Consider the following 60,948-nt stretch of genomic DNA (forward strand, 5'->3'; position numbering starts at 1 on the left):
CTCTGGGTATTCACACCAGCTCCCTTTTCTAAGAAGCAATTTAAAGGGTGGCTTCCCATCCTCTAGAAAATCAATTCAACAGTAAATCATGTTCTATGGAAAATGTACTCCAAGACATTATTTGATTTTTGCACATCATTTTTAGAGCAGGAGTGTAATTAAGACTCAGAGAAGATAAATGATTTGTGGAAATACTTTGAATAAGAAATATGTACAGAGCATGAGCTTTCTTCTGAGTTCTTTTTAGCATAAACTTTTATTGACTGTGGACTGGAAGGTTTAATAGCAGAATTTTTTTGGTAAGGGGTGCCATTTTTTTTATATCCAAACATATCCAGCAGGTAGAATCATTTGCACCTGAATTCATGAATCACTCCAAATCCTGATAAGATGGTACCTTCAAGTTTCAAATCTTAGCTTGAAATATAATTTGTATATTTACCCAGCAGATATCTGAACCCTTACTGTCTAACAGGCAGCACACTGGATCTGGGAGACAGACGTGCAAATCTCAGAACAATTCTACCCTTTGGACCTCAGAACCTACTGATTTCATTACGACGTGATATTTTCCATGCTCCTAAAAACCCAGAGCTGATTCCTAAGCTCCATGTTTTTTCTAATTTATTGAAAATGACTGGTCATTTCATCGACCTCAAACATGGAGGCAGGAATCCCCCATCCCCCAGCAATCCATTTCTGTATCACAAGACACAGCAAATGTGGGGCCCTGGTTCAAATACCAAAAAATAATTGAGCTGCTGGACATGTTTACTTTATATTTAGAGATAATTTTAAATTTATGGAAAACTTTATATGAAAGAATACCCCTCTATCCATTACTCAGTTTTTCAGTGACTCCCACGAGGTCACATTTGCTCCACCATTTTGCTACCACCAAGCACAGTAGTCTTTGTAAGATGCTTGAGAGCAAGCTGCATACACTGGTCCTCCCTGCTTAAATGTGTTTCCTACGAACAGAGAGAGCCTGTAAGACAGTCTGGCTTTTGCTATATTTAATGTCAATACATTTTTACCCAATCTACCTACTACCTACTTTCTTCTATTTTTCTCTCTCTGTGTCTCTCTCTCCCTCACTTCTTTGTCCCCCTTCTCTCTCAGAGTCTCAGGGACCAGCCTACCTGTCTTTGAATTTTGGATTAAAGATGTACACCATGTACACCACCATGCCTGGCCTCCCTGACTAGAGGAGGGACTAGGTTTCCTCTCTAGAGGTAGGGCATTTCAAAGATCTGGGGAGAGACATCTGCAGCAAGTTAGACATCTATGAGGAAATCATAAAAGATCATGCCCAGATTTGGACCATCATGAAAATCTTCCCCTTGGCCTTAACATCCTTCAGTGGTTCTCATCTGAATCTGCTATTGCAGTGTCTGCAAATGATGTCCCCTGCTATTCTTCCACACTCATCAGTCATGTGGGCAGAGAGTCCTACTTTCCCTCACAGTAATGTTGCCATCCTTATGGATTTAATTTTTATATTTCTCTGGTGGTTCACAATTCATCACCGGACGTCATTGTCTAAATCACATGCTACATGTGATCCTGAAGCATTACAGCATCTGCCAACTATGTCTTTTTTCAGTGTGTTCATGTTTTTTTTAACAACTTAGTTGGCAGCATGATAATATACTACATATCTATGCTGTACCCGTACTGCCTAACATGAAAGCAGCTACTTCTTTGAGGACTCCTGGCTCCCTCCATGAGCAAGACCAAGAATTGTGCTCATGCTGTGGCGATTTGGCCTTCAGACCCTTCCAACAGCCAGGGCCCATCCATTCTTGGTAGGAGTGAACTAGTCAGAGCGTTTCCATCAGAGGTGAAACTTCAGAAGTCAGTTTTATAAATCAATGTTATAAAACATGGCTCTGTCCTCACACAGAACAGAGAGTACAAGAGTTCAAGTCAAGAGAGGGAAGTCGATACAGACAAGGTGAAAAATAGGATGACTCATTGTGCAAAGGGTAGCTGCCAGGACCTGCAGGCTCCCCTCAGGACAAAGGTTTCAAAGCTGGATCCCAGCCCAGCTGACTTGGTTCTTAGCTTGGACTTTAAGATACTAGATTGTTATAACTGGAAAAATCTGCCATGCCCTGTCAGAGACACCTCTGCAGTCTTAGGAAACTACTTGAACTCTTTCCTGTCTTTGTGTGACACCCTACAATGCTCCACAGCCTGGGCACCTCCTCAAGGGTGACTCTATTGTAATGCTGGTACCAAAGAGTTCAAGCCCATTTGCTGATTTGAATGCAAAACAAATAAGCAAAAATGTTTTGGTGGACCTGGAGTGTGGCTAGGTCAGAAACGTGCCTTCTTAAAAGCATGATGGCCTGAGAGTTTGATCACAGGGCTCTTGGTAAAGAGAGGGTTGAGGAATGGATGTGCACAATTGTGATTTCAATACTGAGATGGATCTCTGGGAGTTCACTGGTCATCCAGCCTAGCCTACTTGATAAGTTCCAGACATTGTCAGACCCTGTCTCAAAAGCAAGATGTAAGATGTGAGTTTCAGGTCTGTCTGGTCACATAGTGAGTTCCAGACCTGACAGGGATATACAGAGAGGCCCTGTCTCAAAAAATAAAGAGAAAAAACAAGGTGAACGGTACCTGAGGAACAATTCCCAAGATTGACCTCTGGCCTCCACATGCAACCTACACACACACACACACACACACACACACACACACACACACACACACCTGAGCACACGCACACAGATGCCACCACATACATACCCATGCATGTACATACACACATGCACACACAAACATTCATTGTTAAACTTTTCAAACATGCAAAAACATGGAAGAACCTCCCGTAATCATAACTGATATTTCATCAATACCCTTGTTCACCAACACTCTGAGCAAAAAACATTTTAAAGCAAATCATAAACATACTTTATAATTCAATCATATCAAACAAGTTACCAATCATATCCAACAAATTTTACCTAATGATATAATCATCCAATAGAATCCAGTCTGTGCTTAATTTTCTCCAGATGTCTTACAAATATGTTTTTATATTTTGCCTAAGTGAAGGTGTAAAGAAACACAACTTATGTAATGTGCTTCGGGCTTTTGTTGTTGGTGTTACTGTTGTTGTTGTTGTTTTGGTTTTGGTTTTTTTCTGAGTCAGGGTTTCTCTGTGTTTTTCTGGAACTTGCTCTGTAGACCAGGCTGGCTTCAGATTCAGAGCTTCCGCTCTCTGCTCCACCCAAGTGCAACATTTGTTTCTTTTCTTTTAATATCCTTTGCTTGTTGAAGAACCTAGGTTCTAGGTTATAGGACTTGCTACATTGTGTTACTCTGCTTGTACCAAGTGACGACCAGTTAACAAAAGGTAAAGTATCCAACCATTGGCTCAGTGAGTGGCAAAGGCCAAAGTGATTCAGCAGTCAGTATAAGATTGTAAGAGGAAGGGCACAGAAGTGCAAAGGAAAGTGAGAAGGAAAGAGAGAACGGCAGACAGACTGTACTTCTAATCCAGCAAAGCCCTGCTGGACTTTGACATGAACTCACTTCCCTGGGGAGGAAGTAGGCTGGGCAACGACCAACCAATGAGTTACTATTTGTTTTTGGAAAACCAAAGACTTGTTTTTCAAACTTGTAGAAGCTGGTTACAGAGTGTTTCCACGGGATTTCAGTGTCTGCCCCTGTGGCATTACCTTTAATGAACTGTGCTTTGGGGACCAGAGAGTACCCACATTTTCATTAGCCTCGTCATGGAAAAATCCTCAGCTCCTTTTATAGTCTTTGAAAGCCAAACAAAGCAGCATTCCTGAAAATCGCTTGCTTTCCAGTGATAATTTTGGTTTAATTTACACCTTAATCTTAATGTTCCCCCCACCTCTGAATGTGGGATGGAACTAAAATGCACAGGAACTAAGAGGCCAACGAGGCAGTAAGGATCACACCGTAAGATGAAAACGACTTAGTCCTTCACGATCTGACCGTTCCTGAGAAGACACACATCGTCTTTCCTGAACTTACTTCTTTAAGTTGATTAACACAAGGCAAACAGATTGTTTTGTTTCAGTTCTACAGGCTGGAAGTCTGTCCCTGGTCCCTCTGAAACTTGAGGGAAAGGTCTCTCTCTTCTCCCAGCTGCTAACATTGGTGTGAACACTTGGTGTTAGCGCCTTTGTGGCCACATCTCTCCAGTGGCTGTTTTATCTGTGCATCAGTCTTCAGTGGTTATTTTTTGTATAAAGGCACTGATCTTATTGGATTGGGGCCTACCCTGTTCTAGAGTGGCCTTCTCTTAACTAATCGTACATGCGGTGACCCTCCTCCCAATGAAATGCTAGGGGTTAAGACTTCACTATCTTAGGAACATGGTATAATTCGCCACTAACACTGTCTTTCATAAATGGGTCCAATGTAACCTACGCACCCACACACAGGTCCAAATGAAGATAGACTGTCAAGCTCTCTTTCTATCTGTGCTTGAGGGGGCAATCTCCTTGAAAGTGGCACAGCAAGGTTCAGCCCCTGATCTGAGCAGGATGAATGTATGAGCTCACTTCCTGTTATCCAGGTTAGGAGGGCTTGAGTCAAGGTTGTTAATAAACAGCATAAAGCTCTTTGGCACTGGAAAACAAGTGCAGGATGCACACCAGGCACTGTGAAGCTCACAACCTACGATGCAGAGTAGTAAGAGCCAAGATGTAAGACCTGGAGCCGCTGGAGTCCGACAGCAACACCGGCTGCATATCTGACATCAGCAGGGCACTTGGCTTTTCTGAAATGAGGTAGCTGGTCTTGGCCAACAACTGAACCCTTGTGAACCTGATTATACATTCATAGGGGATTAATCCTTCTATCAAAGGTCTATAGGGCAGTTCAGGAAGCAAAATTAAATAAGTAACTACCGCCATGATAAGAAACAGCAGGAAACCAATTAATACCAAATGCCTTCAACTGACCTTTGACCTTAACATCTCGACTCTGTGTGGTTGCTTTTTGCGCATTGGCTCAACAAGGCTCCTCGACACTCAGTGTCTTAAGCTGAGAGGTTCAACAAAGAGGCTGGCAGAAGAGTATCCTAAAAATATTGTAGAGGTCAACACTCAACGGCTTTGATCTCTGGAATATTTCATAACCACGTACTTCAATGGAGGCTCCAATTAGAGGTTCTCCTTTGTATAGGTCTCTATGACCCATATCCTCCCTCCTCTATCTGCTTTATAATTAGGAATATAAAATGGGACTTGTGAATGACAAAACATACTTCTTAAAAGAATCACCATAATGACCTCAAATCTAATACGAAGGAAAAATAAAACAATGCATAACGAAGTAATAGTATTGATATTAATATGTAAACACTTTGAGACCAAGTACACCCAAAGGGTATAGAAAGTTAACTGAAGGGAAGACTTTTTCCATTCAGGTGCACAGACGTTGCCATGCTGGGGTGAGATTCTCCAATGATGGGCTGTTATGAGGTCTTCTGTCCTCCAGAGTAACTCTTCATGTTCCTGTAAGTAAGCTCAGGAAACACCAGTTTCCTAGTATATAGGTTACATAGTTTCCTAATAGACTTGGGTGGGATCATTACTGTGACTGATATCAGTATCTGTGGTGAGTAGATATGTATTCACCACATATGTGCCTGGGAGGAACTCGTCCAGCAGTGTAACACAAAACAGCAATGTGGTCGGGGCCATTTTTGAGATTGGTAGGAATCCCATCCCAGTCATGGCCAAAATTAATTTCATGAGCTTCTGATGTTCAACTCAGCAGCTTTAAAAATCAAACATTCTAATATATTACAATCCAAAGGTAGAATTTGATATTTACATGCTGATGGTAGAAATAACCGGAAACATCTTTTTGTAATTAAAGGGCCTCACGTATTTCTAAATGCCCCCAGAAGGAGCTTCAGGGTGGCAGCCTAGGGCTGAGCCCCAGACCATCTGACCGTGGCCTTCCCGAGAGTCTATACATTCTAACACAGTATAATAACATCCAAGAATGTGGAAGCTCCTCCTGCACCTGTGCTGACCCCAGAGTCCGCAAATGTGTGGCACAACCCCTTATGGATTTCACACTATGTATAGGAGGTTGTAAAAAAAATGTTTCTGAATGTGTAAGGGCCTAAATGTAACTCAAAATTAAGTGCATTCCGAGTCTGAGGTGTTGCTGGCCACACCTGCCTGTGTAGTATTAAGTGACTCACTGCAGCCTGGGTTCTGAGTGTACAGCATGCCCACTTGGTACTGTGTTCGCCATTAGAACACACCAAACACCCCTACTCATATACTGGGCTACTATATCTTATGATTTCTTTATTGTCTAAAATTACTGGAAAAATATTATTATTATGTACAAAGTTTCTGCCTCTTATGGGAATAAAATGGTTTAATTAAAAAATTTACTTTTATACCACCATTCATCAGCATATAAGTATCAAATTATTCCTTTGGATTAAATTGTATTAGAATGTTTTGTTTTGTAAATCAGCTGAGTTGCTAAATTGAGCTTCAAAAGAAAATCGTTCAGCAAATTTTGTCAGGGAATTGGGGCGAATCCCTAACGGTTTCTGAAATGGCTCTAAACACGTTGCTGTTTGTGTTACGCTGTTGGATGAATTCCTCCTGGGAAGGCATTAACACACGTGTATCTACTCACACAGATACAGTACCAGTGACAGAACAAAGGAAAGGTTCCGCCCAAGTCTCTCTTGAGGAACCGGTGGGTTTCCTGGGGTTATTCACAGGCAGATGATGGGTTGGTTAATTCTGGAGGAAGGAAGACCCTGAAACAGTCCCATCATTGAAGAGTCTCACCCCAGCATGGATGGCTTCTGTGTACCTTATGGATGGGGTGCCCTCCCTCAGTTAACCTTCCATACTCTACACACTTGAACATTTCCGGTGATTGAACAAGGCTGGGTGAGAATTGTGCTCAAATGAGAGTATGTCTAGGCAGCAGGAATCCCCTGCTGAGGGATTATCAATAGGTCTGATATTGGGTCTCTTGTGGGCAGTGATTATTTTTATCTTTATTAACTTGAGTACTTCTTATTTACATTTCAATTGTTATTCCCCTTCCCGGTTTCCTGGCCAACATCCCCCTAATCCCTCCCCCTCCCCTTCTATATGGGCTTCCCCTCCCCATCCTCCCCCCCATTACCACCCTCCTCCCAACAATCACGTTCACTGGGGGTTCAGTCTTGGCAGGACCAAGGGCTTCCTCTTCCACTGGTGCTTTTACTAGGCTATTCATTGCTACCTATGAGGTTGGAGCCCAGGGTCAGTCCATGTATAGTCTTTGGGTAGTGGCTTAGTCCCTGGAAGCTCTGGTTGGTTGGCATTGTTGTTCATATGGGGTCTCAAGCCCCTTCAAGCTCTTCCAGTCCTTTCTCTGATTCCTTCAACAGGGGTCCCATTCTCAGTTCACTGGTTTGCTGCTGGCATTCGCCCATGTATTTGCTGTATTCTGGCTGTGTCTCTCAGGAGAGATCTACATCCGGCTCCTGTTGGCCTGCACTTCTTTGCTTCATCCATCTTGTCTAATTGGGTGGCTGTATATATGTGGGCCACATGTGGGGCAGGCTCTGAATGGGTGTTCCTTCTGTCTCTGTTTTAATCTTTGCCTCTCTCTTCCCTGCCAAGGGTATTCTTGTTCCCCTTTTAAAGAAGGAGTGAAGTATCTCGCATTTTTGGACATCCTTCTTGAGTTTAATGTGTTCTGTGCATCTAGGGTAATTCAAGCATTTGGGCTAATAGCCACTTATCAATGAGTGCATACCATGTGTGTTTTCTGTGATTGGGTTACCTCAGTCAGGATGATATTTTCCAGTTCCATCCATTTGCCTATAAATTTCCATAAAGTCATTGTTTTTTGATAGCTGAGTAATATTCCATTGTGTAGATGTACCACATTTTCTGTATTCATTCCTCTGTTGAAGGGCATCTGGGTTCTTTCCAGCTTCTGGCTATTATAAATAAGGCTGCGATGAACATAGTGGAGCACGTGTCTTTTTTATATGTTGGGGCATCTTTTGGGTATATGCCCAGGAGAGGTATAGCTGGATCCTCAGGCAGTTCAATGTCCAATTTTCTGAGGAACCTCCAGACTGATTTCCAGAATGGTTGTAGCAGTCTGCAACCCCACCAACAATGGAGGAGTGTTCCTCTTTCTCCACATCCTCACCAGCATTTGCTGTCACCTGTCCGCTCCTCTTCTTCCTTCTTATTCCCTCCTTTTCTCCTCCTCCTCATCCCCCTCTTCCTCCTCCTCTTCTTCCTCTTCCTCCTCTCTCTCCATCTCCCCTCTCCCCTCTCTCCCTCCCTCCATTCTTCTTGACAGATGACCAGGTCTTCCAGGATGGCCTCTGCCCACCATGGGGCTAAGGATGACTGGACTTCTGATCATCCTGTTTCCACCTTTGCAGGTTGGGATTAGAGGATTGTGTTAGCACCAAACGGAATCCATGTGGTACTAGGGGTCAAACCATGGCTTTTGCGCATGCTAGTTAAGCACTCTGCCAACTACAGCCTTAGCCCTGCCTTTCTGCTTTAAAAGTTTATAGATTAGAAACAAAAGAAACAAACAAAACAGGTTCTGCAAAGACGTTCCTGTGAATGCCTGGCCTGATATCAAGTTTAGTCATTTTGGTAGGCTGAACTTGGAACCTCCATACAATCCATATGTAGAGCTGTTACCTGCTCTCTTCCCGGGCCCCATAATTCAAGAGTTTAATTTGATTAGGAAAGAGGGTCAACCATGGCAGATGTAATGAGCTAAGATGAAGTCATGCTGGTGTGAGCAGACCCTAACTCAGTATGACCAGTGTGTTTATTAAAAAGAAAAGTTTGGGGAATGGAGATAGGGCTTAGTGGTGAAGACTGTCGGTTGTTCATCTAGAAGACCCAGGGTTAATCCCTCGTACCTACATGGCGGCTCACAAGTATCTAATTACAGTTCCAGGGGAACTGATGCTGTCTTCTGGCCTTCTGGTAACCCTCCAGTCCACAAACATATGTGCAGGCAAAACACTCATACACACAAAATAAGGAAAGTAGTTTTGAAAAGAAAAATTTGGATGCAGATGCACTTCCAGTGAGAACACCATGTGAAGTTGAAAAGAGAAACTGAATGAGGGACCAGCTACCCCTGAAGCTGGAGAGGGAGAAGCCCAGAGAAGATTCTCCTTCCAAGCTCTCAGAAGGAAGGTACCCCTCAGACACCCCGGGGTTGGATTTTTAACCTCCGGAATTGTGAGGAGCACAATTCAGCAGCTCCTGTCACCCTGTTCGTGATATTTTATGATGTCAGTTTGAGCAAACTAATGTACTTATTTTGAATACTGTCTATCTAATAAATCATAACAAGTCATCAATATTTAATACATAATCCATAATAAGAGTAATGTCTTATTACAGTACTAACAACTTGTGTTTAAAAGAACAGAAGACTCCTGTCCATCAGAAACTCCACCTGTAAATTCCACCTTTTGTTTGTTTTTTTTTTTTTTTTTTGCTTAAGTTAAATGCAGCATAGATCCATGGCTATAGACACAGACATCCAGAGGACACTCTAACATCATGAACATTTATTGAAACAAAAACAGTAACTTCCTACCTAAGGGTTATGACTCCACAGTCATGGGATTTTAGTCAAGTTTCCAGTACCAGGCAGACATGGAATTCTTCCTGTGGAGCAGGCTGTCAATCCAATAAGGAAGTAGTTGGTTACCACCATAACTATAATGCTACCATCACACCAACGGGCACAAGTTGCCTAACTAGTCAATATTATATAGCATGCAGGATCCAGCACTGGGCAGGACGACTGGTGTCTTCCTTCCCCAAGTTGCCTTCATAGCGCCTCCCAACACTACATAAGCTAGCCAGCAAAGAGAGTTTCCTGGTCATGAACCTCAAAAGACCACCAAGGAGTTGAACCCAATGCAATCGCATTAGTGTCTCTTTATTCAAGCCTGAGCTTGGGCTGCCCGCCAACCCTGACCCAGCAGGAAGGTGGAGCACTGAGTCTAGTTTCAGGTAAGCATTTATAGAGATAAAAAGTGGCTCTCCAGCCTAGGGCACATCTGATTAGGGAGCCATTACGACCTTTAACATAATTGGCTGGTGCTGGTTGCCAAACCACAAACTTAGCTTCTGCTTTCTTCCTGATTGGTGGTTGTTGGGAAGTGAAGTGTCAGGGATGGGCTTGTAACCTGGGGGGTGCAGATTTGTTGGGGAATAACCTGGAAACTGGTGCTGCTGGATGTGGCTCTTGTTGGGGGGTTGGGGTGGGGTGGGGAGTAGCCTGGAAACTGGTGCTAGGTGCCAGCCTGTTAGTTAACTTGAGTTCAACCTTGAGTCAGGTTCTTTAAAATGATATCTGAACCCAAAAGGCTTTTTCTCTGAACTGCATGTACTGCAAATAAAGTGAGTGATATCTTTAGTGCTAGGGTGTTACCCACCCGTGAGTTTCCACGGACATCCGAGAGAAATCACAATGGCCTGCGTTGTTTTGAGTGCCTCAAGGACTTTACCTGTAGGCCTTCTTATCGCAGTCTGATTCTTCTTTGGGCATGTCTAGATAAGGAAATGAACCAATGGGAAGTAATAAATGCCAACTCCGGCCCAATAATATTAGTCGGCCATAATGAATACCGCATACCCAAATCAATAAATAGACATCAGCTCCTCCCTTGACCTTGAAAGTACTTCCTTGACCTCAGGAGTTCATGACTCAGACATCAGTCCCTCACGTACCTAACTGAATTCATTTGGCATGTAAAGCAGGCTTGGTTATCTATCAACTATTTTATTAGCATGAGCTTTATCCCACTAGTGACCCGGGGCTGTTAAGGAGGTAGGTCCTGGTTGCTATTCTACCTTTCATGATTGTGAGAAATGATTTGCAATGGGGCCCATCAACCCACTTGACCCTCTAAATTAGTGGTCCTCAACCTTCCTAATACTGTGACCCTTAAATACACTCACTCATGTTGCGGTGACTCCCAACCATAAAATTATTTCCGATGCTACTTTATAGCCTAGTTTTGCTATCGTAAATATTTAATATGTACAATATCTGATATGAAACACCCATTGAAAGAGCCTTTGGGCATCCAGAGGGGTCTTGACCCACAGGTTGAGAACCACTGCCCTAAATAAACACACAACAAATAAATAAGAGATGAATCATTCATTCTCTTTTGCTTGTACGAAGTGAAAGGTTTCATATCACAGGGAGTCATATTTCAGGGGCAAAATCATGACACAGATGGTGCGAATGAGAAATCCTTTGGTTTGGCTCTGACTCACATGGTGTGTCACAAAACTTCTCATGCCCACACAAGAATCAGGATCCGGTTAGGCAGTGCTGGTTGGTGCAAGGCGCTGGGCAGCTCCTATCGTCTTTTAAGGGGAACAGAGAGAGCTGCCACGAGAACAACCTCTGCCTCTAAATAACAAATGCTGACACGGTTGTCGGGACGAGACTTTCCTTCCCAGAGGTAAATATTGAGAAGTGATCATTGCGTGACTCTTCAGTCCCCCATGGCCTTTACCAGCTGTGATCACTACGTGAACTTTAACCATTGCAATGAAAGTGGTTACCCAACATGGGGCTCACTAAAGGATTAAAATGTCCTTTGTCTGTCTTGGCTTAGTGAGGAACACGGGAACTTTTCCTGAGGTCAGAGACTAGAAAGGAGAAATCAATGAGTCCTGCTGAACGCTGTCTCCGCTTAGAGACTAACAAGCAAGAGAGGCCTTTGATTTGGCCAGGCTGGACTCTGAGCGTTGGCGAGGTTCCCGCCACGGCAGCCCACTGAGAGTACTCTTAGACTGTTGGGAAGCCAGGAGGCTGGAGCAGTCCCCCTGAGAAGAGCCAAACAGAAACATGAGTGTGTCACCTGCCATGATGCTCCCCTGAGAAGACAAGCTCCTCCGGAAGGACAAGCTAAAGAGACAAAGATGTAAATAAAGCCCCTTTGAGCATTACCCCAGCAGCCCAGAATTGCCCTGAAATGTACCTGGCCAGCTCTCAGTTGAGCACATTGAATACAAAACAAACCACATGGTCGTTTCAATGCAAATTCTGTCATGTTTTCTCTCCCTACTGATGACAAGAGCCTGATGAAACAAGTATGTTGAGCTCTTAGCTGCGACTTCCAGTTTAGCCTGGAGTGCACATAGTGAGAAACCAGCTGCATGGCACAAGCAGGAAAAAGCCAGTTTATCTCATTTGTGTTGTGAATTTATAAAAGGCATCTTTCAGCCCATAATGCTGACAGTTGTCCTGCCTAGCTTGGCTAAATCTCCCTAGTCATCCCCATAAACAACTCATTTTAAACAGCTCAAGTTCAAGCTATAAAGGCTTGCCATGCAGGAATGTTGCACAGAATTTGATCCCAGTACCCGTATGAAAGAGTGAGTTACAGCGGCAAGCCCTTGAAAACCCACTCGTGGGTAGGCAGAGGCAGGTGGATCCCTAGGCCCAGCTGACCAGTCAGACTAGCATGAGTGAACCCTAGGTTCCAGTAAGAGACGATCTCAAAAAAACACAGTAGGGGCTGGAGAGGCAGATCAGTGGTTAAGAGCACTGGTTGCTTTTATAGAGGGCCTAGGCTTGGCTCCCATAATGCTTTTAGCAGTCTGTGACTCCAATTCCAGAGGATATAACACCCTCTCTTCTGGCCGCCTCGGGCACGAGGCACACACAGGGTGCACAGACGTACATGTAGACAAAACACCTATACATGTGCAATAGAAATTAATGAATTTTTAAAAAAGCAACACAAACAACAACAAAAGTCCATAGAGCCTGAAGAACAACACCCAAAGTTGACCTTTGTTTCTCTCTCTGTCTCTCTCTGTGTCTCTCTCTGTGTCTCTCTCTGTCTCTCTGTGTCTCTGTCTCTCTCTCTCTCTCACACACACACACACACACACACACACACACACACACATGGGGCAGAGAGAACATGAAGAGAAAGGTGAAGTGTCTGCAACCTGAGATCCTTTGCTGGATTCTCTATGGAAAGGCATTGGTTTCTGGGTCTGCTGGAGCCTAAAAAGAAAGAATTCTTCCTTCAACACTGCTCTGAACACCAACTCGCTCCCCTCTGCCGATGGGAGCTGGATGTTGCTCGAATCTCAATCCACTCAAGCTGCAGCAGACTCTTGAGGGTGCACCTCCAAAGCTATCACAGTGGGGTCCAGAGGAAGCCACCCAGTTGAAAACCTCTGGCCCTCTCTCTGCATCTTGCTCCTTGTGGCAGCAGCAGCATCAGAGACAGGTTCTGTGCAACTGTTATTTCCTAAGGAGTGTGATGTGCTTTCATTCCTCACAGCAGGAGTCCTAGGTCTAGGTTCCATTGGACAGAAATCTTTCAGGTGCAAGTGAGTGAGACCCACCTTGAATTGTCTTAAGCAACCATAGGTAGGTTTCAATGCTCCCCTTAAACTGAAAGAACTTACTATTCTCACAGGTCAACAGTTGTCAAAGTATCGACAACATCTCATACTGAAAACCTATTGGAAAGTCGCAGCCCAGACAGGCTTCAAGAGAGAGATCACCTGACACGGAGCCAGTATCTCCAGGAACTCAGATTTCTCTGGGCATTGGTGGCAGCTGCGTCTTCAATCTCGCTGTGCTCCGTCTCGGAGAGACCACGTGCCTTACGTTGCTGAGACATCTGCAATAGCTCCAGGCCTGCATCATTACACTTTATCACCGAGGGGAAGAAAGGAAGCCTTTCTCACAGCATCCACAGAAGAGGGAGGCAGATTGTTTCCCTCAAACCTTGACAAGCCCCTCTTCCATCTCATGGGTTTTTAATGGGTTCTTACAAAAAGAAGCCATTTAGTTCTACTCTGGTGAAGATATAGGATACTCTTTTACCTCAAGCTAATTCTAACTCACATAGAGTAGGGGTGAGGTCTACCTCATGTATGCTATGTAGTTGGGAATGAGGCAGAAGGTCTTATATAAGTTAATTTTGCTGTTATTCACTGGCAAAGACACATCCATGTATACTGCTAGCGTTGAGATGAGTAGAAAGAGTGAACCTAACTTGTTGAGCCACTGATGGAGGAAACCTGTCTTATGGTTTGCATTTGCTCGGCCCAGGGAATGACACTGTTAGAAGGTGTGGTCCTGCTGGAGTAGGTGTGTCACTGTGGGTGTGGGCTTTAAGGCCCACACCTTAGCTTCCTGGAAGCCAGTGTTCGGCTAGCAGCCTTCAGATGAAGATGTAGAACTTCTGCTCCTCCTGCACCATGCCTGCCTGAACGCTGCCATACTTCCTGGCTTGATGATAATGGACTGAACCTCTGATCCTGTAAGCCAGCCCCAATTAAATGTTGTTCTTTTAAGAGTCGCCTTGGTCATGGTGTCTGTTCACAGCAGTAAAACCCTAAGACAAATCTCTGGAGAACAGATGGCCCTGAGAAGCCTTGCTCTGGCTTCTCAGTAGGCACTGGGGAAGCTGGTACCCAGGCTTCAGCTTCGCGGCACTGTACCCTTTCACAGTTCAGTCAGTTCTATCATGGTCTCCACAAAAATTGTCACAGCCTCTCCTCTCTCATGTGGTACACCTTCTCTAGGGGTGGCTTCAAGAATAGAAGACATCAGGGTCACATAAGCATTTGTGTTGCCACCTCTCCCCGATTCCTGTATCAGGGGCTCTTCAGGTTCAAACCTCCTTTGGGGGTTCAGCCCTGATCTGAAGTAGTAACTGTATCCTATCTTCCATCTTTAAAATTAGATGCAAGGAAAAGCCACCACCTATCTATCTCTTTCCTCAGGATAATGGCCAAGTTTCTTGAAATTACAGTCCCTGCTTTTCTGGTCCCCTAGGAACCAGCTCCTAGCCCCTCCTCTTCCCCTGGTGCTCCCTAGGGTGAGACCCCATGATTGGAGGTTCCAAGTGGACATGTCACATTTGTGTCTGAGAGCACTAGGAATACCAGAGGAGTCCTCAACTGGACCCCAGCCCTGGTGTTCACTTGGATGGGGCTGCGGCAAAGTCCACTGTAACTCTCTATCTCCATTTTAAAATTGGACGCTTTTCTTCCACCAAGGGCTACAATGATTAGACGAGTTCATACATGTGATACTTCCCATGAAAGCTGGCCCTGGTCCACACCCCACAGCATGTGCTAATCATACTCCTGTCCTCCAGCTCCTCCCAGGATGCTCTCTATCACTCATCCCTTCCAAATCTATGCACTCTTTTCTTTCTTTCTCTTTTTGTAGTGAATTACCTTTAAAATTTTTATAAGTTCTTTGTGAATTTCACACACCCAATCCCACTAATCTCCTTCTCCACCCTTGCAACAACAAATCTCCTCTCTCCCAACAACAGAAGAAAATCTGGCTGTGTAAGGTATAAGCTGTGGTGTGTCACAGTGTGTCCCACAGTACACCTTTCCGTTCACCCTTAATTGTTTGCGAATGTCCGTTGCAATCAGTTGTTAGTCTGGTACAAGTCCTCTGGCTTCTGTTACTCTGTCAATTCTAGAAGCTCACTGGGTCTCTTCTTGGATATCCTGTTGCTGTTCTGCATCATGGACATCCTGGAGTTTTTGGATCCATAGGACCAGCCCCCTCATGCAGTTCATCAATGGGGTAAATATGGGGTCAATTCAAAGCCCTGGATCTGAGCCTGAGGGTGTATGAGCTGGTCAGCCTGCCAGCTTCTCCTGCTCTCGTGCCCTCAGAGTGTCTCACCTGCAACCAGGGCCAGCTCTACCCTGCTGCCCAGGTGAGGTTCTAGCCCACTCTTCCCTGTGCTGTAGCTGGTGAGGGATATGGCCACTTTTTCCCACTCTCATGGCCCCAGGACCAGGTCTCACACTTGGCATTGATGCTGAGGGATGAAGGATAGAAGGAGGGCATTCTGTGCTACCACCTAGCAGACAGGGCCAGGTCTCCTGTGCTCATGGCCTCAGGCTGGCTCACCTGCAACTCGCACATCCAGGGCCTTCTCTCCCGAGTGCTGCAGCAGGTGAGGGGCAGGGACAGCTCTCCTGCTCACTTGACACCTTCAAGGCCTATCCTCCCACCTGTCTAGGTGGCAAGAGCAAAAGGGAAGAGAGGGGATCTCTCCTTTGCTGATGCCATCACACAGCAGATATGAGGCAGGGACAGCTCTCCCGCACTCACACCCTTGGGGCCAGCTCACCAGCAAACCTCACATCTAGGAATGCACTCTTTCCTTAGTTCACTGAGTCCAGTTATGCTGCCTGTATGTACAAAGGTTTGGGCCATCTACTGGATTTTGACAAACCTGCCTCTGGAAGGTTCTTGAGGAAAACTGACTATCTCTGTCCAAGAAGCCATCAACTACCAATAGCCCCTCAACTGCTGGTTGCTCCCCTGCTGGATCTATGCTGGTAATTCGACTGGCTTGATCTTGGGCAAGTCAGAATTTTCTGATCATTGGAGAAACTTAGCCACCAAAGATACCACAGCTATTCTTCCCTTGAATGGATAAAGGTGTTTATAAATGGTGACTCCTGACTTTAGGGGTTGGCTCAAAGGATTTGAGGACAATTTACTATTTCACACACACACACACACACACACACACACACACACACACACACACACACACACACACACACACACACACACACACACACAGAGAGAGAGAGAGAGAGAGAGAGAGAGAGAGAGAGAGAGAGAGAAAGTCTGGGATGTCCAACTCTGGCCCAACTATCGTAACCACACACCTGCTGCTCTACATTGACCACACCACTCATTAAAGCTCATTCAGCACTCAGGAAGCTACTAGGGTGTGATTTCAATTTTTAAAGCCTATTTTTAATGCTTTAACCTCTTTTTTAGTCCACTACCCTCTAGAGGTGATGGAAAAGAAAAGGATATGGAGAAAATGGACCTGTTTAAACCTGTTTGTTTATTTGCTTGATTTTTGGAACAACAGAAATCATCTATGTTGTTTAAAAATCTATAGTTTAGTTTATAGGTCAGTAGCAGCAGCTCAACCTATTTATAAATACTTTATAAATATATCAATAGTCTAGTTTGACAGAGGTTAACAACAGCGGTGACACGACCTAGTAAAGACAGTGAGGCCTCAACTTTGACGTAAGTCAATAGAAGGGACCAAGGAGGAATGACAGAAAAAAGTTCTTGACTGTGTCTCAAAGAAGCAAAGATTAGTCAAGGTGTGAGACCAACAAGTGTCATATAGCCAGCTCTATAAACAAGCCTGGCTCTCTCTCACTCATTGTCCATCAAGTTCTATTTATATTCCCTCTAAACATCACATGGCCTCAACACATATATCTGTCTCAGCTGACATCACTCTGTCAGTAAGCCCGAGTCCACAAAAAAGACAAAAAACTAGAACACACCACCAAAAGTTTTTTGGTATGGTTTTTTCTATGGAGTCCCAACAAATAGAGCTGAACTACACAATATAAGACAGACCAATACATACATGTCATCAACAACAAAAACTTTTACCTGGTGTCCTTTCACATGTTTAATAGAATATCCTTTCTCCTATGTCTGCTTCAATAAAACGTTCCTTCATGAGTCTGCCTTAGCCTTTCATCTGTATCCACTTCAAGAAAACACTCCTCCACATGTTTGCCCCAACACTACTGACTTTCTAAAATCCCTTACGTTGTCGCTTCACTAGGGTCTCTTACCGATCAAGAACTATCACTGCTATTGACTGGCAGTCAGTAACATGCGAACGAATGCACACGGCATCCAAACACCGATGCAGATTCATAACTGAACTTAAGGTGTTGAAAGACAACCAGTAGTCTTCACTCAACAGCCTACCTAGAAAACCTCTGATCCATCTCAGTCCAACCCACCAGCTACATGGTCTGAAACACAAGGGTTAAATGGCCACATCATACTGGCGTAGACAAGTAGACGCTCCCACATAACCCGATACCTGCTTTAACTAGACCGTTCTTGTGTATTTGTTTCCCAACTCCTTATATTGGTTTTCTATCACAGCTGCTGTTGTGCTAGTTGATGTTATATAACGTGAAAGATAAAAAGTGCACGGGTGGTCAAGATGGCTCAGCGGGTAAAGGTGCTTGCGGCATAAGCCTGAAGACCTGAGTTTGATCCTCAGAACCACAGAAAGGTGGAAGGAAAGAGCCCACTCCACAAAGCTACTTTTTTATCTCCATGTGTGCACACCTGTGCATACACATCATGCACATAACAGTAAACAATTTTCAGACTTAAAATAAATAAAAAGGAAAGCTGTTCCCATAGTGATGAAGCAGAATGCTTTTGAAGGCTTTAAGGAGTTACCAAAGTTATTCATCTGGGATGGAGTGGCATTTAAACAGACCAAGGAAAGCTGTGGAACTCCAGGAATGCTTGCAACAGAAGTATCTGTTCAATTATTTCTTTAATTTTTAATATTATGTAATCTCATCCATACCCCCTCTGTTTATTCCCTCCAATTCCCCCCATATACTCCAATTATGTAAGTTCAACCTACTCAGCCTGTATAATATTACTCATTTGTGTATTTTTAGTGCTGACCATTGGTACTGAATGAATGATGAATGTGCTCTATGGGAAGACCATTTCTCCCACTTTCAGCATTCCTCAGCTGCCTGTAGGGCTGAGGCCTCATGGGCTTTTCCTCATCTCATTAGCATGTTTATTGGAATATAATCCTCGTTAGCACATACTTAGGCTTTGTGTGATGAGACGTCAGAGGCGTAATGTCCAACATTCCTAGGGGGCCCAGTACATGGTTTTTGCTCTGGTATGGGATTTTGTGGGAGTTCCTGCAGCTTTACTCCACCTTGAAGGAAGAGAAGGGGACTTTACAACAATGTGTCTGGTGGACACAGAGAGTCACTCAGTGGACCCCACTCATTAAGAAGCTCTTGGAAGATGAATGAACATTCAAGCTATCTTAGCAAGATACAAATTATTATGACTTTCGGATTGCCTTGACTTGGAAAACTGGCAATCCAAGTCCACAGTTACACAGGCTTTGCTGAACTGTAAAAGCAGGACGGAGTGGGAAACCAGAGTGGCCCAGGAAAGGAAGGGGGCTAGAGTGCATCAACTTTACTTTCCCTGCAGCTGAAATGCCTCAGTCTTGCTCCACCTCTTTCCTGGCAACATCATGGCAAAGGGCAGGGATATCGAACAGAGATCACCTACAACAGATATAACAGAAGACAAAGACCCTGTAACAGATATAACAGAAGAGAGAGCCTATAACAGACACTGAAGAGAGAGTGACTGTAACAGATAGAAGAGAGATCACCTACAACAGGTATAACAGAAGACAGAGAGAGAGCCTATAACAGCCACTGAAGAGAGCGACTTTAACTTTTATTGTTGCTTTGGGTGCTCTTTGGAGTTAGTAAAATGTGGGGGGGGGGCTTTTTATTTCTCCCTAATAAGGGTTCTATAAAAGATTAAGACAAAACTTCACCCCTCATCAATGAAACGTCTCTTTGCAACAGAGACCACTACAGAAAACCACAATCAACGCAGAATGGTGAAGTCCAGTCTCAATGGATGATACATCTACAAAACCTTCCAGCACCCAAGGCTCAGGGAACACCGTGGAAGGGGGTTATGAAGAGGCAGAGGATCGGGGAGTTTGCTGTGAAGTCGTGTCTCCTAATAACATCAGAAGCTACACTCAAAAAGTCTCACCCGATGTGAGCTGAACAAGGAGGACACCAGGGGACACGACAAACTTCATGGGGGAAAAGTCCACAAAGAACTTTGATGGTTGCCTCCACAAAGAACTAGAGACAAATGAGGAGAGCACACCAATTGGTTGTGCAGCGCCAATCAGCCTTGAAAATGCATACAATTAGCATGTACTCTATAGGTTTTATTTAGGAAAATGTGTGTGTGTGTGTGTGTGTGTGTGTGTGTGTGTAAATACATGTATGTGTGCACACAATAACAACTTATGGTAAAAGAGACCACACGAGTTTGAAGGCAAGCGAGGAGGGGTATATGGACATATTTGGAGGGAGGGAAGAAAGAATGTTATAATTATTATAATTAAATTACAATCTCAAAAATAAACAACAGCAATAAAAGAAATGAAGTCAAAGGTTCCTTGTTCCTTGTTGCTACCGGATTTGCCATGATGGTCAATACACAGAGAAGAGTGCCTTGTTCATCGCTACTATGTCTTAAATTAGAGTCTCAGCCTAAAACAGGAAAGTCAACTCCTCTGAGAAAATCAGGTTACTACTGGACACACAACAGGAGTTAGTCTTTCTTCTCTAAGGTGTCATTGCCACATATGTTTTCCCTGAAGGAAACATGGCTTAGGAAAACTTCAACTCAAAACATCAGCTTCTATAAGTCAATCTCCTGGGACCTGCCAGGTGCTCAGTGTTGGGCACATGAATGGCATGTGCCCCAAAATATACCAGATTGTGTCCTCTCCTACTGCCAGACCTCAGCAGGACGTTTTGGATGCTGACATAATCACCATTTTCCAGGACGAGAGTGCCACTTGCAGGTTTGGGATAAATGGAGTAGAGTCAGGACTGGGCACAGTTCCTGAAATATGAACTTCCCTGACCCTGAGACACTCAGTCCCTGAGACCTCATCCGGATGCTGTCATGAGACACTGTGACTGAGCAAAGATAACTGAAGTTCTGAAGCTCAGGTCAGAGCTTCCTTGGCTGTAAGAGCACAGGCAGCCCCACCCTCTGTGTTTGTCTCTGATAAGCTTCTACCAGCCCTCCCTCACCCTGGAGTTCTTGGATGGACTTCAAGATAAACACTGCCTCCATCTCTACAGTATTTCACAAGCCAAGATCTGGAGAGCTACGGACATTAGCATTTTCTTCTCCTCTTGCCCATCTGAGCAACCACTGCAGCAAAACACACCTAACACTCAAACAATCAAAACCTGAAACTGACCATCTGTCTGCAACTCTCAGAACACCCGGTCCTAAACAGTTGGAGAGTTCAGCATGGCCCTGAACTGGTGCCTTTACCAAGGCTTATAGAATATCCAGATAGTGTCAAGCAAGAGTAATTTGAAGACAATGACGACACGGGATCAGAAAGGCAGATTAAAGATGGAACACCAGTTAGACATCAATCATGTAGTAGCTTAGAAACTCAGTTAGCAAACACCACCTGTATCTCAAGCCTTGAACTAATCTCTCAGGGACACGGTGCATGCAGAGACAACGGCCTGAGCAGACCAGGGTGGATTAGCTAGCAGTGCTTGCAGTAATAAGTCAGAGAGAAAAACTGTGGGCCTGGAAGAAGGCTGTGGCATGGGGGCAGGCAGAGAGATGGGCGTCAAGTGGAGTAACTGCAAATACTGTAGGCAAATAGTTTACATTCAACTGCGAAAGTCACAGATTTAGCTCAGACATCATTAAAGAGGGCAAAGTCCCTTCTTGAGCTTCACATACAGTCATAAAGGAGACTGCTTCCGATGGTCATGACAGCAGGAAGCATACAGGGGAGGGAGGGCCATGTAGCAGAGGACTTCCATTCTGGAGTGAAAGGGACTGGAACCCTGGAGGTTAGAACAGCAGAGAGAATGGTTCTAGGGCCCAGATATGAGTGTGTCTTGACCAAGTTGAGCTATGTTGGGGTCAAATTCACGCAGAATACATCAGTGACTTTCAGACTACTTAGAGTCACACAACCATTACTATAACCATTACTCTCCAAGAAACTCTGTCCCCATCTGCAGCCACTGTCTTCATTCCCCAGTTGACCTTTAAAGGCCTAGAAAACCATAGTGTCTACAGATTTGCCAGCTCTGAATACTGAAATCACACAAAATGTAACCTTTAGAATGGCATCCACTACTTAGTATTCTTTTAGTTTTTGAGACATGCTATATTGCATGCACTGACCATACTATCAGACTGTATAATTATTAATGTGAATGCGTGTCTCTGTGAGGGGGTGGGGTGAGGGGAGGTTAACAGTAGAGTTCAAGTGGAAGACAGAGGCATTTGTGGGAATCACTTCTATTCCTCTACCATGACCTACTGAGCTAACCTAGGGCACCAAGTTTTGATGGAAGCAAGCACCTATACCTACTAAGCCTTCTGACGGCCTACTTGGCTGTGTGTCTTGCTTGTCCAGTCATGAGTATTCTACTTGTCTCCACTATGTGGATGTATGAATGAGACTCTACCTACAAGCCTTTGTGTGAATGCCTGTGTCTACCCCAAGGCACACACACAGCAAAGGGATTCCTGGTATGCAGTTCTACATTTAACTCTGAAAGACTTGCCATTCCCACAGAGGCCATAGCGATCACCTTTACATCCCCCAGAAAGGCACAACTTCTCAACATCTCTGTCAAAACTTGTTTCTAAATTTATTATGGTATTCCTAGTGTGTGTGTGTGGGGGGTGGCCTACATTGAAGTTCTGATTTGATGATCCCTAACAACTGACGATGTTGAGCCTGTTAAAGAGGCTTCTAGAAGCATGATTTCACAGGAGTCTATACTTATATTTTATCTATCGTGAAAGTTTCTTTTAATTTATTCATGATTTGGTAATTTCACACGTGTACAATTTGTTTAAGGATTATCTGCCCCTCGTTCCCCAGCCAACTCTTCTCAGATCCCCCCATTCTCCTTCCAATTTCTTGTTCCCTTTCTTTATAACTCACCGAAGCCAATCAGTGCTGGCCATGTATGTGCACATGAGCACGGAGTCACCCACTGGAGCTTGGCAACCTACCTGAGGTCACACCCCTGAAAAGAACTGAGTCTCCTTCCCCAGGAGCCAGCATGTTCATAGCTCCTCAGTCAGGGGTGAGGCCTGGTGAGCCCCCACTTCATGCATGCGTAAGTGTTGACTGACTGTAGGTTTCAGGCAGGCAGCCTCAACAGCATTGATGACAGACTGCCAAAGAACCTCCCCGACCTGGGGCTCTTACAGTCTTCCCACACATCCTCCCTGCAGTGTTCCCTGAGCCTCGAGGCAGGGAAACCATTCATGTGTCCTGTGTAGGGTTAAATATTCCATGGTCTCTTTTTCTCTGTATCGGTGGTCTGATTTTTTGAGTTGTTTTTTTTTCCTAATAAATTACAAATGCAAGCCCCTCTGATACGATGCAAAATCTTCAAGCATTTCCATCCCTTCTGTCTACTTCTTTACCCTTACTCAGTAGTATTCTTGGAAACCCAAGTCATTTTCACAAATTTCAGGGTATGTATTTCTTCTTTTGTGATTTGTGCTTTTGCTGTTTTTAATCTAAGAAAACAACGCTGTCTGGCCCCAAATCACTCAGATTCAGTTGTTTTCTTTCAAGAATTTTATGGATCCTCTCTTGAGCCTTTGAATTGGTGAAGGGAGACTGTGAATGTGAAGATAATGATACCATATCCATTACAACATTAAAGTTTCAGGTCCGGCTGTTCTCAAGGGGACTGTTCCTAAACTGCTATTGGGTTGCAAAGCATGACAGGTACGATGACAGGAAAGAAATCAACTCAGCAACGAGGTATTGAGGTGACAGAACAAGAGCCTTGAGAAGTAGAGTAGGCATTACACAGGATATGGCCACACAATTAGGAAGCACAAGGGCTGCTCAAGCTTCTAATGGTTCATCCAGTTCCAGAGTTCTCTGTGGCTCCAGGAACATTAAAACACATTGAACTTTTTAACCTAAAAATGGCAATATGTCACTTTAATGGTTTTTGTTCTAGTAATCTGTGTATATTCGTGTGTGCAGTATACACATATGTGTGTGGGGGTGGGAGTGCACGTCCACAGCCACCGTGACTGTTGAAAGATGTAGGATGCATAACCCACTCTTCATTGCCTTAAGACAGGATCTCTTCCTACATCACAAAAGAAGAAATACATACCCTGAAATGTGTGAAAATGACTTGGGTTTCCAAGAATACTACTGAGTAAGGGTAAAGAAGTAGACAGAAGGGATGAAACGCTTGAAGATTTTGCATCGTATCAGAGGGGCTTGCATTTGTAATTTATTAGGAAAAAAAAAACAACTCAAAAAAACAGACCACCGATACAGAGAAAAAGAGACCATGGAATATTTAACCCTACACAGGACACATGAATGTTTTCCCTGCCTCGGGCTCAGTGAACACTGCAGGGAGGATGTGTGGGAAGACTGTGAGAGCCCCAGTGATCCTGGTTCCAACACTCTCACAGTGCTGGGGTCACAAGTGCACATAACCATCCCCATAAGTTTATGTAGGGTCTATGGATTTGGGCTTGGGCCCTCACACTTTCACAGTCTTTACTGAATTGAAGATAATATTTCTTCAGCTGCGTATTTTGCATTGTTCCCTACTCCCAGGGGACCCAGTCTATTAACGAGTATAATTGTTTCTCTTTTTTCTTCTCTATGAAGAACAGAATTGATGACGTTCATGATAACTCCATCCTTGAGTAGACTTATGATTAGGCCAGTCTGGCTCAAGAGACTCCAGTATTCCTAGGTGCAGAGTTCACAGAGACATGTATGCCAACACAGACCACCTGGCAACACAAAGACTTGCTGCCCACTTCAGTCAAGTCTGGCTTCCAGAGCTATTAGAATTACCAAGCTGTGCTGTTTAAACCAGAGTTTGAGTTACTTTGTCCTAGGACTGCCCTAGAATGTTAGCACCACAGTTCCACAGAGAAGCTCAGAATTTGGAAATAGATCCAAATACCTCAAAGGGGGGGACCTTCTAAGGGACCTTGTCCACAGGTCTTGACACCCAATGGACAAGGAAACCAGTTTGCTCCACACAGTATTCTCAAGGACAAAGTGATAAAGAGCACTGGGAAGCCATGGAAACCTTAAACTCTCCTAATGGAAAGTAGTAGAAAAATGTAAACTAGCACGGGAGGAATGGGGGACTGAGGAGGCGGCTCAGTGGGTGAGTGGCTTCCTCTGCAACCAGAGAACCTGAGTGCAAATCCACGGCTGCCTGTGCCTGTGTCCCAGCTTTGGAAGATGGACAGACAGGTGAATCCATTGGCCAGACAGGCTAAGTAAAACTTCAAGCTTTTGCTTCTGAAAGAGACCCTATCTCAAGGCAATAGGCAAGACACCTTACGTCCTCTCCATGTGCACACCTGGGCACCCATAACCACTGACCTGTGTGCATGCAGCACGCACACAAACGCAAAGTTTTTGTTTTGTTTTGTTTTGTTTTGTTTTAAACTTGAGATTTTGGCTGTACAAACCCTAAATGTTCAAAATATAATATAAATCAATTCTTCCTTGGCACAGCATTGTTTTTGCATAAAGAAACACGGGCGGCTTAGTTCAACTATACGGTACATAACTCAAGAACGAGCATCAGTCATAGCTAGAGAGTCAGTCCCGTGGAAAATAGTGCCTGTTGCACAGATACGAGGGCTTGGGTTGGATCCCCAGCCCCATGTATAATCAAAGTGATGTATTCTTATTCTCAACATTGGGGGAGTCAGAGACAAGCAGATCCTGGGCTCACTGGCTGGCCCAGCTGAGCTTAATTTACAAGTGAGGGATTCTGTCTCAAAAACCAAGGTAGCTTCCCAAGGAATAATACCCAAAGATGCCCTCTGGCCTCCACAAACCACATACCTCTCCCAATTAGGCGGAGGATAAAAGAGATTTATAAATTAATCCTAACACCACCTAGGTTACGATAGATCCATGTCAATTCACTTCATAGACGATCTAAGAGAAATGTTTTATAACACGCAAAAATCTGGTGCTTTCTAGCAAAACGATACACTCTAGCGCACACACTCGTCAACTCCAGCTCATAGCTGCTTATTCTTCTGTCAAGAGCCCTCTAAGTACCACATAGGGAACGATGTCAAGAGGAGGAAACCTGAAGGGACAGGAGATCAGCAAGGAAGACAAGTGGTTGGAGATGACGGGCCAGTGGCACAGCATATAGTCAGCATGCATGAGGCCTTGCACTGACCCACAACATGGAATGGTGGGGAAGGGGGATGCATGCAGCTGACGGCAAAACCGTTCATACTCAGCTGTGTGAGAAGGATGACTCAGCATACTCAGCTGTGTGAGAAGGATGACTCAGCATACTCAGTGGTGTGAGAAGGATGACTCAGCACACTCAGTGGTGTGAGAAGGATGACTCAGCATACTCAGTGGTGTGAGGATGACTCAGCATACTCAGTGGTGTGAGAAGGATGACTCAGCACACTCAGTGGTGTGAGAAGGATGACTCAGCATACTCAGTGGTGTGAGAAGGATGACTCAGCAGTGAAGAGCACTTGGACTAGTCCCCAGCATTCATGTGACAGTTCAAGACTCATGCAAGGAGTTCCAACAGTCTGGCCCCCATGGGTATTAGGCATGTAGTGAGCACACATACATGCAGGCAAAGCACTTGCATGCATACAATGAAAATAACTGAAAAGTAGTTTTGAAAAACTATCCATGCTCTGTAGCAACAGAAGCATTCCCTTTGGATGTGTTATTTCTTAAGTTTGTCACTGAGGGTTACAAACTGCAGATCCACACAGACTCATTTCCCATCTAGCAAATTACTCCCTTGGGCAGAGGGTCATTATGACGGAACCCTCACGATCTGGATCGGCCCTTCAGGGTCCAGTGTGTGAACTGGAACTTCTCCCACTTCACTCAGCACTGAGGTTCTCCGAGAAGCGCGTGTCAAACCTCTCCAGATCTGTGCGTTCATGACTCAACCAGGAAGAGTACATAAACTGCTCTTGTCTCCGGGTGGGGCATTCACAGACCCTCCAAAGGTTCCGTAAGTACAAACCTACAGAAGCGAGAGCCTCTGGGGGATGGATGATGTTTCAACTGAGGACAGGCAGTTGCGAGAGCCTTCCCCAGTGCGCGAGCTGGTTTGGGTTCCTCTTTGCCATATACAGAAAATGTGGTGTCTCTTTTAGACCATGGAGGGCACATTCGCGTGCATTTCAAGTAGAGAATTATCAATCTTTGTTTCTGACTCTTCATCTTCTTGAAAAACATTGGCAGTTTACTGTTTGGATGTGAAACGTCCCCTGAAAGCTACTTGGGTCCCGCCTTGTGGCACGGTCTCAGGAGGTTGTGGAACCTTTGCCTCTATGGCTTAGCAAGCAGGAGTGGGTCATTCCAGACAGTAACACACTAGTGTTTCTGTCATCAGCCCTCTGCTTCCTGATCCAAAAGTACTACCACAGACCTGCATGCTAGCCCACAGGCCTGCACGCTAGCCCACAGGCCTGCACGCTAGCCCACAGGCCTGCACGCTAGCCCACAGGCCTGCACGCTAGCCCACAGGCCTGCATGCTAGCCCACAGGCCTACATGCTAGCCCACAGACATGCACGCTAGCCCACAGGCCTGCACGCTAGCCCACAGGCCTACACGCTAGCCCACAGACATACATGCTAGCCCACAGGCCTGCATGCTAGCCCACAGGCCTGCACGCTAGCCCACAGACCTACACGCTAGCCCACAGACATACACGCTAGCCCACAGACCTGCACGCTAGCCCACAGACCTTCACGCCTAGCCCACAGACCTGCACGTTAGCCCACAGACCTGCACGTTAGCCCACAGACATGCACACTAGCCCACAGGCCTGCACGCTAGCCCTTGGCTCCTCCTGGCAGTGAGGAGACTGAGGTTCTCCTCTGCTTCCCTTGCTTCATTCAGCCATCTTTCCGGAGACAGGCATGTAATACAATGCAATAGGTACAGGCAGGCTGATCGCAATTACCACTGAGCAGTCAAGACAAGGACAAGACAGACAACTGGGTCCAAACAGTTAGTACGTTAAGCAATTCTGTTAAACAATCCAAAACACTAAATACTAAATACTAAATACCACACAAACGGGCACACATGGTGTACTTTACAAGCCAGATATATTTTAAAAGATCATGTTTACAATAAGTAAATTACATAGTGAAGAAACGTCAAAATGAAGTTGAGTAAAAAGGCACATTTGAAAGTTTAAGAGTACAAAGAGTCCGGTGTTTGTTCTCCTAGCATAGGAGGAGAGGGAGACAGATATATTACAATTACTTTCTCAGGGGGAGGGTTTCTGTCAGTGGAAGTGATTAACACTGGCTTCTTTTCTCCCCTCTCTGGGGCAGCCTTTTCCTTCCTTGGCTTCGGAGAGACAGGTTAATCTTCTGCCATGTAGAGGCGATACATCAGAGCTACCACCAGGGCTGAGATGGCTGGGATCACCCAGTTGGTCCACCAACTAGAAAGACACATGAGCAAAGAGATGCTTGAGTGACCCTCAGTGCAGAGACGGCACCCCCTCTGATGGAAAACTACCACAGCGTATTTTCCTTACCTCTAGAACCTCTTTGGCTAAAAGGACAGCTCAGTTTTGCTAATGCTCTCGTGTGCACAATGTAGGCCCTAGTGTGCTGGCCTCGCTGCTCTTCCCTGCTGTCACCATGAGAAAACTAACCCATGCTCTCCTTCCGTCTTCTTCCACGGAATTTACACAGAGAGCTCTTAACAGCTCCCTCAACAGACGCTGCCTGACATTAAACTCTGGGTTCTCTATCATAAACCCACAAAGGGGAGTGGTCCTGACACCTTTGTTCTCCCACAGGAACTAAACAAGCATGCTAATGTCACTTAGATGAGAATCAGACCAATGTTCTCATTGAATATGCTGTCAGCAAGCTCTACAGCCAAGAGCCCCATCCCCCGCCCCATCCCCTGAACCACAGAGTAGACAACCTGCAGCCGGCCTTGGCTTTACCATTCTCAGATCCTCCTCTGAACACCCAATCTTAGTTAGCATCTGTACTAGGTGGATTAAGTCATTCAAAAAATAGTGTGCCCTAAGTACTTAGTGGGTGGTCGACTTCCAAATTCAAAGGCAGAATGTATAAGCTTTCGATAGGTGACGCACAAGAGATTATGGGTAAAATCAAGGATGTGGCTTGGAAGAACTTTAATGCAGACAGAAATTTGATTTCAATTTCTAAATTTCAACTTTTTAGGGGACGAAATTTAATACCTACACTTAGCACCCAAGAATGCATGCATGCATCTTCCCTCGTACTGTCAAACAATCTTCATGGAGCAATGCGCTCAAAGAACAAGTTCAGTTAGAAGACGTAAAGTGTGAGAGGACTGAAAGGATAATCTCCATCAGAGTGGAGTGGAGTGGGGGCTTTTCAGTTTCACATTAAAAAGAGGAAGCCTAAAAAAATAAATAAATAAAAATAAAATAAAAAAAATTTGAAATGTAAAAGAAATACCCAATTTAATAAATACGGAAAAAAAAAAAAAAAAAAAAAAGAAGCCTGCCAGTAGAAACAAGATGGTTTATATTCTAGAATATTCCCAAGGGGCAGGCATGCCGAGAGGGGCGTGGTTCAATTTGACAGAATGAAATATCAGAGTGTAGCTTTGGGCTTGAGTCTACAAATGAAAACAACAACAAAAGACCATTATTATATAAGTCCACACAGCAGGACTGCCAAAGACGAGCTTGGACTGGAATACGGAGAGGAATCCTGCACCTGTAACAAGAGTCACCGTGCAGTTGGATTCGTGGGCTGAACTTGAGCAACAACTGGAAACCGAGCCACGCTTGTGGGGACAGAGTGACCAGTCGTAAAGGTGCTCATGTGTCAAGGAAGAATGAAGCTGAACCTTTGCTTGTGAGAACAAACGCAGCCCCGATCCCCCGGACGGACACATCCAGACGGAGAGGGCTTCGGGGTCACTGGATGGCCGTCTAGGATGGAATGCCCTGACGGTCTGGGAGCGCATGCCCAGACCAGAGGCTGAGGGCGGAGTGGGAATCCAGCCCCGGGTCACACAGGAGGCGCCATGCAGTTCTGGCTCCTGAGCCCTCCCAGAGATCTTGACTCAAAACACAGCAACCAAGAAGGAAACAAAAGACAGCACTGCCTACCTGGAATTAGACTCGACCGTAGTGATAAGGGTTTCCTGGAACACAACAGAAACCATGAAGTTAGGGTTTGTCCAAGCATTTATCCCCCTGACCAAAATCTTGTTTTAAGATAAAAAATCATCTTATTTTATTCAACTCTATCTTTTAAAAATGGTTAAAAGGCAAAATTTTCCCCAAGTTCTTCTTACTAAAAAGCCTAATTTTACAACTTTTCAAGGAAATAAAATTTTAAGAACTATATTTAAATTACTTAAGAACATAAACTTCATAATTTGAAAATAATTTGAAAATTAATTAATAGAATACATACAACAATCCACACTTTCAACATTTAAGGACTTCAATATAGAACTTCATGAACACATATAAGGCTGCTACATCACTGTCTTTTGGAAAAGGAAATTCTTTGAAGAATAGAATATGAAATAAATATGACATTTATTACATTCAAACATAGTAGGGCATTAAAACACACCTAAATTACACTAATAGTGTGCCAACCAAAATGAAACAATAAGAATTGTCGTGTCACATGCTAGACCACCTTTTGTGAGGCTTCCTTAACTCACCGGATGGCACCAGGAAGACCCGATTAACTCAGAAACCGCTCTGCCTAACCAACTCTGTGTCTCCCTTCCAGCAGTGTCTAGGCACAGCCCTTGTCATGAAGACTGTGGAAAATGCATACACTCCCAAACCATTCCAAACTGCAGCCCACTAAGCACACACAGGTAGGCTTTAACAGATGTTAGAAAACACTCTTGCAATATTCCACACCAGCAAAAAACCTGTTAGTGCTTCAAGAAGAGCAGTTACACACAAGCCAGACCCATCAGAAAATCGTGCCTATAGCATTCTGCAGATGTAAAACACATCAGTAAAGCAACAGCTGTTTGCAGCAAGGCTCAGAGATGTCCCTGAGGACAGGTTAGGAAGACGCCCTGGGAGAGGCAAACCCATCTCAGGGACGCATGGGCAAAGCAGCAGAGCAGTGCACACCAACCTGGACACACCTTTAAGATTCCTGACACAGTGGGGGAGAAAAACAAGTCTTAAAAAGAAAACTTCATATCTGTTATTGTCTTAGGCAATTTTAAATCCTAGTAAGTATAAAGTTCACAACCACAAGATTACTTTCCATGAATAGTATTAACACTGATTATGACAATTAAATATGCAAGCAATGGTAATCAGTTATTAGAAGGAACACAATCATGTAAGACACCACAGGGCTCTCTGGAGACACGATGGCACGCTGGGAAGTTGGAGTGAGGAGGCAGACAGGACAGGCCACTGGCTCGTGATACACGCAGGGATATCTGCATCTCAGGAGACCCTACGCAACCTCAGGCGCCTTCCTTGACGCCCGGTCTTGGTGTCTGCGTTGCTAATGTAGAAGCACCAGTGTCAGGTTAAAATACTGCTGAGGCTCAAGCGTGCCCATGCCACGTAAAATGCTGTCTCGAGGGCGGGCGAGATGGCTACTTGCTTCAGGGCCTTACAACCTGAGCTTTACTGATCCCTAGGGCTCTCGTGGTGGAAGGGGAACCAATTCTCCTTAAAGTTATCCTCTGATCTCTGTGTGCGTGCTGTGGTGCACAAGAACCTGCACGCACACATAACGGAGTAAATAAACATCAAAAACCGTTAAATGTAAGGAAATAAAAGGCCACTAGCATGCCACCACAACCACTGTCACTGGCAACAATGACCCTCCAAAAAACAGAGCTTAAAAAGTATAGACGGTTTGGATTGTCTATGGTCTTTGTAGCCTTCAAACCCAGAATGCTTGCGGGTTTAAGCTGTAGTCACCGCTCAACACTAGGATAGAGAGGCACCATTTCTCTGGCAGCCATTTCTCTGCAGGGCTCTGCTGCCAGGGAAGGAACTTCTCAAATCAGCACTGAGCTCTGTCACCTGCCTTCCTTGAAACCTGGGAGGCACCCAACTGACAGCAAAAGGGCCAACAACTGCGTATGGCATGCACCACAACCTACAAAGGTCATGTGAGCCAGTATACATCATGATTAGCTCCATATAAAAAATATATACCAAGCCTTTGCAAATCAGTTCTCTCAGTGTAAGTTCATCTCACTTAGCATCTCACCTAGCTCCCTCCTTTATTGGAAAAACTGACAGTGAACTTCCTCAAAGTTCAGTGTCTCCTGGAACCTAAGAGACCACTCCTGACAAGCCAGGGGCTGAGCATGTGACTCTCACACAGCTCACCGGAGCTTCAGGGCCTCAAGGTCTGGGGATCTCAGAGACAAACGTATCCTTATCTAGCATGGTGCTTTGAAAGTTAACAAGGAAGGGCACCAATACAGCTTGTATCTTCTCTATGAGCAAATGTGGTTGCTGTGGATACACTTAAAGCATGCAATTTCTATGTCTACAAATACCTTACCCTGGCAAGTTAGCTTCCTTTGGGCAGGTTCAAGCTAAGACTCCCTGGTACGTCTTCTTTACAAAATTGACTAGATGTTTTAACTAACACTTTCTTTCTCAACACTGAGGACTAATGCCATGTGCTCTACAGCTGAGCTCTGGTTGCAGTCCCAAGCATGATGTTTACTGAAGAACATCAGACCACAGAACACATTCTCCAGCGACAGATGACTACGTGACCCTGAGAAATTCCTAAGGGACCAGTACTGTTTGGCAGAAATAGCAAAGCACCCACACTTTCTTCTGTGTCATTTGCTTCCAGCCTCTCAAATAACCAGCAGGGTCACCCCACTTTCTTCCAGCTGTGCTCCTATGTAAGCAAAGTCACAGGGAACAAAGGGGGTCCTGTCTGTTTGTTGTACAACAAGAAAAAGCCACAAAGCTGTCCCTTTGTAAATTTTGATAGTAAAAGCATCTGCCTTAAACATCAAGTCAGCAGATGCAGCTCCAGTGAGAGGCTCCGCACCGGCAGGTACATCAGGCAAGATGAAACGAGTGCTGCTGGGAGCTGCCCCCTCCTGCAAACACTGGCAGGAGGACTTTCGTCAATGCTGATGTTAATAAGTGTGCTCTGTCCACTCCAAACATCAAAGCGATTGCAAGTTCAAATAGAAGACTAAAACAAAACAGAGAATAGCAAACACAGCTGGGACATGCGGGTTCTCCCCTCCACACTACTCTTTGGGACAGTGTACATCCCAGACCAGCCTTGGACCACTATGGAGCCAGGGACAACTTCTGGTCCGTCTGTAATCACTTCCCAAGCACTCGGGATCATGGCTGAGCAGAATGACCTCCAGTTGCTGGAGACTGAATCCAGGCCCTCGTGCATGCCAGGCAAGCACTCACCAACAGAGACGCCCACTGCACAGTGAACACATCTGCCAACAAATGGCAGCCTGAGACATGCTTGCCACCACACACCTGCACACTGTGGTGAGAGATGTGGTTAGCAGACAGCAGACCAGAACTCAGGAAACAAACCTCCCCAAAGCCTTGTTTTTCTGCAGGTGACTTACAACAAAACCATTACATACTAATAATACCTAAGAGGACAGGAACAAACCTTTTCTCTGACAGACTTTGAGGGGGAAAACATAAGTGCAATTGCTGTGCGTGGGGAAGCACACACGGGCCTTTTCTTGCACTGGGTGAGAGTTGGAGTAATCAGGGCATTTGCGTTCACACTGTAGGATCACTGCATGTTACGCACTGAAAACAGCGGTGGCTGTGCAATGGACTGTCCAGCAGTCACTGCAAGCTCAGAGAAGCTCACCCACTGTGTGCTCTCTCCACTGAGAAGAAGCACAGAGAAAAATGGAAAAGCTGCGTTTTCTTGCTGCCATTTTTGAAGCAAGACCTTCCCTCACCCTTTATTACTTCCAGGCAAGAATTAACTCTTCCTGCTTATACTTTTCAGGAACTTCATCTGGCTGTTCTCATAAATTCTTACTCTAGATTTAATGAGCAAATGGGTGGGAAGGTCAGCTCAGACTGAAGGAAGGCATGCCAATGTAAAACCAGCCGTTTCTGAACGCCTACGAGGACACAGGGATGCAGAGAAGGAAGGGGCACGGGCCGTACCATCAGAGTTAGGGAGGAAAACATGCCTCAGCTTAAACAAGTTCCAACTCCTCCGAAAACGAGGCTTACGTCCAATCTTTCAGAGCAGAAGCACAGTTTTATTTCGCACAAGAAATTGAAATCAGGGTTTCATGCATGTTAGACAAGTGTCTTCCACAGAGCTATCCAGATTTTATTTATTGATAATTATATGATGTTTAAAAAAATTGATACTTCTGTTGTACAAAGTAACATACAAACTTTCCTCAAAAGCACATGGGCGAGTAAAAAAAAAACCTGAACAAACAAAAAAACTCCCAAACTAAACTTTTGCAAAACCAATAAGTTACATATTCACCTTATCTAGAAAGATCTGTGTAGGCTGTGACCTCTGCCCCATTTTGACATGTGCTACATACAAGGTAGATACCTAGTTACCTCTACCCACCACTCCTTTGAGATACTTGGACAAACTTACCGAAGGCTTGGCTATCTTTGATCTGTCATCCTGTAAGGGATAAAAAGGGAGTTGGCATTAAGAATCAAAGGACATGTGTGAAAGTCTCATTTCCAAAAAGCTGACGTCTACTGAGAATTGAAAAAAAAAATTACTATTCAGTGATTAGCATTTGGCATTCAGCAAAGTTAAATGCAAAATTTGATCCATGTGGTTTGACAAGAAAAATTAACAGTAGAGTTAGGAACAAGAAGCATTTCCATCTACAGTCCCAAAGTTTAGAGTGGATCCATGACTGTCTTATGTATATATGGAGGTGTTTAGAGGCTTACTAGTGTTGAACTGACTTTTAATTCAGGCGACAACTGAAGACTAAACCCGGCCCTCCCTTCTCTACTCTTGAGTTGGTGGAGATATGCATCTTTGTGCTACGATGGACCCCGAGAAGCCTGCAATCCCCCAGCAATGTAATTATAAACTATTTAAACCTCAGAATGAGGACGTCAAAATCCAAGGGCATCTAAATGCTGACCATAGAACAGTCTTGCAGAGAGGTGACCTAAATAAAGTCACCCTCCCTCCTCCTAGGAACAGAACTTAAGAGAACAGGGTGGGGAGGAATTTTTACAAGGACAGACCTCACAGATGCAATTCAACCATGTTAGTTCTGGGAAATATGACTATGAAAATGTGTGGGCTGATAATCCTCCAGATAAGAGTAGCAGACTCTCTCAAATATTATATATATATATATATATATATATATATATATATATATATATATATATATATATATATATCCTCAGCAAACCCATAAGGTAATACACAAGCAGACAGACACGCACACAGATAGGCACAGACAGACAGGTAGAGGTACAGGCGCGCGCGCACACACACAGAGAGAGAGAGAGAGAGAGAGAGAGAGAGAGAGAGAGAGAGAGAGAGAGTTCAACACACTAAAATAGATTTCTGGGACTTCTAAAAAGAGCCTACTTTTATCTTTCCTTCATTTGCAGTTCTTACAAGAACTGTTGTCCAAATACAGCAAGACTCATATATAAATAGGCATTTGCCTATATTCATCTATTTTTAAAGTTTCTTGGTTTGCTTACTTGAGCTGGGGCTGCTCGCTGTTCGTCTCTTGGGAAAGTGTGCCCATGACCACCCTTCACTCTCCTAGCTGTAGAACAAACTACATGGACTGATACACTCTGCCCTGAGGCTGAGGACCGTCCCCAGCACAAGGCCTTGGAGCACAGCACTCTGACCGAGTCCAGCAATAAGTGCAACCAAAAGAAACCAAAAAGTAAAGAAAGATTGAATCAATGTATTTATCACAAAAATTGTATCCTGCTAGGCATGGTGATGCATGCCTATAATCCCAGCATTGGAAAGTTAAAGGCCTAAGAAGTGAGTTCCAGGCCAGCCTGGGCTAGCCTGTCTCAAATGAGTCTAAATCAAATCTAGACTTCCCAATGTCAAACAGTAGCCTTGGAAGAGAAGAAGCAATTTCCCCAAGAAATGACTTACTGGATGGAGCTCCCCGATGATGTATGTTTTGGACAGTTCTCGTGCATCCGTAGAGTGCCCGACGTCCTCAAAGTTCTCAGTAGCATCACCCCCAGCTTGCTCTCTTAGGACTTCTTCCCCACCAGGATGCTGTTTAAAGAACAGGTTGTATGAATACTAAAATCTTTTCAGGCAGATGAGCCAAAAGGAGAGGGTTAGCTTATCTAGTCAGTCAGCCCACTCCACGGCAACGGCTGACTTTCAGGATGTACAGCATGGACTCTAAGCATGCTTCTTCCCTCTCCACTTCCTTGGGGATAGTACAACAGCACCTTCCTCTGACGTCTCCAAGCTACAGACCCAGCAACACCAGTGTTACATGGATAGCCTTAATGATGTAATGTTTGTTCTGCTTTTCTAGAAAGTTCCCCAAACTTACCCCCTTCAACTGATGCTAAACTGTCTCTTCAGCCTCCTACTTAAGACTTCAAACTTGGGACTCTCTCAGTATGAGTGTGGACCAAGGAGAGACTGTTGGTCAGAGATGAGAGAGGAGAGGACAAAGTTTCCCTTCAGAACACACTATGTACACATGCAATGTGCAGCCAACACCACCCACTGGATAGGTGGGAAAGCCCAGGCTAGGCACGATACTCTTTCTAGAGGAATGTAAGTAACTGTTGTCCGTACAGTCAGAACATCTGGGGAGGGGAGGGAGGGAGCGAGCGCACAGGTCGGCAGGAAGAATCATTCCCTTCACAGAGTCATTTCAGTACTCCAAGATGCTCCAGTTCATTGTTAATACAGAGGGCAGTCATGAGTCTATGATGTACAACCAGTGATGAGACCTGGAGACTCCCAAGAAAGAATTCGCAGGCAAGCACTTGGTTAAATCATCCAAACATTCCAGCAGGAAAGCAAAACAAAACAAAAAACACTTTTTAAATTAAGCTTGAAGATGTACTTAGATCAAACTCATCCTGACCTTTAAGCAAGTCCTTAGGGTATAAAAGCCACCTCCCTGTTCAGTTGGGCCTTCCTTCTTCCCAGTAACAGAAAATAACAGGGATACTCAGCATTGTCAAAAGGTGCCTGTCCCTTATACTTCTTTACTTGGACACATCTAGTACTAAAGCTTTACTAAACACAAAGCAGATGACATTTCAGGATACAGAGTCTGTACTGCCCAAGTGTTTACTACATGCTATGTGTGCTGGTTTGAATGAAAATGATCCCTGTAGGCTCATATGCTTGGATGCTTGGTCTCCAGTTAGTGAAACTATTTGGGAAGGATTAGGAGTTGTGGCTTTATTGGAATATATGTATCACTGGGAATGGGCTTTGAGTTTTCAAAATCCTGATCAGGCCCAGTGCTTTCCTCCCTCTGCCTGCTGTCTGCAGATCAGGATGTAAAGCTCTCAGCTACTGCATCAATGTCATGCCTGACTGCCTCCTGTCTTAATAACCATGGATTATCCATCTATAACTGCAGCCAAGCCTCTGATTAGACGTGATTTCTCTTATGAGTTGCTTTGGTTGTGGTGTCTCTTTGTAGCAACAGAACACCAACTAAGACACTTTTGAGAAGATACTAGTCGGGGTTGGAGAGGTGGCTCAGCAGTAATGAGCATTTGCCTCTTGGAGAAAACCCGATTCAGACACCAGTACTCTCGTGTGGCTCACGGGCACTTATAATCCTAGTGCCAGGGGATCAGTGTGTATCTATCTGCACTCAAGGGGCCTGCATACATACATCCAGGCACATACACATACACAGACCATTTTATAAAAGGAAGAAAATCCTGGTACTTATCTCAAAGCTATGGAGGATGTATTTTGAAATGTGCCAGACACATACCATATTCCAACAAACATGACAGGGTCTGTACTACACCCTTCCCAATATTAGTATCTGTCCTCAACACGACTCCTCGAATTGCATAAACACTTCTCTAATTCTCTGAAGCATGTTCTCCTTCAGTTGTTCTGACAATGAGAATCTCACAAGCATCAAATAGACACTAAAGGCATCTCACAGGTATGGCAATGGTACTCAGGGTTTTCTGATTCTGGCACAATCTGGAACTGTGAATCTTGATCTGGCTGAGGAACAGAAAGGCAGGCAGAGGAGAGCTATTAGTGACCAACATCCCCCAAAGTCCAAAGGTAGCACACCATGGGTAGCATATCATTGGTCCTCACTGAATGACTTATTTCACAAGTTCATCAACTCGGGACTCCTGCTCAGGACAAGTGAGCCTCGGTAGATCTGCTGGAGTTCACTGTGCACCAGGGACAGCCTGTTTTCCAAAAAGACACAAAGGAGGTGATGTCATCAAGAGGCCAAACCTACTCCATCTTGGGACCGGCCTCCATCTAAAAGAAAAGGGCCTGTGAACTTGATCTGTAGCCAAACCCATGCTGCACCCAAGTTCCAGGAGGAACCAAATATCTTGTCTCTGGCCCACACCCTAGAGTTACTCCCTAGCTGCTCCTAGCAACAGCCAATCAGGACTAGTCCGGCAGTTCCAGATATACCTTGAGACCGTTCGTTCACGGTCTTGCTTCACAGCACATACTGTTGCCTTACAATCAGTCAGATGATTGCCAGGCTAAACTCCCCTCTCTTGCTCCTGGCCAGTTCCTATGAAATCTTGACCTGCTGAGGGCTCAGGGGCTTCACCCTCCTGTCCTGCTAAGACAGTGACTGCAGGTGGGCCCAAGCTCCAATAAAGATGCTAATGTGATTGCAATCAGGTCGGCCCCTTGGTGGTCTTTTGGGGCTCCTGGACTGACAGTGCTGTGGAGGAGGGAGGCATGTTCCACCTCAGTTATGTGAATCGAATCATGACCTGGAAGTTAAGCAGTGCAAAAGGGCAGCCCTCAGCACCAGCTCCAAAAAGAAAGGAAGCAAAGGCTATGTTTACCTGAAGCTCCCCTCCATTTCTCAGACAATTTTCTAAGGGAAAAAGAGAAAACACTTTGGGCTACTGGTCTCACTGGCCACTGCTACATGTGAATGTGTATAAATAACTTAGTAAAGACACAATAGCGAATAAACTAACTGATGTCGAAATATTTTTAACCCTAAACACTTTTTTGGAAGAATTAAAAAGGAAATCAAAGCCTGAAAAATTGATATAAGACAAAATAAACTTCAGGGGTTGGGGATTTAGCTCAGTGGTAGAGCGCTTGCCTAGGAAGCGCAAGGCCCTGGGTTCAATCCCCAGCTCCAATAAATAAATAAATAAATAAATAAATAAATAAATAAATAAATAAACTTCAAGTCTTGATAAGACAACAAAGGGACTAATGTTTTGTAACATCTAATATTTTCCTTGATTATGTGACACACAGAAAAAGAGAAAGTGCTTGTCATATAAATTAAGTCCAAGCCACACTTGCCTGGAAGTTGTCGATTCTTTTGTTACCCTCTCAGTCTTGTCAGTAGATCTGCTGCAGGTAAGACTCTGCAATAAACAACTGGAGTGCACAGTGTTCCTGTCCTGAGTTTTGGGCACATTGTAGAATTTGGGAGTAGCTCTCAGAAAAAGCTACGAAGGACTGGCAGCTTAATAAGCACCTGAGGACTTCTCTGCAAGAGTCAAGGAGAAGCCTCAAATGCACAACTGTACAGAACAAGGTACAGGTGATGCCCACGCCAGAAGGCCGTCCTCCACCCACTGAATTCTGACAGAAGCAGGCAGCTGCGGAGCCTGGAGAAAGGAAGTGTAGGGATGTGGGAGGGTGTGGGGGGAGAATGCACACAGCCAGTCTTTCTGTGAAGGTTTCCAATTTTCCAAAAGGAATATTTCATTTTCAGTGTGTGGCTCTAGATAACTCATAGGACAAATACTTGGGTTGTGTCCCCAAAGACAAGACTCAAGAGTAAACAAAGACAGCCATGGCTCCTGTACCTGGAAACCATAGTCTAACAGGCAAACATGAACAATGCTCAACTGTGAACTACAAATGAATGCCACTTCTGAAATCACAGGGTGGGTGTGACCACAACAGGACAAGGAGTGTCACCAATGGAGAAGAAAGCAGACACAACGGGAGTCGTGAGGCCTGGTGTCACAGCAGAAAGACTGTCTAATGCAGGGGATCTTGAGGTCAGGGTCAGGAAGGAAGCCAGCCAGGGGCCCAGGAAGGAGAAGGCCAGGCCAGCGGAGGCCAAGGGCTTCCGGGTCTCTTCAAGGATCTTGATCCTTATCAGCTGAGCAATAAGTCACTGAAACAGATGGAAGAGGGACTCAAGGTGAGGAAGTCAGACTTCACTCTGAGAGGAGTCCGGAGGGCACATGAGGACACTGTAAGTAACCCAGGCCAGAAAAGACAGCTCAGCTCGCCAAGCTCCCTGAGGAGGAAGACGGGAAGATGGGAAGATGAAGGGTGCAGTTGGGGTGAGACAGAGACGATGGAGGGCAGGAGACAGAGTGGATGGATACGAGATGGAGGTGTGAGGGGCAAGGTGTGAGTCTGTAGGTGACAGGACTCCTGGTTACTGAGGACTGACTCAGATTTCCGATGAACGGATGACTGGATGCTTACAAGACTCAAACTACAGCCATTACAGCTGCAGGAGCTGAGAACAGGAATCCTAGGAGCCAGTTCTAATCTGGTTGTGGAGACAATGCACTCTGTCCACAAATCTTTCGAGTCCATAATTCCTTTCCTGTTTTGTGAATTCCCAATTTCTTTAGTTGCCCTCAGACACTCTCATCCTGCCAGTCCATGAGGACTCTTAGAGATTAGGGAATACCAGTAAATAGCCTTCACTTTTTGAAAATAAATAGAAACTCTGTTTTAAAACACTAAGAGATAGCTGTAGAAATTTCCTGCCACACCTCCACCTCTGCACTAAAGATACAACCAGGAAGTCATGGTATAACACCTACATTCCCAATGGGAAAATCCTCAAGTCTAAAGCTTACTGAGTGCTGACATGACACCCCAGTTGGAAAATTCTAAAATTTGACTTCACGTAAGGGGTTATGGTGAAACACAGGTATGTTAAATGATATGAAATTATCTCAGGCGGCCTGAGTAAGGATGTGGCTTTGCCATGTTTCTGCAAGAATGAAGGACATTCTCAACAACAAGGCTGTCGACATCAGAACTGTCTATACCACACTGGAGGGGTGCACGGTTGTTAAGGACCCAGAAGAACCCTCTGGATTTCTTCAGTTACAACAATTACATCTACTCAGTCTCCTTAGGAGGAAAGAAAAGGGGCTCTGGCTTGAGACATGGTGGGAAAATCAGAAGCTGACAACGGTTCAGACTCTCTGCAGTGATCCACACAGACCACTACTCCATTACTAGATGCGAATGCTCACTTCCCCATCACGGTTTATATCCAGGAGAATGTCTCTTGTTCAAATTCAAAATTTCTTAGATGAGAATCTGCAAGGTTCAGATAAAGACAAGTGCTGCCTATTCTATTCCTCTAGCCCAAAAAGGTAAGTTCATAATCCTTGAAGGAAATGATACTGAGCTTCTTCCAATTTAGTGGCTTTGATTCAGACAGCTATAACAGGCTTATATTGTTGTTTGTTTTTAAAGGGCCTCAGAAAAATGTAAATGGTGTCTATCTCTGTTTTTGGAAAAACGAATAGTGCCGTGGGCTAGATCGGACTTCCCCATCTATAGAAATAAGGTCCTAGAGTAAAACTCTAATGTGTGGTGTTTAACAGTACAACATAAGACTGACGGATGAAACACAACAAGAAGTGGATGAAACACATGAGTTTCATTGGGTGAGCCTTACTCCTCACATGTCACGGTGAATATACAAATATTCCAAAACTGGAGGCCAGAAAGAGTCCTGGTCCCAAGCATTTCCACAAAGAGCTAATGCTGGCTACCAGCCCCTGAAAGCTCAGCTGGCTCTTAGTGAAATTTCTAATCATGGGTCTCTTCTTGAACCTGCCTTCATCTGACGGGTTCTCCTACCCAGTCCTTCAGTCCACCGTAGCCACCCGATCTCCGTGTGCAAACACTGGGGCTCAGTCCTTGGCCCTGCTCCCGCTCCACCTGCACTGTCTGTCCTGGGGATCGCATATCCAGTTTGCACACTACCTGTTCAGGGATGAGTCCTGTTGAGTACCAGCCTCTCTGGGACGCCTAACAAATCTATCTACTTGAAAACTCTCCTCAATGTCCAACGCACACGCCAAGCATAATATGTCTCTCCCTTGCCACAATCTTTCCCAGTCTTTTTGTTTTCAGACAATGTTGTTACCACAATCCCAGTTGCGGCAGCCATGTCTTCCACTCTGATGGCAACTTTTCAGATTCTACCCTTGAATGCCCACCCCCAAGACAGCCTCCCCTTCCCTTCACTGCCCTTCACAGCTCACATTGCTTTGCTTTCAAGACTTTTATCAATTTGTTTGTGAGATTGTTGTGAATGGGACTTCAGCCTGTCCCATTCGTCTGTGTTGGCCACCAACTCCAAGGCCCTCTAGTGTGTGGTGACTGAACACACACGATTAGCACAGACCTTCACTTTTAGGGTCATTACATAGGCCAGCCACCTGAGAAGCTGGGCGTTCTCACTCCAAACCGCTCATACAAGTCTTTCCTTACCCTCTGGGTCACAGGACTTCACACTTAACTGAGAATTCATTAAATTAAAATCTACTATGTATAAAGCACTGTGGGGCATAGAAGAAAGAACACACCCAATCTTGTCTGATCCTGATCAAATAGCTGACCCTGTTAGAAGTAATTGGATGGGAGGAAAAAAATCAAAAATAAAAGTATATGATTTGATCTTGAAGAGGTATGTAATTTGTTTGGGCTAAAAGAAAAAACAAGAACAAAACAAAAACAGAAGACCAGTGTCCTTCATTGTTAGAGCCTCAGTTTTCACTCATCATGAATACCCAATGGGTCCTAAACATGCAGCAGGACTTTGAGCGCAGTTTCCTGAGAGGGCAAATATGATGACCCACAAGGCTCCCAAGTACCCGTGCCACAGGGCAGGTGCGTGGCTTTCATCTTTGCTAACGTTAAAATGATTTCTCCCCAGCTTTATGGTAATAGAAGTTCAGACCTCTCTCTCTCTCTCTCTCTCTCTCTCTCTCTCTCTCTCTCTCTGTGTATGTGTGTGTGTGTGTGAGAAAACATAATGTTCTAAAATACATAAACATTTTAAAGTGATTCAATCAAGCTAATTAACCTATCCCTCACCTCACATACCTAGCAGGTTTTTTTGTTTTTTTTGTTTTGTTTTGTTTTGTTTTGTTGTGTTGTGTTTGCTTTTTGTAGTAATTTTAAAAGTCACCCTTTTATCAATTTGAGGATATAAATCACACTTAGCCATAGCCGTGATATGCAATACTCCCAGAAGAAGAGTCCTTTAACACAAATCTAAGCTTTGGTAGCTGACTCATCCCTGGAAGGCACACACATGAGCCAAGGACGAAGTGACTCTTCTGTGATTATGGGATGAATATTAGGACCAAGCCAAACCTGTTTCACAATCTCCCTAATCCTATGACATAGAGATGTTCTGAAAATAATGAAATTAAAGATGATGTAACATTTCATTCATATTATTTTAATATAAATTAAGAGTTTCTGCTTTAAGTATTGTTTTATCACTAAATATCTAAAGTGGTTTCTTAGCTTTCCTCACTTAAAAAATGTGTTTAAGATATTTATATTACTAAATGTAAAATTCAGCAATATAGTATAAGTGAGAATTCAAGGGTCTACCTATAAAAACGAGAAATATAAATAGGTAGGAAAGTTAGCATGAAGTGAGTGACAGCAAGAAACCCAGGCAAAGATAGGTCATGTCAGAGAGGCAAACACACAAAAGGTCCCTAACTCTTTAGAACGAGTGGTGGGAAGGCGGGGCTGCCCCTGATGGCATTAACTGGGCATCCCCATCATGGCACTCGGTGAGCTAGTGTAACATCACAGATCTAAAAGGTTCCTAAAAGAGTAAGAGTTCTAAAAAGGAAGACAGTATCACAAACTTGGTCATTATTCTTTACTGAACAACATTTACCCATAATGAATTAAGTGCTATTAGAGACCTTTGGCCAACGCTGATAAAAACTCAGACTCCCATTTCATTTTTCACTAATAATGCTACCTAATAATTTTATGTAATTACTGTTAAGTTATTGCTGTAACAAATTAGCCCAGCTACTAAAGCATGACCACAACACATCAGCTCACCCGTAAAGCCATCCGTGAGTCTACCCACCCTACAGCTCTCCAAACAGGCTCCAGTGGGAAGAATTTAATTTGAAAAACACCCAGCCTAGGAAGAGATCACCTGTTCCTGGGACTGCTTCCTTTATGGGGACACCAGAGTTTATCAAAGTGGCATGTGTTAAATGTCCCCCAAGGACATAATAATGTCCTTCCCAACCAAGTTCTAAGAACCTCAGTGAGAGCATTCTCTTGTTTAAGACTGCAGTGCACAATGCTTTACCCCGAGCCATAAAATCTAATTAGCCCAAACATTCTGGGCACTGCAGGGAAGCCCACGCGGAGTCTGACCTAGTACCTTCTGTGTGGCAAAGTCGGACCCTGGAAGGGCTTCATCCTCACTGCACTGTCCAGCTCCTCATTAAGGTTCTACTTCAGTAGCTAGCAACCAGGAGTAAGGAAGATAGGCAGACACCATGTACTGCTTTACCAGGAGAAAGGAGGATGGGATTTCTCATACACCAAAGAAAAGCAATGACTCCTAGAGCAAAATAGAGTATGTTCTCCGAAGCACACAACTACTTGTGTCACCCAGCCCTGGATGCATTTAATAAAAGTCGTGACCTGGGGTTACCTTTATGCTAATGAGAATGGTGAATATTATAAAGCTACACTTCAAACCCTTTTCAGGACGAGGCCACAGATAAATGACAAGAGACAGACGTATTATTACAGACTGTACAGCAGTGGTTCTCAACCTTCCTGATGTGGTGACCCCCCAACCATAAAATTGTTCTGTTTCTACTTCATAACTGTAATTTTGCTTTGAATTTTGTTATGTAATTTTACGTGATATGTAATTTTGTTGTGAATCATAATGTAAATATCTGATAGGCAGGATATCCAATCTGTGACTCCAATGAAAGGGTCCTTTCACCCCCAAAGGGGCAGCGACCCACAGGTTGAGAATCACTGCTATATAGGATGCAGGACTTTTTGTTTTGTTTTGCTTTAAACTATGGGCAAAAGAACCTGTGTCAGATTTTCAGAGACCTACAGGAACTGGTAAGATAAAATAACTTGAGGTACTAGTTCTGGTCTGGATTATTTGAGTGAATCATAATTCTTAACGAGGGGCGATGAGCTGCAGGGGAAAAAGATGCAGCCAGAGAGTCAGAATCACTTCAGATCCCAGCCCACAGCCACCACAGCAGAGGTCGTCCTTCCTCGGGAAGAAGACCTCCAGGCACACTCTAGGGCCATCTCACAGTCCTTCTGACGTTCAAGTAAGTGAAAACATAAAATAAAGTGAAACAGCTTTGGGATTATCTTTGTCAGCCATGTTCTTCCTCAACACAATTTAATAAAGTAAAATTGTCTTAAACTTGATCTAAAATATTTTTGCTCTTCAGTGGCTGGCCAGTGGTTGGCCTTAATCCCTAACATGGTACATTTCACTGAGCTCAGAACATACGTTGTAAACAACTTCCAAACTCAAAGATGCAAATGTCTTCTCAGTGAAAGTGAGCCGGGCGGTCTTCTCGTCTAGGGCACAGCCCCAACAGCAGGCAGTTTTCTCCACTCGCGTCCCCCTCAGTCCTCCTAGACACAGCACTGCTAGAACTCACCCCAATCACTGGGACCCTTTCCTGCACTAGACTCAAAACCTTGCAATGCTGGGGATGCTCCAGTGACTGCAGAGGCTCCCACTGCAAGGTTCTGAGAGAAGACTGCTGCTCCAGTCGAATTTAACGTTAGGCAGATGTAAGCAGTGTCCGCAGCTGCCCCTTTGGCTGGGTACCGCACAGGATTAAACTCTGGTTAATGGAAGGAGAATGCAAAGGACTGCAGAATCTTCCAGATTCTCCACTCCTTTGCTCTGTCTTCGTTATCTCCTCCACTCCCACTCCTCTCTGCTCCTGAGCTTGAGGACGAGGCTCTTGCCCAGGCTGCATGAAAAAGGAGCCTGATGTGTGGACTCGTCAGGGGTAGAACAGTTAATGTCCAGCCCCAGGCAGAAAAGCTACTTGGTTCAAGAAATGAACAAACTCTCATCTCACTGTGCACAGTTATTTAGGTTTCTTCCAAGTTTAAATTTAATTACTACATCTGTTACCTAGTCGAGAAAACTAGCTTGTCAGATATGGTCCCTAGAGACATAAATATAGTTTTACAGCTCATGAAATTTCAAACAAATTCAGGGGCAAGTGTGTTGACATATATAGATTAGAGAACTATTAAGAGGGTTTCTATATTGTAGACTAACCAGTATAGAATACATGTCTAGACAGAAAAGTGGGAATTAAAAAAAAACAAAAACAAAATAAAAAGCAAAGCAATGAGTCCTTCCTGGACAGTTAAATTGAAATTCAGAGAGTATGAAAATGGAACATAGGTCAGAGAGTCCAGATTACTGGCTGACATGGGAAGAGCCTGAGGATTATTAGCAAAGAAAGTAGTTTAAACAAACAAAACCACGAAAGACTGAAGAATAAAGTAGGCGCATAGGGTGTCAAAAGCCAGCATGTTACAGGAGACACTGAGGACCAGCTGAGGTCTGAGGAACATGGTAGACAGACACACGGAAGGAGCTTGTCCACCCAAGGCAATGGGCTGAAGGGCCCAGCATATATAGGCTAAAAGCCATGGCAAGCCAACTCCAGGAAGCCACAGCAATGCTGCCTGACAGTGTTGCAATAAAAAACTGTCATCCCTGCTTGATCTGATCTAGCCCAGGCCAGTCGGCCTGCAGCACACCACTCTGAGATTCCTGCAGCCTGGCCTCTTCCTCTGTAGCCCAGAGCCAAGCTCAGAAACACACATCTGTGCCAAGGAGCCTGACTCCAAACAGTAGGCGAAAGGTTAAAGCCCAGAAATGCAGAGATTAAGAAGGCCTTGGGGAAGCACCTTCCTAAATTCAAGTGAGAAGAAAGGGACACAGGAGCAACTGGAAGGATGGGGCCACAGCCACTTGTCTGACTCAACATGGACTGACTGTCTTTTTAAAAATGTGAGCAAAGTAACTTTATATATAAAAGTAAAACTTTAAAAACCTTTATAAAATTTTCTCTGGAGAATATGATCAGAAATCACTCTTTTAGACTCAAGAAACTTAACCTTTACCTTCCTAGATGCAATTAATTTAAAGGACAGAATCTCTCTCTCAATCTCCTCCTCCTCCTCCTCCTCCTCCTCCTCCTCCTCCTCCTCCTCCCTCGTCCTCGTCCTCTTCTCTCTCTCTCTCTCTCTCTCTCTCTCTCTCTCTCCCTTCCTCCCCCACCTCCCCCACTCCTGCCCTCCCTCTCTAGCAGAGAGGAGACAGGTCAGGGTCTGCCCTCTGAGAATTGCCTTGACCAAAACCTAGAAAACAACTTCCAAAACAAACAAACAAGCAGAAGCTTTGCTATGTAAATGTAACCAAGTGACCCGGAAGTTCACAAGCCACGCTCTGGGGTTTGAACCTGGCGCTTTCATCCCAAGCATTCAAAACAAGTTTCCCAAAGCAACGAGAACAAAACCCCAGAAGAAAAAGCAGACACCCTCCCTAAAAAAGAATTCACAAACAAAAACGTATTAAAGATTATCTCGAATAGTTAAAACAAAAATTCAAAAACTGTTTAAGTAAGATTCATTTCTGGAGAGTTTTTCTAAGACAATGAAGTAGGGGTCTTTGAAGTTGGTTTGGGTTCAGATGTCTGTCTGTTCCTCTGCAAACTGTGGAGAGAGAAGCCAGCAGCTCCAAGCAGCATGAACTCATCATCAGTTCACTAACTCCTCACAAGCACAGCCTGAGCCATGAGCTATTCCATTTGGAAGATCTTAGATGGACTCCAACGTAAGATCGACCTATGCAATCGCCAGCTGACATGCAGGCTTGCCCACTAACTCAGATATCTGATTGCTGGCCCAAACCCTAAGAGCCCGGAGGAAAAGCCAGGGATCAGGTTTAGATCTGTGGGAGCAGAATCCAGGACCTTACTTTCTTCCCAGGAAACACAGAGGTGTGGAGACTTGGTTTGAAGTCCAGCTGCCTGAATTCCTGCCCTAGATTCTCTTTGTCATCTAAGCTCTCTGCTTCCGCCTCTAAAATTGGGATGAGGGTAGAAATAGGCAGCTTTTAGGCATATGGAAAGACCTAAACTCTTCCTGATAGAGTTGGCTTTTCTTAAATGTAATGTGTCACTGTCATTTGACACTATTGTCCCTACTTTGTTTTCCCAGCTGGTAGAAGAGCGAGCATTGAGTGATTTTTTTTTCCCAGGGAGATGTGAGGACAAGTCTATTCACCCAGGATGAGCACTGACAGCAAACCAGTGAAATCATCCTGTAGTGGATTTATTGGCATTACACGTACATCACCAGCAAGCACACCCAGCATGAGTGAGGGTTCCCAGCAGCTGCACATGTGGGTTCCCTGGGCAGCTTTTAGGCAGCTACACCTCTTTTCCTCAGCAAGTGTTTGCTCCTCATGTGAGGCTGTGGAGAGTGTTAAGTTTCGTGAGCCTCTTAGCCTCCCCTTACCCTTCAGGATGGGATGTTTTAATCTGGAGGGAACTACCTGTTAGACTCAAGCTGTTTCTCAGGCTACTGTGTCTTCCTCTAGTCTCACAGTTACTGCAGGCACCCTACTGAGACACGGCTTGCTAGTCCCCCCCACCCACAGACTTCAGGTGCTAGGATCTCTCACCTGGAGGAGCCATATCAAAGGCCACACATTTGTTCCCCACCCTCTTCCCTGCCTCCTGCCTGACAGAGCTATGGGCTTGCACAGTGAAACCTCTACTCTCAGAGAAGCGTGAGAAGAGATTCCCACTTGTGCTACATGGGCCTCGGTTCCCCTCTACCAGAGTCCTTGCCTTGCTGTCTCTGACGCCAGGGGCCTGAGCTCTCCTCAGAACTGCTGCCATGCTGTCGTCTGGCTGACAGTGCATGGTGTTAAGTGACTCGTCAATAAACACCTTACTCCTTAACTTGTCTCAGTGTCTTTTTCCAGTATCCCTGGCTCCCAACATGAGACCTTTCACTATACACATGGGAAGGACAGGGATTGAGAGCAAGAGCCAGAAAGGATGGGAGGCTTTGGATGATGGATAGACAGGTAGACAGACACACAAACAGACAGATAGATATAGACAGACAGACAGGAGATAGTAATTTTGAGGTGTTACTGTGAAATGCAGGAATCCCAGGCAAAATTGCTGAGCTGCTTCTCCAGTCTATTCAGAAACAAGAGAAGTGAGCAGATATCACTTTCTAGTACTTTGTAAATAAACCTCCCATGATCTTTTATCAAAACCTTAAAGTCACCTCTCAGACTAAAGATTAAGCAGCAAAAAGAGTCTGGCACCCAAGACTGTTCAACTAATAATGTAGTTTCCTTTCTTCGCTACCCCATGACCCTGCTCCCAATAAATTGTTGAAAGCAAATTCTAGCTCCATACCCCAAGGAACCCCCATTCTTGCTAACTCCCCTTGTCACCAAGACGATGGACTTAAATCAGCCTTCCATGATTCTGAGAGACTAGGAGTCAGAGACGTAATTCCTGGTGGGGAGACAGACAGGGAAGGAGGCCATGGCTAGGTCGTAAGGGCAGTGAATCTCCAGATTGCCAGGCCAGCTTCCTCAACCAGGGACTCTGCCTAACTCCTAGCCTCTCAATTCTACTAAGCCAGAGAGTCTAAGAGTTCACAGAAACATCATAAAAACAGTGAGCTTTTTAAGGTCAGTTATAAGGAGGACATCTGTGTAATATGGCTGTCAGCTGTGAGCTGGCAGATAACTAGTGGTTTTCTCTCCTTGAAAAAGGAACGAAAAGTTCCTCTCTTTAGAAATAAAATAGTGTTTGGACTAAAACATTCTATAATGCTGACTATACGTATGCCTGGTCAGTGAGTCCTGGCCAATGTGTTTAATCTACCTTCACTAGGCTGTCTCATTAGGTAAGATATAGCAAGTTAAAAATTGGAAACATTATTCTTCTAATTCCCGAAGGGCACAAAAGCCCCTGGTTCTGATGCAATGACTTTGAAGTAGAAGGAAGAAAGGCTGGGGTCAGGCTTGCTTCCTAGGAACAGGAGAACCACAGACTCCAATCAGTGATCACAGTGGACTCTTGACTGACTACCTAACTTCACTAAGCTTAGCAAAGCTACCAAAACCAGGGACCAAGAGGCAGATGACTTTGACCTGAGAGGGGCTGCTGCTCTTCCTGAATCTATCCTGAGTCAGAAGAGCCAAAACTCTTCTACCTCATGGACATCAAAGATAAAGAGGAGGGCTGACTGTGGTACCATTCCGTCTTCCCTGCTTCCTCCTCCATACCAAAGCACTGGGGCACTCTTCTTCCAGTTAAGTAGTAAGAATAATGAACAGGACTGAAACTACAATGGCCAAAGGAAAAGTAAAACAGGCTCCCAGGAAATTACTCAATGTGACCCAACAGCCACTCTACATGAGTTTTCTTCTGTTATATCTTTTAAGATTTTGTTCATTCAATCAACTCACATATACTGAGTCCCTTCTCAGTATTGCTCTAGAGATTAACAGATGCCTATGAATAAGACTGAAAAGCTCCAGGATTCACAGAGGGCAACCTTTAGTGGAAACAAGTATGTGCTTCCCAGTCATGTACTAGAAAACAAATACAAGGCTGGGGATGTAACTCAGTGATACAGTAACTGCCCAGCATGACCCAGGCTGTGGTGTGACCACCAAAGTGGGGGAGATAACAGTGATACAGTAACTGCCCAGCATGACCCAGGCTGTGGTGTGACCACCGAAGTGGGGAGGGGGGGGAGTGACTCTAAGGAACTCAGGGATTTAGATGGACTTCCAGTTCAGAAGAATGTAGTCAGGATAGGTTTTGGCTATCTAGCTTCTGTCTATCGGTTTGAGATCTTATTCTGTAGCCAAGGCTGCTCTGGAACACATGAGGAAGCCCACGTTGGCCTCAGATTCACAGCAATCCTAACTTCTCACATCATGGAATTACAAGTGGGAGCCACCAACCCAGCAAGATGGTTGGAAATGAGCTCAAAATGGACCACAGAAATTCTTTGAAAGTTAAGAACAAGGTTTATTTCTTTTTTGACCACTGATACCCAGTCATTCTGGAACCACTTGCTGAAGACTGCCCTTCCTCCATAAAACTGCCATTATATTATTGTGAAAAATCAATTAGAAATATCTGTGCTCATCTGTTTCTGGATTTTTCTATTTCTATTCCACTGATCTATGTATGTGTCCCTCTGCCAGTGCCATGCTCTCCAGAATACCGTAGTCATAGCCTAAGATTTTTAATTAGGTAAAGTCATCAGCCATGAAGCGTTAAACGTTTAAGGAGAATAAAGCGATACAAGTTGGCTTTACCTCTAAAATGTCAGTCTATTGTAATGAGCAAACTCAGGGTCCTAGGAGACCTGGCCAGGCATGAGATGACAGGGATTGGCCTGGTGAGAGCAGCAGAGCTAGTAAGAGTTGGTCGGTTCTAACTTTAATGTGATATGATACACTGAAAGCTGTGACATTGGACAGGACAGTCCAGGAAGAATGAAATACCCCTGGTTTAGGGTGTTGTATACGGAAGTCAGAGATAGGTGGGAAGGGAAGAAGAGGAGGCCAAACATGTGACCAGGGAGGCAGGGGTAGCAAGGAGATGGAATCCAGGAAGCTAAGCAGGAAACAACTGTGTGACATTCAGCTGACACATCAAGACACTCACACAATTTTAAGAGAAAGGAGCAGATAAAGTAGAGTGGAGGGGAGCGGATGGAGATGGTGGAAGAGACACTGGGGAAGAGCTATCCGGAGAAGCCATCATGTGTATGTACGTTTTTGGACAGGAGGGGGAGGGGGGTTACCATGTTTAATAATGAATCCAATGGCCCAGAGTGGGGAACTTGTTTACGAAGATCAGAAAACAGAAGGTAAGGAAGAAATGTCATCAACTGAGAAAGGAGAACGTGGCAGCATTGGCTTAGACAGGAAGAGGCAGGAAAGTATCTCTGAATGTGCTATTTGTGCTAAACACCACTCTGTCGTACAGCACAGGACCTGGCTCAAGTGTTCTTTGCTCTGTGGTTATAGAACAAGCCAAATTTTCACAACTAAGTCCCAAAAGTGATGTGTGACGAGCCGTTCAGTGCAGTCTCACCAAGTGTCTACGACCAAGAAAAGTTCCTAAGGCTACTACCAAGTGCCACTGGTGGGAAAGGGGTGGGGCTGAAATACCACAGGTGTAGAGACTGGGTGGCAACTGTCTTCCTCCAAAGGGCTCTCACGGTCCACCGCAGAGGCCTTTGCTGAGCAGAACGCACAAGACCTGCCACCCAGAGGACACAAGCACGCACTCACTCCAAGCGCCCACGGATGACATTGTCAAGGCAGAGAACTGCCCTTTTTATGGAGCTGTAACCTGCCTTTTGGGGCAGTGGTCACAGAACAGAGAACACGCAGGGAGGGAAGTCTAGCTGGTTTGAGAAGCAACAGAGGTCTGGTGGAGAGGAAATAGTGTGACTACCTAAAGTGGAAGAGAGAAAGGCAGGGCCCAGTCACCTGGCTTTAAATCCTGGCACATTGGGAAGTCATTGGAAGGAATCACAGGGGAAGAAATGATCGTCCTGCACAAGAGGGAGTTTTGTTTGCTTCTGGAAAGTGCACTCCTCAGAGTAATGCTAGCATGTGTTAGCTGGCTGAAAGCTCATGGTGCCACCATCAATCTGAACAAATACCAAAGCTCACTCCAGATTGAGCAAGGTGGTGAGGGCACAGCCATGTGTCTTCCAAGGTCCACCAATTAAAGGGACTCCCCAAGTCCTCCACAGCCCCCTCACTCATGCCTGTCTCGTGGGAACTGTTCCTTTCCAGATGAAAATCACTCAGATGGCTAAGCCAGGCCCAGTGACCAAGAACAAACTGGGCAAGACTGCTCAACAACCTCTGTGTGAACTGGAATGGCTGTTCACATGTATATGAAGGTCAAAAGTTATCCTTGGGCGCTATTCCCCAGATGCTGTCTCCATTGGTTTTGTTTGTTTTGTTTTAAATAATTTATTTATTGTATATGAGTACAGTGTGGCTGTCTTCAGACACACCAGAAGAGGCATCAGATCCTATTGCAGATGGTTATGAGACACCATGTAGTTGCTGGGAATTGAACCCAGGACCTCTGGAAGAGCAGTCAGTGCTCTGAACCGCAGAGCCATCTTTCCAGCCCTCCAATGTTTTTTGACACAAGGACTCCTACCAGCCTGGAGTTGGGGAGGTTAGGTGGCCAATGAGCTCCAGGAATCCTCCCAACTCTGCCTCCTAGCACTGGGATTACACATGGGCACTACCGCATCCAGGTTTTAATACAAGCCCTGGGGATTAATCTCAGGTCCTCCTGTTTGTGTACCAAGCACTTAACCAGTTGAGCAATCGCCCTAACCCCAACAAAGGTTTTATAACCAAAACGCAGTTGGCATAACAGCCTCCTACATAATGAAAGTTATAAACATCCAGTAATGTCCCCGGCAATAGCTTTTATTACTTCACTGAAGAGGAGGGAATTCATAGGTGACATTTACTTACACAGTAAAAAGATAGAGAACGGGCAGAATATATTTTGTGACTGAGGCCATGGTGGGAGAAAAAACTGGTACCACAAGGCCTGCAACCATTCAAATAGGCTGCATCACCAGTCAGCCAGCCAGCCAAAGTGGGCCTGGAGGGTGTTACCACCTCCTCAGGTCCTTTCCTCCTGCTCCCCCCTCAATATCCATTCTTCTTTCAGCATCTCCCCAGCCTCTGTGGTGATTTGCATACTGTTGTTTTGACACTCACCTGACAAGAACTTATTCTACAGATGTAAGAAAAGTTCAGTCCCATCTTTGTGATCCTCCTGACCAGAGGCCACAAAGGCCAAGTTCTGTAGGCCACCTACAATGGCCACCTACTAGAGTTTAGCACACCCAATCTCTAACTCATTGGTTCCAATAGCAGCAAAGGGCCCAGGAGACAGTTCACAAATACACTTGACACAAATACACAAATACACTCGGTGGATTCCCAAGAAAACAATAACCCAGGGCAACACCAAGAGTGCACTCTTTTGGAGAGGGAGTGGCTTGAGGCACTGCTACTTCAAGTTCCACTGGATCTGCTGTTTCTCAGGCCACTTGTCAAATGGTCTTGCACCCAACACAAAGTGACAGTGCTGGTGCTGGTGATGGCTGATGTTCTGTGGGACAGTTTGGTGTATTCCTCAAACCGCAATATTAGCAGAATATAGATGCAAGGTGCCAAGCATTTACCTGTTCATTTCTTTTCCTGATGACAACACACACTCATATAACTTAGAAGAGGTAAATAAATCAATCATAAGCAAGCTTCTTGGTCACTGTGAGACCTTTAAAAGACTCAGAAAGAGAAAACAAAAAACAAAAACAAACAAACAAAAAAACAACAACAACAAAAAAAGCTAACCCTCCAGGCATGTGGGCCCTTGCAAGTGCCCACAAGGACCATGACCCCCAAGTACATCAGTGGTACTTATGGAAATTAAATGTAAAAGAACACAACTTCTCACCACAAGGATCTACGGGAAGTAATCAAGGTAGACTAAGCACAAACCCAGCAGGAGGGAGTAGCCTGTATGATAAAATCTGCCTGCAGCCAGGACAGTGAGCTCTAAGGTAAATCCTCAACAGAGTTCAGTGGGGCAAGTGTCAGAGGACAGAGAGCACGGAGAGCACCAGAGCGCACAGCTGTGAGCAAGCGTGGCACACACTCGCACTTGTGGCTGTGCACATTCGTCAGGCTGTTCTGTGTGGTGTGCAATTCTGGGCAACTGCAATTTTCTTCTTCTCACTCGTGAGTGTCACCCAGGTCTTCACAGTGACACATCTTCCTAGGAAAGTCATATTTCGGGTGAATATTTGAATTCTGAGTAGCTTCTTTTGCCGGGTGAACATTATAACTATTAATTACCAATTAAACCAATACCGGGCCTAGCATGCAGCAGAAACTAACGTTAATGACAACTGGTAAGGGTAATGTTTTTTCAAATCCACAGCTTAGATCATGTCCCATAATCCTCTGCCATTAAGCTATACTGTCACCCCAGGAAGATAGTAATCAATGGACGTAGGTAAGGTGACACCGGTTATCCAGCATGGAGGCGGCTGAGGTAAGAGGGCTGATCCCAGGCTGAAGGCCAGCCTCTGCAAGACCTTGCTTCAAAATAAAAAAAATCACAAGAGTGGGCTGTGGAGTACTGGCTTATCTGGCATGCTCAAGGCCCTGAGTTCAATTTCCAGTACAAACCAAACCAAACAAGACAAAAACAAAAGCCAACCTTTTAATTGTCTGAACGCCTTTTCTTTCCCTGGTTTTCTGAGTGTTTTTCACACATATTATGTTTCCCAATGTTCTAGGGCCAGAACCAGTCTCCCCACCGCAGCTCAACATGTTCCCTGAGTGGAGGAGGACCACAGTCATTTAGACTCTGTTACACAAGAGAGGTGCTGTGGGTTGTCTCTCAGGGTTTCAGAGTCTTCTAGAATAATAGGCATCCATATTAAGTAGTGATTAGCGTCTTACCTAGTCCCTATTTACCCTGGCTGGCCTGTATAACCTGTTTTACTTCCTTATTTACAAAATTTTCATCAACTTAAAGACAAACAGAAAATGAGTTAGTTGCCTCGAGTATGATCTAGTGCCTTTACTTTGTTTTGATTTTACTATTGCTTTTGTCTTGTTTTTTGATGTGTTAAAACAAAACTGGAATCTCTTTTCAGAAAAGAAACACCTTCCCCAACAGTGGGAATGCGTAAAAGACACATAGGTGCAGTCTTACAAGGTGTTTTCCTACCTATTTATCCAGGATGCCTAAGTCACCACCTAAAACACATCATTAAGGAGGAGGGTTTCCACTTTTCATCATTAAAGGTACATGTGGCTGCCCCAAAGAGTGAAGACCTCTCCATTTCTCAGAGATAAAGGTGGGCATCTTAAGCGTCTCAGGAACACAACAATCCTCAGATTCTGAATTCTCCATTGATGGAAGGTAAACAGCCATAAAAAGCAAAACTTCATTAAGATCCCAAAAAGCTCAAGTGAGTCAGAAGCTAACAGTCTTCTGCGAGGTAGGAATATTCAAGACTCCTTTAAAATCACAGCATCACTAGACAAATATTCTATGGGGAGGAGAATCAACTTGCCTTCCGCACAGTCTAGCAGGTATCAGTGTTAAATGGGATTATTACATGATGCTCTCTTCCTCCCTTCCACAGCTGTGCTTAAACCCTGCCCAACCACAGAACAGGGAAATGCAAACTTGCTCCTTGGCCCTTAACACCTGTTTTCATTCCAAATAATGGTCTCTCAGATTTCTATAATCATTAACCTGGCTAATACCATGATCTTATATGACAAGACTCAATTTCATAAATAATAAACTCAAAACCTAGGGGGCAGGACTAGAGAAAAAAAGGTTCAAAATATATAGGTAATGAGGCTTATAATCCTGTTGGCAGGCAGCTGGGAAGCAGAGCCCTGCTGTGGTTTAGATTGCCTCCCTGCTGGATTTCTACCTCTGAACCTCAGAACGTTAGTTCAGGAAGACAGAGTTCACATTGCACAAGTAACCTTCAAACTGTGCTCCTGACTAGAAAGATAATCTTTCTACTACTCTCCTATTTCACGATCACCTTCTGGATTTACATCTCACCTAAAACACACTTCAAGCACTCAACTACACAGGACATCGCAAAGGGGAAATCACAGCTCAAGTCTGGCCCTGACTGCAGTTTCCAAATGAGCAGAAAAACTCAGCATGGTTTGTGTTCAACAAACATTGTTTTTTGTTTTTCTAGTTTTGGTTTCTGGAGACAAATTCTCACTGTCACCCAGGCTGGCCACTCTAACTCTTGGGAATTCTCCTGCCTGAGTCTTGGAGAAGCTGAGATTACAGGCATGTACACTACACTAGTCAAATGCTTTAATTCTATGTCCGCTGCAAGCAGGCGCTGCAAGTCTCCCATTTCTGTGAGGAGTCTAAGGCACAGAGAAGGCAGGCGGCAGAGAGGGGCTGGCCAACCACAGACCACAGCACACGTTTCCTCAGCAGAAATGAAGGATTCTTGATGGAGGGCAGAGCAGCCTCAGGAAAGCATGGCCACCGAGATGGGTGAACCCAGAGCCTGTGGAGACACAGCTCTGTGGTGACAGAAAGTTCCAGAAAAGTAAGAAGGATGCACCGCCCACCCTTTTCATTTGTAAATTAACAAGGATAGGCATATTCTTTGGCTCATGTACCTCCTGAAATTTCTGGGACCTTGAGACGTAGAAAGTAGGGCACAGGGCCAGACACTCTGAGCCTTGTAAAATATTTGTTTTAAGACAAAGCATGAGATAAACCACCTAGACCTTTGAAGCTGAAGGAATCTAGAAAGAACAACTCTGGCAACATGTTGAGGTGTGTGTGGAAGTGGTAACCCACACTGCAGCAAGCAGTCAGGCACAGGGAAGTGTACAGTGCCTGCTGGTGCACTGAGATCCTAAAGGCAATCCATGCTAGAGAGGAAAGCCAATGACCAAGAAAGATGCTGTGTGAAACAAGCAGTGTTAAAGAGTGTAGCAAGCTACGAAATGTCAAAGGCAAGAAAAGAGATACATCAGCACCAGGCAGACCTGGATATACCGAGAGGCCTGCTGGCCTCAGAAAATGCTCCATTTCAACATGGAAGAACAGTCGCACACCGTGGGAGCAGGGTAAGAAAAGCAGATCGGTAGGTCCTCTGTCCCTCCAACCCTTAAAGCAACAGGACCCAACCATTCTCTGTGCTTCTTGAAAACCCTGACCTCTCCATCACCGTCCTAGATGACTGGTTCCCAGGGAGCTTCTCTATTTCGCTCAAGAAGTGTTCTTCCCAAGCCATTCTCAGAGAGAAGGTACCAAACACGTAGGCAGAACAAAGGAATTTGTTTTCCAGCTTGTTTCCCAACTAAGCAGCTTCTTATTAGCCCTGCAGCTGAGCTCAGTAAGTCTGTGGGGTCCTCTCACGCCGTCCCTGACTCATGAGAATAAAACAAGAGAACTTTTGAGTATAAGTTAATAATCTCATCCCTGTTACCTACTTCAAAGATTGACTTTGAATGCATACACAATTATTTGGGGGCAGCAATTCCCTAACAGGAGCTATTGTATGTCCTTTTCTTTTTACAAGTACTGAACTTTATTATAAACGCAAAGTCAAGGGATGCATTTTGTTATAAAATTCCAGAATTACATATGTCATGGGGGGCGGGCAGACAGAGGGACGGTTTCACATGAAGAGGCAATCACCTGGCCCTCAGCTTCACAATACAGGACTGTTAGTTTAAGAAGCTACGATGCAAACCTGCTCTGGCCTCAGCAGAAGGGTGGCAGATCTGAGTCCCCACTACAAACCACTCCTTATTAAATTGGAGCCCTATTTTACCATTAACAGTCAAGTATTTTACCATGAAACTTCAACTCCAAACCTTCAAGTTTTTTCTGTGTTTAACATTCTCTGCAAAACAAACGTCTCTTGATGTAAATTACAATTTAACACTGACCCTCTACTTTTGCCCAGCCCACCAACAAACAACAAGCATGCAAATCACCTCCATCAATAAGCACTCTTATTTACTGGGAGGAAGTGGAGTGTAGAGGTCTTGTGACTATGAGTGACAGTGCATCTGGAAGGAATAAAGAGAAAGACTACAAGCCCATGGGCTCAGCAGCAAAAACTGCAATCTTGAGACCCGCATTGCCAGAGGAAATGTTTTCCTCTAACTTAAGCCATTTTACAACTTCCGAAGTAGCTTAAAGATGAAGTTCCATTTTTCTGACTGTACCCTGCTGCCTACTTCTTTTCCCTAGTAAATGCTGAAGACACATACTAGGGAGTCTTTGGGCCACTCACCTGGTGCTGGGGCTCTTACACAACTCACTACTCCATTAAGGTCGACATTTCTTCAGGCTCTGCTGAGTGGACACTAGTGAACTTGAGGCTCTAGACATCAGAGTAGCCCTGGAAGTACCCCCCAACTTCGCGTACTTCTAACCCTAGGGAACCCTCTGGGGGAATCAGCTTTTAAGATCAGAGGTCCTCCAACCGGCTAATATTAGAAGTCCATTCGAAAATGGAGGAGTTCTTTATTCTACATGGAAAGAACCTCATATTAGAACAAAAGAAAGAACAAAAGAAAAAAGAATCTTTCAAAATCCTTACGCGGTTGTGCACTCTCCCAGCAAGTGGGTAGCATTTATTCAGGACACTCCTGAGCACCTTTTCAGGATTCAGCTTTGGCTCCCAAATACTCCGCCCATCCGAGCCTACAAAAACAGCTCACACTGCAACGGTGCTTCCCGACCTCCCAGAGGCATGCCCAGATGTGCGAACCTAAGACACGCAGGAGCACAGACACAGGTGTGCACAAGCAGGTGAGCATGCTCAGAAGCGAACACAAGTGTGCAGACGCGGAAGGCCCTCCTAAATGTTCGCAAATACTTGAGCACTCAGATGACGCATTTTCGGACCTCGGTCCCAGGTCATGCCTGGGGTAGTCACAGCGGGGGCCACCCTTCCCCGCGCCCCACTGGAGCGTTCGTGCCCAGCTCACCTCTTCGAGAAACTTGGTCAGATCGTACACCTTATGATGTAGGATCACCCAGGTGCTCTTGCTGTCTTTGTGCTTCTGAATCTCCTCCAGAGTGTAGTACTTCACATCCTTGTCTGACTGCTCGGCCATCTCGGAACAGTGAGCCTTCCCGGCCCTGCAACACAGCCTTGCAGGGTAGTGCTATGATCAGGTCTGAGCTGCCTCCGCCCGGGACATTCCCAGCCCTACCGGGACGCGTGCCCAAGGACCGGGCTGGGGTGGTGCCTCAAACTGGGCATGGACCTGATGGCCTCCGGGGATTGGCCAGTATTGTGCTCCCGCCTATGGCCGACGCCCTCCATTAATCCAATAATTTTCCCTCCAGTTCAGCGCGCGGTGTTGATTGGCTAAAGGAGGAGCCCTTCACTTTTAGCCACTGCCTGTGCGTTGGGTGGGGAGGCGCTTTTCTGAGTCTGCGCAGGAGTCAGCGGGTGGGGTCACTGGTAGCTGGGGAGGTGCGATCAGCGATCTGAGCACCCAATTAAACAGGAAGCTTTAGGGCCAGGGCAAACTCCATCCTAGCCTTAGGTTCTTCCTTTAGACTCGACTTCACATTAACTCGCGTATTTCCTAAACGAAGCGGCCCTACATCCTGATAATAACTTGAACGAAAATTGCAGTGGTCCAAAGTGACCTTCTGAGTAGTTTTCCTTAACCACAGATGAGTGGAAAGAGCCTCTTACACAAATGTCACAGATTAAGGTCTGGAAATAAATGTGTGGCCCCAAATAATGAGCCCCATGCACTTTGCTTCACTGGCATCTGCAGGGGACTGGGGGTGGTTCATCTAACAGGCAAAGGAAATTGCTACATTAAAATTAGAAGCATCAAATGATTTCTTTAACCTGAAATAACTTCGGTGTCACAAGACCCTGACATGGCAAAGACTTTCTCTTATCCTTCACCATACTGTAAATTTAAGTCCTAAATAAGGAACAGCACTAGACACAGCGCTGGAGTCCCTCCCCCAGCTGGCACTCCCCTACCCTTTTGACAGGAAGTCAATACCATATATAAATTACAGATGTCTAAAACAGGAGTGGGGGGACTTATTTACTTATTTTAAAAACAGAAAACTAAACTTATTTACTTATTTTAAAAGCCTTTCGAAGTTTTTCTAGGTCTTTTCAACAATGGTAATTAACTCCAAAACCATTACATTAGTGATAGCCACATCAGTGATCCTCCCAGAAAATCAGAAAGGTCCTGAACTCAGTAGGACTTGGACATAAATAAGTTCCCTTTCCCTTAGTC

The 60,948-nt window shown here is 44.8% G+C and overlaps 1 protein-coding gene across 1 annotated transcript; it reads right to left on the reverse strand.

Moving 5' to 3' along the window:
- Positions 1-27,826: 27,826 nt before the first annotated feature.
- LOC116884580 (cytochrome b5) lies at positions 27,827-59,915 on the reverse strand. The gene is made up of 5 exons (XM_032885722.1): positions 59,656-59,915; positions 35,871-35,999; positions 34,362-34,391; positions 29,873-29,907; positions 27,827-28,189 (listed from the first exon to the last, which is right to left on the reverse strand). Exons 1-5 carry the CDS (start codon positions 59,782-59,784, stop codon positions 28,108-28,110), a joined length of 405 nt encoding a protein of 134 aa, XP_032741613.1. The 5' UTR covers positions 59,785-59,915; the 3' UTR covers positions 27,827-28,107.
- Between the last annotated feature and the right edge of the window lie 1,033 nt (positions 59,916-60,948).

This window comes from Rattus rattus, chromosome 15 (assembly GCF_011064425.1).
Source record: "Rattus rattus isolate New Zealand chromosome 15, Rrattus_CSIRO_v1, whole genome shotgun sequence".
Classification (NCBI taxonomy): domain Eukaryota; kingdom Metazoa; phylum Chordata; class Mammalia; order Rodentia; family Muridae; genus Rattus; species Rattus rattus.

Coding starts and splice junctions, on each gene's coding strand:
- LOC116884580 (XM_032885722.1), bottom strand. CDS start 59,784: ATGGCCGAGCAGTCAGACAAGGATGTGAAGTACTACACTCTGGAGGAG. Junction 36,000..59,655: donor TGACCAAGTTTCTCGAAGAG/GTGAGCTGGGCA, acceptor TTCTTTAAACAG/CATCCTGGTGGGGAAGAAGT. Junction 34,392..35,870: donor TCATCGGGGAGCTCCATCCA/GTAAGTCATTTC, acceptor TATCCCTTACAG/GATGACAGATCAAAGATAGC.